The sequence below is a fragment of the Heterocephalus glaber genome, unplaced genomic scaffold (assembly GCF_053883595.1).
Source record: "Heterocephalus glaber isolate CG9 unplaced genomic scaffold, H.glaber_assembly_v1.0 deba00001555, whole genome shotgun sequence".
NCBI lineage: Eukaryota > Metazoa > Chordata > Mammalia > Rodentia > Bathyergidae > Heterocephalus > Heterocephalus glaber.
In genome coordinates this window covers 2565773-2622095 of record NW_028258346.1, presented here as the reverse complement: position 1 = coordinate 2622095, position 56323 = coordinate 2565773, and the positions used below count along the sequence as shown (strand labels likewise).

General features: G+C 39.5%; 1 protein-coding gene and 1 non-coding gene across 7 annotated transcripts; both read left to right on the top strand.

Moving 5' to 3' along the window:
- The first annotated feature begins 23260 nt into the window (after positions 1-23260).
- On the top strand, positions 23261-53595 carry Cfap418 (cilia and flagella associated protein 418). 6 transcript variants are annotated; one of them, XM_004850136.4, is made up of 6 exons: positions 23261-25587; positions 29344-29431; positions 32584-32648; positions 33190-33255; positions 39818-39913; positions 45118-50862. In XM_004850136.4, exons 1-6 carry the CDS (start codon positions 25322-25324, stop codon positions 45269-45271), a joined length of 735 nt encoding a protein of 244 aa, XP_004850193.2. In that variant the 5' UTR covers positions 23261-25321; the 3' UTR covers positions 45272-50862. The 6 variants fall into 6 exon arrangements, with proteins under 6 accessions (XP_004850193.2, XP_004850192.2, XP_021118326.1 ...); XM_004850135.4 differs by having other exon boundaries at positions 32581-32648; XM_021262667.2 differs by lacking the exon at positions 39818-39913 and having other exon boundaries at positions 45118-53595.
- Positions 24894-24975, top strand: Trnas-aga (transfer RNA serine (anticodon AGA)). The gene has a single exon. It is a non-coding gene; the product is annotated as a tRNA-Ser (tRNA).
- Positions 53596-56323: the final 2728 nt, after the last annotated feature.

The window sequence follows — 56323 nt, the reverse complement described above, 5'->3', positions numbered from 1 at the left end:
CATTTTTTGTTATTTTCAAAATTATTTTTTGCTCTTATTTTTAATTTTTTCTACTCTTTTCAAATTTTTCTTTTTTCTTCTTTCTCCTCCCTCTCCCTCTCCCTCTCCCTCTCCCTCTCCCTCTCCCTCTCCCTCTCCCTCTCCCTCTCCCTCTCCCTCTCCCTCTCCCTCTCCCTCTCCCTCTCCCTCTCCCTCTCCCTCTCCCTCTCCCTCTCCCTCTCCCTCTCCCTCTCCCTCTCCCTCTCCCTCTCCCTCTCCCTCTCCCTCTCCCTCTCCCTCTCCCTCTCCCTCTCCCTCTCCCTCTCCCTCTCCCTCTCCCTCTCCCTCTCCCTCTCCCTCTCTCTCATATTCTCTCACTGTCACACATTGCTCTTCATCTCCTTTTTGTTCCTGTTCTGGCCCTAATTCTGATTTCTTATTTTTTTTTCTCTTTTTCCTTCTCTTGATTGTCATTAATTTTAAAGGAAAATAAATACAGTTTCTAGCCTCCCTAATGCTGTTAGGTTGTTCTGTTCTCTTTTTTCTTCTTTCATTCTATCTTTTCCTCTTGTCGTCAACAGTTTCTAAGAGTTTGCATGATCTTTCTGTGTCCTCTGGCCCCACTGCTAACCTTTCCCTATCCTCTACCTATCTATCCCTCCCTCCCCAACTCCTTCTAACTCCCCATCCCAAAGGATAAAGTTGCTATAATGAAGAGTTTATTCATTATAAACATATGTTGGTCTGGTCCTTGATTTTGATTAAATTCATACAGTAAAGTTGATAGATTAATAACTACCACAAATTGTCATTTTCTAAACTGTGCTTGATGTTATGGTATTGCTGATTGTATCACATGGGCTAAGGTTCTGTAATTGATCTAATCAGTTTTCCTTCCCAGTATAATGAAAATGAGACAGCCTCAGAGTCATTAGAGACTCAAAACCTAAAGACCAGATATATCTGGAAGACATCTCTGAGAAGCAATCATTTCATAAGGGTTCTAAATACAAGAAATAAAGATACTTCCAATAAGCAATTTTGAAGTATCAACCCAGGAATTAAACCAAGGACAGTACCAAAAACAAAAATGAGAAGACATTTAAGCAAGGCACAAACCCAGACTTCCACCCCACCAAAGGCAAATTCTGGGGGACTCGAGGTGGAAAAGTCTGATAATCAACCACCTGGACACCCTGCACTGATAGCACAGGAAATAACAAAACAGATGAATGAGGCTCTAAAAAATTCAAAACAGAAATAATTTCCCAGATAACTACAGAGATAGTGAGCAGAGTGAAAGACATTAGAGATTAGAGGCTCTAGAACAGAAACAGATAAAAAAAAAGAGAATGCCCAACATAAGAAAGAAATGGAAACCATGATCACCCAACATAGGAAAGAAGTGAAATCCATGAAACAGATTCAAACAGATATCCAGGAGATTAAAAACTCCATTGAAAGTATTCACAGCAGATTGAGTGAATGTGAAGGTAGAATATCAGATATAGAAGACAGGATTGTGGTTAGTGACCATGAAAACAGAGATTTCTTAAAAATAGTAAGGGACCATGAGAAATCAATCCATCAGCTGCTAGATGATGCAAAGAAGAATAACGTAACACTGATATGAGTCCATGAAAAAATAAGATGAAAAAGTACAAATGACATAAAAAAAAACTGTTCACAGAAGAAATAGTAGAAAACTTCCCAGACAGAGATGGAGAACTGGACATACAGATAAGTGAGGCATATAGAACTCCAACTAGCCATGATCAAAAAAAATCTTCACCTAGACATATAATAGTCAAGATCCCAGAAACCCAAGAGAAGAACAAAATCCTACAGTTAGAGAAAAGAAACAAATCACATACAAAGGAAAGCCCATCAGAATAACAGCAGACTTCTCAACACAAACCTTCACGTCAAGGACAGCCTGGAGTGAAGTATCTCAAGCCCTAAAAGAAAATAACTTCCAACCTAGACCATTATATCCTGCAAAATTATCTTTCAAAATCGATGGGGAAATTAGATATTTCTCTGACAAAGAACACCTGAGAAATTTCATGAACACCAAACCAGCACTCCAAACAATTCTAAACAATATCCTAGAAAAAGACAATGAAGGTCACAACTCCATGAGGCCCCACAGAGCAAAGTTATCAGGCAAGGCAAGAAACTAAAGGGAAAGGGGAAAAAATGAAAAATAAAAGAGCCAACAACAGTAAAACACCATGACAAGGATGAGTCAATATCTATCAATTATAACCATCAATGTTAATGGCCTTAATTCACCAATCAAAAGAAATAGACTGGCAAAATGGATTAAGAAGCAAAATCCAACAATATGGTATATACAAGAAACACACCTAACTCCAAAAGAAATTCATAGACTGAAAGTAAAAGGATGGAAAACAGTTCTCCATGTGACAGGAACCTGCAAAAAAGCAGGGGTAGCAATCTTATTTGCAGACAAAGTAGATTTCAAATCATAACTAATTAAGAGAGACAAAGATGGTCACTACATCCTTGTGAAGGGAACAATCCAAGAGGAAGAGATGAATATAAATATATATGCACCAAATACGAATGCCCCCAAGTATACAAAACAAATATTAATGGACACGAAAAACCAAATAAGCACTAATACAACTGTAGTGAGGGACCTCAATACCCCACTGTCACAAATAGATCACCTAGACAAAAAAATCAACAATGAAAGTCTAGAAATGAACCAAGCTATTGAACAAATAGACTTAATAGATGTTTACAGAGTGTTCCACCCCACAAAATCAGAATATACATTCTTTTCAGCTGCAAATGGATCATTCTCCAAAATAGACCACATGCTAGCTCTTAGGGCATGTTTAAGGAAATGCAAAAGAACTGGAGTTACCCCCTGTATATTATCAGACCATAAAGCAATAAAATTGGAGATCAATAGCATAAGAAACTGCAAAACCCCCACAAACACACGGAAATTGAATAACACTCTCCTGAACAACCAATGGGTCACAGAGGAAATTAAAGAAGAAATTAGAGAGACGCTGAATCACCTCCCTGCAGACAGGCAGATCTGTGAACGCCCTACCGAGGTCCTGAGTCATGCGGAACACATGCCGAGTCACCCCGCTGCAGACAGGCAGGTCTGCCCACACCGTACCAAGGTCCCAGTCGCGAGGAACACATGCCGAGTCAGCCCACTGCAGACAGGCAGCCACCTGATTCCATACTACAAAGACACAGAGGACACCAGACCACCAGACCAAGGTACTGAGTCCCACTGTTCCCAGCCCAGAGGTAGGGGCTTCTGAGCCGGTGTCCCACTGCTCCTGGTAAAGAGGAAGGGGCTTCCCGGTCACCATCCCTCCTGCTGCTCCCAGCCCAGAGGAAAGGGCTTTTGGGCCACCTTCTGTCCCACTGCTCCTGGCCCGGAGGAAGGGGCTTCCGGGCCACCATCCCACTGCTCCTGGTCCAGAGGAAGGGGTTTCCTGGCCACCATCCCTCTGGCTACTCCCAGCCCACAGGAAAGGGCTTTTGGATCGCCATCCCTACTGCTGCTCCCAGCCCCTGTCCCACCTCATCCAGCTCAGAGGAGGTAATCCGTGCAGGCGTTAACAGCCATCCGCACCAGTCGAAATGAGAAAACACGTAAATAAGTCTCAAAACCAGACTTCCAGATCACCTACAGCAACTCCAAAGGGAAATGAGATGGAACACTCTGATACTCAACCACCTGGACCCACTGAACTGGCAACAAAAGGGGATCTGGAAAAAATGAAATAAGAAAGAATTTCTCAGATAACAGGAGAAATTGTGCCCCTAGTGCAAGACATGATTAATAAATCTAGAGAGGAGCTCAGGAAAATGATGGAATCCCAACATAAGAAACAAATGGAATCCATAAAACAGATGCAAATAGATTTCCAGGACATGAAAAACTCCATTGAAAGTCTACACAGCACAATGAGCCAATGTGAGGACAGAATTTCAGATATAGAAGATAAGATTGCAATTAGTGACCAGGAAAAGAAAAATTGCTTCAAAATTATAAGGGAACATGAGAAATCAATCCAGCAGCTGCTAGATGATGCAAAGAAGAATAACATAAGACTGATTGGAGTCAATGAAGAAACAGGAGAGAGTGCAGATGACATAAAAAAATCTCTTCACAGAAATAATGGGAGAAAACTTCCCAAGCAGGGGAAAAGAGCTTGACATACAGATAAGTGAGGCATATAGGACTCCAAATAGCCTTGATCAAAAAAAATCTACATATAGGCATATAATTGTTAAGATTCCAGAAACACAACAGAAAAACAAAGCTCTACAAGCAGTGAGAGAAAAAAAACAAATCACATACAAAGGAAAGCCCATCAGAATCACAGCAGACTTCTCAACACAAACCATCAAGGCAAGAAGAGTTTGGAGTGACATATTCCAAGCCCTAAAAGAAAACAGCCTCCAACCCAGATTGAGGTACCCTGCAAAACTATCTTTCAAAATGGATGGAGAAATAAGATACTTTCATGACAAAGAGCACCTTAGGAACTTCATGAATAGCAAACCAGCACTCCAAAGAATTTTACACAATATCCTAGGAACAGACATTGAGGATCACAACCCCAGGAAGCAAAGCACAATGAACCCATCTGGCATGACAAGAAATTAAATGTAAAGGGGGAGAACCCAACAAAAAGAAAAAGTCATGGCAATGACAAGTCAATACGTTTCAGTTAGAACCATCAACGTTAATGGTCTCAATTCACCAATCAAAAGAAACAGACTGGCAGAATGGGTCAAGAAGCAAAATCCAACAATATGCTGCATACAAGAAACACACTTCATTCAAAAGGAAACTCATAGACTGAAAGTTAAAGGGTGGAAAACAATACTCCATGTGACAGGAACCAAAAAAAAAGCAGGAGTAGCTATCCTCTTGGCAGATCAAGTAGATTTCAAACCAACAGTGATTAAGAGAGACGAAGAAGGACACTACATCCTTGTAAAGGGAAGAATCCAAGAGGAAGAGATGACAGTCATAAATATCTATGCACCAAACACTAGTGCACCAAACTATATAAAACAAATACTACCGGACATGAAAAGTCATATATGCTCTAATACAATTGTAGTGGGGGACCTTAACACCCCACTGTCACAAATAGATAGATCAACTAGACTAAAAATAAGTAATGAAATACTAGAACTCAATCGAACTCTTGAACAAATGAACTTAACAGATGTTTACAGAGCCTTCCACCCCACAAAATCAGAATACACATTCTTCTCAGCTGCACATGGGTCATTCTCCAAAATAGACCACATACTCATACATAGAACATGTTTAAGTAAGTGCAAAGGAATTGAAGTTATCCCCTGTATATTATCAGACCATAGTGAGATGAAATTGGAGGTCCATAGCAAAAGAAACTCAAAAAATTTCATAAACATGTGGAAATTGAACAACACACTTCTGAATAACCAATGGGTCACAGAGGAAATTAAAGAAGAAATCAGACAGTTCCTTCAATTAAATGACAATGACAATACAACATATCCGAATCTATGGGACACAATGAAAGCAGTCTTACGAGGGAAATTCATAGCAGTGAATATGCATATTAGGAAAACAGAACAAGCCCAATTAAACAACCTGATGCTGAACCTCAAGCTTCTAGAAAAAGAAGAGCAGGACAACCCCAAAGCTCATACAAGGGAGGAAATTAGAAAGATCACAGGAGAAATCAATGCAATGGAGACTAAGAGAATGATACAAAAAATCAATGAAGCCAAGAGTTGGTTCTTCAAAAGAATCAACAAAATTGACAAACCTTTAGCCAACCTTGTCAGAAAAAGGAAAGAAAAGGCCCAAATCCATGCAATTAGGAATGAAAAGGGTGAAATGACAACAGACCCAGCAGAAATCCAGAGGATCATCAATACCTACTTCCAGAACCTATACGCCAATAAGATGGACAACACAGAAGAAATGGACAGATTCCTAGATACATATGAATTACCGAAGTTGAACAAAGAAGACCTAAAAGTTCTGAACAACCCAATATCAACCAATGAAATTGAAAATGTAATTAAAAACTTATCAACTAAGAAAAGCCCAGGCCCTGATGGCTTCACTGCTGAATTCTACAAGACATTTAGAGAGGAGCTGCTGCCACTACTGTTTAAACTCTTCAATGAAATTGAAAGGGAAGCAATACTCCCAAATTCATTCCTGAAAGCAAGCATCACCTTGATCCCCAAAGCAGAGAAAGACTCAACTGAAAAAGAGAACTATAGGCCAATCTCACTAATGAACATAGATGCAAAAATCCTTAATAAGATACTGGCAAACAGAATGCAGAAGATCATCAAGAAGATCATACACCCTGATCAAGTGGGATTTATCCCAGGGATGCAGGGATGGTTCAACATATGCAAATCAATTAATGTAATACACTATATCAATAGAGCCAAGGACAAAAACCATATGATTATCTCCATAGACCCAGAAAAAGCATTTGACAAAATCCAACATGCATTTATGATAAAAACCCTACAAAAAATTGGAACAGATGGTCTCTACCTCAAACTGATAGAAGCCATCTATGAAAAACCAACAGCCAATATCATACTAAATGGTCAAAAACTGAAATCCTTCACACTAAAATCAGGAACAAGACAAGGATGTCCACTATCACCACTCTTGTTCAAAATAGTTCCAGAAACATTAGCCATGGCAATTAGACAAGAGAAAGAAATAAAAGGAATAAAGATAGGAAATGAAGAAGTCAAATTGTTATTATTTGCAGATGACATGATACTCTATATGGAAGACCCCAAGAACTCCACCAAAACTCTTCTCGACTTAATAACCAAATTCAGTCAAGTAGCTGGTTACAAGGTCAACACACAAAAATCAATAGCTTTCCTCTACACAAATGGCAGACTCACTGAGACAGAAATAGGGCAAAGAATTCCTTTCACAATAGCATCCAAAAAACTGAAATACCTAGGAATCAACCTAACGAAAGAAATCAAAGACCTCTTCTCTGAAAACTATGGCACTCTGAAAAGAGAGATTGAAGATGATATCAGAAAATGGACAGACATCGTCTGCTCCTGGGTAGGAAGGGTTAATATAGTGAAAATGGCCATACTTCCAAAACTGCTATATTGATTTAATGCAATTCCAATTGAGATCCCAGCAGCATACTTCATAGACCTCGAGAAAACAATCCAAAAATTCATTTGCAGCAAGAAGAGACCCAGAATAGCAAAAGCAATTCTAGGTAACAGAGACATGGCAGGGGGTATCACAATCCCCAACCTGCAACTCTACTACAAAGCTACTGTGATAAAAACAGCATGGTACTGGCAAAGAAACAGACCTGAGGACCAGTGGAACAGATTAGAAGATGCAGAAACAACGCCAGACACACTCAGCCATCTCATCTTCGACAAAGGAGCCAAACACCCTCACTGGAGCAAAGATAGCCTCTTTAATAAATGGTGCTGGAAAAATTGGGCTTCAACTTGCCAAAGATTAAAACTAGACCTGTATCTCTCACCATGCACTAAACTAAAATCAAAATGGATTAAGGATCTAAATATTAAAATAGAAACTCTGAACCAGTTGGAACAGAGGTTAGATAGAACCCTTGAAGACATCGGTGTGGGAAAAGATTTTATGAACAAAACCTCAGTTGCCAGTGAACTAGCACAAACAATCAACAAATGGGATCTCTTCTTATTAAAAAGCTTCTGCACAGCAAGAGAAACCAACATCAGTGTGAAGAGACAACCCACAATGTGGGAAAAAAATCTTCACCTGCTCTTCCTCAGACAAAGGTCTATTATCTCGAATCTATAAAGAACTTAAAAAGATCAGACCTCCCAAATTTAAAGACCCAATCCAAAAATGGGCATCTGAAATGAACAGACATTTCTCAGACAAAGAAGTAGAAATAGCAAATAAATACATGAAAAAAATGTTCAACGTCACTGGTCATTCGAGAGATGCAAATGAAAACAACACTGAGATTCCACTTCACTCCAGAAAGAATGGCTGCTATCATGAAATCCACCAATAACAAATGTTGGCGGGGCTGTGGGAAAGAGGAACCCTGCTCCACTGCTGGTGGGAGTGTAGTCTGGTGCAACCACTGTGGAAATCAGTGTGGAGATACCTCAAAGAACTAGGACTGGAAGTCCCATTTGACCCTGCTATTCCACTGCTGGGGATCTTCCCCAAAGAATTAAAAGAATCATACCACAGTGATATATGTGCACCCATGTTCATAGCAGCACAGTTTGTGATAGCTAAAACTTGGAAACAGCCCAAATGGCCATCAACTGGAGACTGGATAAAGAAAATGTGGTTTTTTTATAAAATGGAGTACTACTCAGCCATAAAACACGAGAAATTAGAGACATTTATAGCTAAGTGGATGCACATTGAGGTGATACTCTTAAGTGAAATAAATAGGACACACATGTGTAAATACCGAATAGTTTCTCTGGTGTGAGAAACTGGAAGTGTAAATAAGGACTAAATGTATAATAGGTAATGTGAAATAGGAAGAAAAGGGGCAAAGGGGAAGGAAGTGGGAGGGATGGGGAAAGGATAGAAGGGAAGGGGATTAATATGAGAAAATGGAAAAATAAGAACAAAATCTTTGTAAATAGGGAGGACTGGAGGGGTTGAAGGGCGGGCTGGGCAAGGGTGAAAAATAAGAACCAAGAGAGACTATGTAAAGGTGCAAATTTCCAATGATGAATGTCATTATATTGTATACCTAAAATGTACCAATGATTAGAATGAATAATCGAAAATGTAAAATAGGAAGAAAAGGTCCAAATGGGTAGGGGTAGTGGGAGGGGCAGGGGAAAGGAAAGAAGGGAAAGGAAAAATGATGAGAAATGGAAAAAATGGAAATAAAGTCTTTGTAAATAGGGAAGGGTGGAGGGCGTGAAGGGAGGGCTAGGAATGGGGAAAAATAAGAACCAAGATGCATTATGTAGAGGTACAATTCCCAATGAGAAATGTAATTGTGTTGTATACCTACAATGTATCAATAAAAGAATTTAATACAAAAAAAAAAAAAGAATAGGGCTAGATGGGCATTTGGACCTGAAGTGCAAACTCAGTGACATCTTTTTGTTTGTTCGTTTGTTTTCATTTGTTCTATTGTGGTAAGAACACTTAACATGCCCTACCCTTTTAACAATTTTTAAGTGCACCAAACATTATTGTTGACTATAGGTGCAATGTTGTGCCACAGATCTTAGAGTTTATTCATCTTGCTTAAGTGAACTTCTATGCTTATTGATTAGTAACCCCATTTCCCTCTCTCCCCAGTCCCTGGAAACTACCGTTCTATTCTTTAACTTTTTGAATTTGACTATTTTAGATGCCTCACATTAGTGGAATTCTGTAATATTTATTTATCTTTCTGTGCTTTGCTTATTTTACCTAGCATAATGTCCTCAAGATTTATCCATGTTGCTGCACATTGTAGAATTTCCTTCTTAAGGATGGATAGTTGTCCACTGTATGTAAACCCTACATTTTCTTTATCCATTCATTTCACAATGGACACTTCAGTTGTTTCCACATCTTGTCCATCGTAAACAGTGCTGCATCCCTGGTACCAAAAAAAAAATAGTGCTGCAGTGAACATGGGAGTATTGAAGTCTCTTCAATATCCTGGTTTTAATTCCTTTGGATAAGTACCCAGAAGTGGGATTGCTAGAAAATATGGCAGTTGTTTTTTTCCTTGTTTGCTTGCTTTATTTTTTTGAAGCTTTTAGATATACATGATAATACTCATCATAGGGAATTTGCACCTGTATATGATATATCTGCCTCTTCTTTTTTTTCCCATCTCTCTCCCCTTGATGCCCCTCCTCTCCCTATACAAAAGCTCTGTTTCCATTTTTTCCTTTTATTTTCACTTTTTTTCTTGTCCTTTCTATTTTGAATTTTTTAAGGCACTCCATACCATCTTCCTTGGCAGCTGCACCATTTCATATTCCCATCTACAGTGTAGAGGGCTTCCAATTTGTCCATATTCTCACCATTTGTTACTTTCTAATTTTTTAATAATAGCCACCTTGACAAGTATGAGACTTGTCTTCTGTTTGTTTGTTTGTTTTTTCTTTCGTTAACAACCTGAGTATGTTAAGAGATGATATCTCATTGTGGTTTTAATTTGCATTTCCTGATGATTAGTGACAGTGAGCACTTTTTTATAAAACTTGTTAATCTGTAAGTCTTGTTTGGAGTCTGGACCCTTATACCATATATAGGCAATTGACTCTAAATGAATTAAAAATTTAAATCTATAGCCTGAAATTGTAAAACTCCTAGAAGAAAACATGGGAGAAAAGGCTTCATGTTATTAGTCTTGAAATGATTTCATAGATATGATACCAAAAGCAAGGCTACAAAAACAAACAAATGGGGTTACATCAGACTAAAAATCTTCTGAACAGGAAGGAATACAATCTACACAGTAAAAAAGCAACCCAAGGAATTGGAGAAAATATTCATAAACTATATATCTAATGTGAAGTTAATCTCCAAAATCTACAATTCAGTAGTGGAAAAATAAAATAAAGACCTGTTTAACAGTAGGCTAAGAGACTGGGGTTTTAGCTCAGTGGTAGAGCACTTGTCTGGCATACACAAGGCCCTCCATTTGATCCCAGCACTGAAGAGGGAAAAAAAAAAGACCAAAGTAGTCTAAGGACTTAAATAGACATTTCTATTTTTATTGACTGGAAAACCAGTGAGTATCTATCCTCTGTCTACTTAGTTTTCCTTGGACCTAAGGAAGAGTGGTGTTTTTGTCCCTTGTCCCAGGAAGCAGTGCCCTGAGCAGGAAAGGGAAGCAGCATCCAAGCCCTATGGGGCTTTCAAAGGAAAGCAGAGCATCATCAAGGCAGACCAGCTGTTTCTCACTGTGTAGAAAAACTTCCAAAAACCCCACAGAACTTTTTAAATTATGCAGCATTCTGAACACTCCAAGGAGAAGTGTCCCACTGGGGTGGAACTAGAGGGTATTTTCCATTTTTATTTACAATGATTCAAACACTGATGGATGCCATACAAAAATGAGGAAGCAGAGGGGCAGGGAGTCCCGATGGAAGTCATGTATACAACATATGGAACAAGTTATTGAAGAAAGTGGTTCTAACAGAGTTTGTAAAAGTTGAGGAGGGGCATTATACTTCTTTCGGAGACAGAGAAGATTGAGGGTGTGGTGAAAAAAATAGCAAAACTGGATTAAGATAAACCAAAACAGAGGAGAAATAGTGGGCCAAATGAACTTTCACCTTCCCTAAAATGATTTATGTACTTATGAAGAGCTAGGCTGGACTTGATTTCTAGGGGTGAAGTTTGCTGGTGAACTTGCATGAATCCATCATTTCATCCATTCTGGGCAAAGCTACACTTTCACAGGTAGAGCCAATATTGACTTTCATGGTTATGGGGTTTAGAATGTAAGTGGCACAAATCATTGCTCTGTCTGGGACTTGAGCACCTCACTCTGAGTGAGGTTGGAGGAGAACACAGGGCAGAGAGGGGAGAAGAGGGAAGAAAGGGCAAAGAGAGAAGTCTAAAAAAAGAAGTGGCCCACTTTTTGTGATACTCTAGTCTGTTGTTTCTGTTGTAGAAAAGAGCTCTGGTTCATTTATGGCATATTGGTGTCAGAAATGAAGAGACTCCACTGTGACTGAAGGCCCTATAACAATCCAACCAAGTCCGCCCTGTGGATTTCATAATAGCCTAGGCTGCAGAGAAATGGGCAGCACAAAGATTGTTAGCACACGGGAGAGCTGAATGTCAGTGTATCTAACTGTCAGAGGGGAAAGCAGGTTCTAAGGTTTCCAGGACATGAAATATTACTGGAAAACTTTCCTGGGTTGTGGGTGGTGGGTGAGGAGGTGGAGGTAAATAGACTTGCCAAGTCCAAACTCCAAAGAGCCAGCTAAAGTTTGACCATAAAAGCTTTACTAAGAGTGGGAAATCTAAAGAAGGGTCATTAAATCAAAGTATTTGTTCTCCAGAACATTTAAAAATAAAATGAAAAGGATGAGATAGAATAAGATATATATATGCCTTAGTCGCTTTTCTTGTTGCTGGGACAAAATACGTGACATCCTCATTTTAAAGCAGGAGAGATTTATTTTGGCTCATATTTTAGAAGTTTTGGTCCTGGCATGATCAGCTGGCTCCACGCAGACGTGGCACAGTGGAAGGGCCTGGGCACAAGAAGGCTGCTCACTTCATGGCAGCCAGGAAACAGAGAAAGAATGATACAGGGAGGAAGATACACACCCTTCTAGTCACAGCCCCAATGACTTGTCTCTTCCAAAGACCCACCTTAGGACCAAGGGAAGGGGAAGGAACTACACCCTTTCAGGTCACCCTCCCCCACAGTGACCTGCCTCTTCTGAACAGACTCCACCTCCTAAACAGCAAGTCATCTATACTGCCCCCATAATCCAGTCACCTTACAAACACATGAGGCTTTGTGGTTCATTTCAGATCTAAACCATAACAATATAAAATAGACTATGCTACATTATACTAGAAGAGTGAATGAAATTTAATGGGGGGATGGACATACTCATGCTGGCTCATTGATAAGATACACACTTTAACCATGACTCAGAAATTTTTGAAACCATTAATAAGGGAGAGAGGAGAAAGGAAAGAGTCATGAAACTAACAAAACTTAGTTGTTTAGCAAACAGTTGTTCTACTCCCTTTGTTGAAGAACTGAAGCCCAAAGAAATTAAATAATATTCTTAATGTTCTAGAGTTCATGATAGTGCAGAAACATATTTTCACACTACTGAAGGTTCTTTCTTCCCTATATAATAAGGTAAAGTGGATGAGAGACGAGGCATAGAAGAATGAAATTCTGCAGACAACCCTTTTTCACTTCTTGTCTGGGTTGGAATTATCTCTAAAGTAGGCCACAGATTTATAATTAGAATCCTCCATTCTACCACCACCTAACAGTGAATCCTTGGGTAGTTATTTAATGTTCATAACCCCTAGGGTTTTCCCTCTGTAAATTAGTACCATATACTTGGAATAGACTTTGTTGAGGGCTCCCAACATCTGTTCTCCCTTACTTCTTTCCTACAAAGTACTGACTTTGTTCATTCATCCCCTTGCCTCCACACAATCCAGGAGAAACTGACTCCACTCTCAACTCCAGGGATAGATCTAAACAGTAATACCAAAAATAATACTCCTACTCTTCTGGCTACTAATCGGTTCAGGAACCAACAAGTCATTGCAGGTCACTAGGAGAGGAGAGAGACTTAGAATTGAGGCAATTATATCTTTCTGTATTGCTTAACACAATTTGGATCAGATTTTTCTATTGCTTGCTGCTGACTGAATAACAATGCAACAGGGCTAAAGTGAAGATTAAATTAGAAGATCTAAAGACATTTTGTAAACTACAGACAATTTATACAAATGATAGCCTTTTTCCAAAATCATAAAGTTCCAACTAAGCTAGATAGAAGAGAGCTTTAGGAATCATCCCTAACTGTTATAAACCTCTTCTTCTCCTCTCTGTTGGGATACATTTGCCCTCTCTCCTTGTCTCTGAGCAAGTATTACATTCTGTAGAACACCTTGTACATTATCAACACTTAATAAACGCAAAACGATGTTGTGTTAACTAACAAATTGCTAACAGATGTTCTTAAGGCTTTGGAACCTTCAGGTTAAACTGATTGCATAAATAATTGTTTAATTATTACATCATCTATCTTAGCAACAGTGAGCAGCTGTCTATCTGATGACTGATGCCTCAAGTTAGACTACTGCTGCAATGTCTGAGATTAAATGCTCAATATGTGGTCCCTAAAGACAGATTTTGGGAAGAGCCAACATTCACCTTCTCTACACATCATCATCTTGAATTATTTTGTTCAAAGATAAAACTCAGTATCTAAACAAGATGTCAAACAAGATGTCGAACAAGAAATTTCTGGCTGAAATGAAGTTTAAGAAGACAAGTGCTCCCAGCAGTGGCAGACAAGCAACGAAAAGCATTATCCATAAGTGGTTAATGAGAGGATAAAATGACAAGGCTATTCAGAAGAGCTAAACAGAACCATGCACTCCGCCGAAGGGCACCAGGAAAGGAACTGGATCCTTGCATCCTCAGAATAAGTTCCTGCCATCCATTGGGTCTCAATCCTGGTATAGATTGGAATTACCTGAGGAGAGTTTTGGTATTGGGATATTTAGGGGTTTGTTTGGTTTGGTTTCTTGGCACCAAATTCCTAGACCCGCCTCTCCCCAATTCAGTCAGAATTCCTAAAGGAAGAACTTAATCTATTAATCCTAGACACGTATTAATATCACTGAGGGACCTGTTAGAGATGCAAAATCCCAAGCTTCCACTCAAGTCCCCTTGAATCAGGATGTCCCCTTGAATCAGGATTTGCACTTTCACAAGATCTCCCCATGATTCTTAGATCCATTAAAGTTGGAAAAATGCAAGCTAAAAGATAAAGAAGCTTGGGCCCAGGATCTAGCTCAGTGGTGCTGCTGCCTGCCTCGCAAGTGCAAGTACCTGAATTCAATCCCCAGCACAAAAAAAAAAGCAGCTTATTTTTCCTCACATAACAGCATCAGGAGGAGCAGTCTAGAGTAAGAGGAAGCCCTGCTCCACATGATCATTCAGATATCCAGGTTCCTTCCTTTGTGTTGCTCTTTCTCCCTAGGACATTGCTAGCACCTTTCTGGTCAGAGCTGGATGACTATGGGGTTCCAGTCAGTAAGGGGGGAAGAAAGCATGGAAGAGATTCTTCTATCATCCTGGACCCAAGCCCAGAAATGCCACACTGTATTTCTGCTCTGAATGTGGTCACAGGGACACATCTAATGCAAAGGAGCCAGGAAATGTAGTCCAGTCACATGTCTAGGAAGGACAAAACAATTTGGGTAGACAAGAGTTGTCTCCATGCCAGCCACATGATACGTGCTCAATAAATGAGAGCTTTTTGTTTTAAGCAGGAGCATGCTTCACCAACTCAAAGTACAAATAGTTCCTTTATTTTATTTTTCTTGTGAAAGGACCTTGCAAGAAGGAAGTCTAGCGTTTCTTCCTTGAGGTCTACCCTCACAAAGCCCCGTATCTAGGGACTTTCTCAGTTGTAAAGAGTTAATTGTATTACCAAATACCAGGTAAGAGAAATAACCAGAAAGGACAATTGACCCAGCACCACTGCTTTGGTAGCCACCACAATATGCATACTAAACATTGGTCCAGCCCTGCCCAGTAGCTATCTCCGTTATGGAGGACTTGTTGTTCACAGGTCTTAACTGTACCTCCTTACACTTCTAAGTCATTGCATTTGCTCAGTTGTCATTCTTGAGTATGTGATTGTGCCAAGCTGACTGGTCTGGAAGAGTCCTGCCTCAGCCATTTGCTAGGAAGGAATTACCCCTTCCCAATGCATGAGACCCAGACTTGGTCCCACTGCTGAATCCAGATCACCAAGCAAGACATGCCCAACCATTCTAGGCCCTTTAATGATCTTTCCAGAAAACTTTATTTCAGTCCACCAAAATACATCACTGTCTAACAACATTAATCCTCAAAAGAGAAGACCTTATCCTTTTCCTTCCAGGGGCCATTGGAAAAATTTCCCAACTCTTAGTCAGGAGCCGTCTACACCAAAGACTATGGTGAGAGGCCACCACCTTTGTCAGACCACAAACAATCCCCTTGCTAATACTCCCCTAGGTGTCTACTGACCTTAAGTTTTTGTAACTAAGGGATGCATGCATTATAATTACCTATTTCAATGAAAAACTGCTCCAAAGATGCTGCTGGATATTAAAGAGGCTGGCACCACTTTATGAAATGTCGTCTCAGCACCAGTTCTCAATCATACCTAATGTCTCTTCAAGGCAAGGATCATTATCTCTGTTAATCATCCTAGCAATGGAGAGTTTAAGAGACTTTCTTTTTTCTAAGGACAACACAGTCTGAAAAAGCTAAGCTTTATAACACTAAAAAATTTAGTGATTAATAAATACATTTAAAGCATACCACTCCCACCAGAAATCTCTTTCATGCTACTTTCTAGTCATTCTTCAAACTCGAATAGTCATTATCATAGATCTGGTTTTGCCTGGTTTTGAACCTTAGGTAAATGAAACCACACAGTATTTACTCTTCTGCACTTTCTTTCACTTTACATTGTGGGTTTCATCCATATTACATGTATAGTTCATTCATTTTCATTGTAGTTTAATATTCCATTATGTAAATATATAGCAATTTATCCTTTCTACTTTTGATGAGCATTTTGGTAGCTTCAAATTTGGGGATATTATAAATCCTACTACAATGAACATTCTAGTATTTGTCTTTTTAAACATATATGTATTTATATCTCTTGAGTATATATCTAAGGTAGAAAAACTGGTCATACTGTACTTACTGTGTTTCACTGGCAGGTTCTGACCAGGGAGTATTTGAGTGTTGTGCATGTACCAACTCATTTAACCCTCATAATAGTCTTATAGTGGAGGTACTATCGTTAGCTTCCATTTTTACAGACAGGAAAATAGAGAAACAGAGAGATTAAATAGCACAACCAGCAAATAAATGAATTGGGTTTTAAACTCAGAAAGATTATGTCCAAAGCCTGCCTCATAACCACCATGCTATAAATCAAGTTTCATTCTACAACTATACCATTCTGTTATTTTTCTCATTTTCCCATCATGCACTGATACAAGAAATAGTGTATATATACACACACATATATACAAAAGTTAAGCATGTTCGCACACATGCAGTCATATACATACATGTACATACAATTCTGAGAATGACAAACATTAACCCTTCAAAGGTCACAGCTGATCTGAGAGATACCAATAGCCTGCCTCTACAGGGGTAACAGAATAGGTGTCACTGACACAAAACCAGCCAAAGTTGATCATTTACATAGACAGTTTATATATGTGTGTGTGTGTGTGTGTGTGTGTGTGAAAAGCTCAGATTAACCAAGGATTATTTTTATTTATTTTATTTCTAGCAGAATTTAAAATATATGAGAAGTGGATTGGAGAAGAAGGCTGAATGAGAAGCACCAGGATTCTATCTCCCCACCTAGTTAATAAGTTGCACTGGCACAATCTGTCTGATTTAACGCATTGGAACTCTAGCATCTGCTAAGGCTAACAATTTCCAGCAGAAGGCCTGGATGGTAAAGTGGGGATAATTTTGGTCAATTTCAGCTGTTGCCACAGTAGTAGCTGCCTTTAAAACAAGTATCTTAAAGACATTCAAAGAACAAAAGAAATACGTGAAGAAAATCAATAAAATGGTGTATAAACAAATTGGAAATGTTAATAAAGAAAAAAAAATTAACAAGAAACAAAAAATTGTGGAGCTGAAAAGTTTAATAACTGGAATTTAAAATATCAATAGAGGTTTTCAAAGGCAGATTTGAGTAGGCAAAAGAAATCAGCAACCTTGAAGATAGATGAAGTCTGCAGAACAGAAGGAAAAAAGATTGAAGAAAAACTAAGAGACAAAGTGACACGTGAAACATCCTAAAGTAGACTATCATATGCACTATGGAAGTCACAAGAAGAGAGAAAGGGGAAGAAAGAATATTTAAAGAGATAATTGCTGAAAATGTTCAAAATTTGATCAAAGACATCAATATAAACATCCAAAAAGCTCGATAAACTTCAGTCAAATTAATTCAAAAGATCCCACATGAAGACATATACAAACTTTCAAAAGACAAGGAATCTTGAAAGCAGCAAACGAGAAATAACATATCACATATGAATAATCCTAAAAAAATTATCAGCAGCTTTTTTATCATAAACTTTGGAGGCCAGAAGGCAACCCAGTCATAAAATGTACAAAGAACCTGAATAGCTATTTTTCCAAAGGAAATATACAAATGGCCAACAAACATATAAACATATGCTCAGTATCTTTATGAAAATGCAAACAAAAACTACAAGATTCCATCTCACAACTATTAGGATGGGTATATTAAAACAAACCAACCCCCTCCTCCCCCAAAAAAATGATTTCCAGCATTTCTGAGGAATACAGAAAAAATGGAGCCCTTGTATATTGTTGGTGAAAATGTGAAATGGTACGGTTGCTTTATCTTTTGTTTTGTTTTTTTTGCTTTGTTTTGTTTTAGATACAGGCCTCACTATGTAGTTCAGGCTGGCCTGGAACTCACCATGTAGCCCAGTCTGTCCTCAAACTCACTGTGGTTCTCCTGCATGTGAAAATACACTTCAAATGACCCTACTCCCTATCCTTATAGATCACATGATCCTCTAAGGGACATTAGAAATAACTGTGACTCACAATAAGTGTGAAAATTTGGTTATAAAGTAATATGCACACTCAAGATAGGAGTGGACCAATTTCACTGATTTAGTGAATTTAGTGACAGTGCATTTCAGCTAAATCATAATATATAAGATTTTCCCAAAAAAAGGTCACAGGGTCAAGCAGTAGCAACATGAGCAAATGTGCAGATACAGGAGGGCACAGAAGTGCCAATGGTCCTCAGATAAGAATTTAAGAATTAAGTTGTCTTCAGGCTAGGGATGTAGCTCAGTGGTATAGTGCTTTCTTAGCATGCCCCAAACCCTGAGCTGATCCCCAGAAAAAAAAAATTGTCTGATTAAGTAAATCTGTCTGCAAAGTCCTCATACATAATTAGAAAATCAAACAAAGCTAATTCCTACCCTTGCCTCAGTTTTGTTCTTTTAATGAAGAGATAAAATAACAAGATAATTAATTTTAAACACACATGAATTATAATGCACGGTGGTAAAATGAACATGAATTTTTCAGTTAGGCCCAATTGTAAAACCTAGAGTGTAGGACCCTGGGCAAATAACTTTACCTCTCTGTCCCAATTTCTTCACCTATAATGATGAAATAAAATAATTTCTATAAAGAACTCAGAAAATTATATTCTGATCTTAAGTCTACTACAACCAACACAATTAGTGCCATGAAGCACGCAGAGACCTTAATGCCAGACAAGAGGATGGAAACCATCGCAGTACAGCTTATGCCAGGAGACCTGACCCAACCTTGTGAAAAGACCCATCAGTCTAAATCACAGTATTTATAGGCAAGCTTGGGTCTGGTCTAGTTTGGAATTTACACCTAAGAGACTGGGCCCGGAGGCCTAAGAAAGGCAATAAAATGTGTGATCTGTGGAGATACTCACAATTAAGTGGGTAAGTTTGATTCCAGACAAATTCATTCATAGTGAAACACAGCCTTAGTCAGAACCAAAAGAAACAAGGAGCCCTGGAAGTGAAGCCAGCAAAGACCAGGAGTTTGTCAGGGGCCTCACGGTAGGCTGCAAAATGTCCCCCAAAAAGATAAACAAACCAAATCTTTGGAACCTATAATATAACCTTATTTGGAAAGAGTCTTTGAAGATGAGATGGAAGCTAAGGATCTTTAAAAGTGGAGCTTCTCCTGAATAATCTGAGGAGGCCCTAAATGCAGTTACTTACATCCTTATAAAATAGATACACACAGAAGCCAACATGAAGACAACACATGGAGTGATATGTCTACAAGCCCAGGGACACCAAGGAATTCCAATAGCCACCAGAGGCTGGAGGGGGCAAGGAGCATATTCTCCCTTAGAGCCCTCTGAGGGAATATGGTCCTGCCTATACATTCATTTCATACTTCTAACCTCCAGGACTGAGAGAATAAATTTCTGTTGAGTCGTGATTTGTTATGACAGCCCTAGGAAACTGCTACATCTTTGGACAAGGGTTTGAGGTTCAGAGAAAGTTAGAACTCACAAGTAGAAAAGGAGTTCGATCTAAAGGAGAACAGAAACCATCACAGCGGCTCATGGAAAAGACAGCAGTGTGGCATTTTGCTCACCAGACCTAGGTGGTGCAGATCTAGCTATGATGGGGAAGAGCAAGACCCGGGTTGGCTCAGGGGCTGGTGGGTTCATCCTGCCTCAGAAGCCACAGACAGGCAGGGCACATAAATGACAAGTGCCTTCTAGAACCTGGCCACATGTAGTCAAAGATGATAGGAGTTTCAGAACAAAGAAACAAAAAGTCCAGAAAATATGCTGTTCATGCTGTGGAAGGATTCAGTTTTATGGTTCTGGAATGCTAGTTCCCTTCATTCACAGCATCACTTACAATCCTTGTCTTTCAGAAGCTGTGTCCTCGTATATAATATGAGATCTAGTCATAGTCATTAATCTACAGAGCTGTGGGTGTATCAGAGTGGTGCAGGCCATTGAAATTGAAGTTGAAAGGAAATCTTTTTATTAGTATGTTAAACCAAGCCTGAAAAAGATTCCAAAATAGGGCAATCTAGCATTAAATTTATATGATAAATCTTTTATGATCAATCTTAGATCCACTAGAAATAGTATTAGCCAAAATAACTAGCATAATGATGAAGTTAAATAACCCAATGCATGGTACAATGAAACTCTCCAAAGAATAATAATTACTAAATGATTTCATCTCTCTGGCCTTAATTGCCTCATTTGTAAAATGAAAGGTTTACACACAATCACTAAAGTCCTTCCTAGTCTTCAAATATTCCTTGGGCAGTTCACAGTAAGATAGATACCAACAGGTACCTTTACTGATGCCCTAACAATTCGTTGTCAGGCAGAATGGTGACTGAAGAATAGGGCAAATGGATCTGCTTAAAACCCTGGCTTCCTCCTTGGGGGCAATATGGCCAGTGGAGGGAAAAGGAAGACTAACAGGCATCAAATCTAGACCTGGACCTGTGAGATATTTCCACCAATTTGGTCCTCACTTTGCTTTCATTATAATCGGTTTAATTGTCTAAAGGTTAAAAATCATAAAGCAAAAAATGATATGAAACACAGAGGAAGAGGGGGCCATGTTCACAAAACTAGAACCAAAAGAGCCTACTGGCTCCTCAGAGGGTTGATGGTTTGAGGCACATACATTAGCACTTGCCTCCACACACTGACCTGTTGTTTGTCGCTACATGGATGGTGATAAAATATCTATTTGGGGTGGAGTCAAAATTATACTGCACTCTTATAGCACATCTGTGAATCTTAGCCTTTCAAACAAATGGCTATAGTTCCCTAGGCCTCTGTGCTGTCAGAAGCTGCTTCCCAAATACCAACTTTGAACCAAGGCCTATCATATGGACACAAGGGTCAATGAAAAATGGTGTCTGAGGGGCCCCAAAGCATGAGAAGATCTGGCAAAATGTGACAGGTTTTATCCCAGCTGCTGAAGAGAAATGTACTGAGACTAGAAAGACTAAGGAGGTGCACGCCTTCAGAACGTGTCTGTGGATCAAAATACACCCTAACAGATTCTTGAGAGAGCCCCTGGTGGCTATGTTAACTCTGGCATTGTTATCATTAGAGGCTGGGCTCATTTCTGGCACCTAACAATGGACACATTGACAGCAACACGGTTGATGGAAGAGGAAAGAATCTGTTTTGCAGTGAGGAAAAAAAAAGTTCTCAGATTTCTCAAACCATTTGAAATCATGCCAGAGAAATACTTGATTTCAGCATTTTTAAACTCTCTGCGATGATACAGCAAGTGGTGTCCCCCACATGTGATGATGTATTTTTTCAGAGCCAGAGGTTTCTCAAGATGTTCCAAGCCTTCAGGCTCCTGGTCTTTTTTCAAATTACTGAGATGATAGTATCCCAGTGAGGGTTGTGGTTAGTCTAAACTCTCCACAGCTGTGGGAGATGAATGTACAAATTCCAATAAAGCTTTTGCATGTGCTGGACTGAATTTACCTACATGACATTGAGGCCCAACTCAGAGACAATTTAGAAGAACTAGAGCTGCTGCAATGCTATTCCATTTCTTCCAAAGCCTCAGGTGCAGGAGGCTTGTGACTGTTCCAGGAGGACACCACCTTACACCAAAGTCACTGCCCAGCCATAGGTATTCACTCAGCAGGCCTGTGATGTGTCGGGAGAACAGCAGGGCAGGGAAAATTAAACCTGGGGACGGACATGGGAATTCAAAGAGGCCTTGCACTTCATTATGGGAATAGCCAGGAAGATTACAAAACACCCAGTAACTGCAGGGGTTGGCCTGCAGCTACAGGGGACAACAGAACCAGCTGTATCATCACCTCTAACTCATTTATTAAAAAGCAGCTTCAGAGCAGTTTTTGGTTACTTTGAAAAGCACACGGGCTTTGTTTTCTTAATTTGGACAACTTTTCCCTAAAATACTTCTTTGGTGTCTTCCTTTCTGATGTCTGAGACACAATGTCCAACACCCACAACTCTAAGAAGGTAAGGTTTATTATGACTCGAACTTTGTAGAGGTTTCAGTCCAGTGGACTGGCTCCAAGGCAGGGCAGCATGGCAGAGGAGAATCAGCTCACAGTCTGGCAGACAGTAAGCAGAGAGAGATCAAGGGAGGAAGGAAGGAGATAAACCTTTCTAAGCCATGCCCCCAGCAAGCCACCTCTAGCAACCAGGTTTCACCTCATAAACTCTTCAGTGGACTAATCCTCTGATGAGGATCACACCCCCATGATCTAATCACCTCTCCAAAGCCCCAGCTTCATGAATGCATGAGGCTTCGGGAGGACATTTAGATATAAACCATAACACTTGGAATATTAAGCACTGTATGTATAATAATAGGTAGCACACTCCTTTTACATGTTTAATAATTGTATCTGAAGGCACTCACCTGTTCTCCTTTCTGAAACATCTGATGTTCAGCATGCTTCCTAAGACTGAGAAAGACTTAAGGAACAAGGATTCACAAATTGTCTACACACATTAAAAATTATAGAGATAAGAAAGATTTCTCACTTTGGAAAACAAGGAATATATCACATGAATTTTTTTAAAATTATCTTCTAATCTCACTTGCATGAACGTAATAGAAGCTTGGAAAGCCATGTCAGGATTCATCTTGCACATCCACCGCCATAGTTTGTCCACTGAAGTGCTCCCTGGTATCACTCCTGGCATCTAGAGATTTTAATAATATGCTAATCATTTTCGAGTTTCTCACACAGCTGTGCACATCTGCATCACACTTCTGTGATATGTGGCATTTTTCCTTGTAGACACTGAACTTGTCTTTTCTCTTTGAGGCAAGTCAAAAAAAAGAAGCATGATTAAAGTCAGGAGATCCATTGAAGAGCTGAAAGAGCTGTAAACCAAATTTTCAAAATAGCAAACACTGGATAATCTTCACATGGTCTTTTATTAAAATGGAGGAAAGAGGGAACAAGCTCCAATTTTTTCTAAAATTCACACAAACAAAATACACAATACTAGAAACATTTTTTCTTTTCTAGTTCCACAATTGCTCATTGCAAATCTACCAGCTAAGAGGTTCTTTCAATTTACTGGTACTTGTCACCTCAGATTTCATCTTTTCTAGAGAAAAATCAAATCAATAATGTAAGCCTGTCAAATGGGACAGCAACAATGCATTTCTTGCCTGGAACCAAGCAGCAAGGGCAGCTTTTTAAGAGGCTTTTTCCTGGTTTTCTGCTGGAGGCCAGTTCCAGGTACAATTACATGGCAAGGCAACTTAGGAAAACATTTTTCTAATTGATGAGCGGATAAACCAGGATTCTAATAGCTAAAACAAAGCTGCAGGGGGCATAACCAGAGCAACCTCACAGGAAAGGAACTGCTGCATTCCCAAAAATACGCAAAATTGATCCAATAACATTAGTGGTGTGCTAATAAATGACAACCAGCTCTTTCTTAGTGGTTAAAAGCCATGTTTTGTAGCAATTTCCCTGTTGTAAATACATCCACCACGGCTAACACCCAGCTTCCTAAGCAACATCACTAAACGAAGGCAAGAAAAGATGCACAACAGCAACCGCTTTTATATTATAATTTCAGGTACAAAAGATGTAAATAAACTCGGCAGCATAAATAGTAAAATGGAATGAAATAACTAGAATATGATGACTTTCTTAGTTCCACCTTAGTTTTAATATAATTATAAATTTACATAATTTAATTTTAATAATTGTTGCATTTAATAATTGGCTCCCCAAATTCATCGTTAAAGTTAAAGGTGGGTTCCAGTGAGTAGGTACTGTTAGCTCTAGCACTGCACGCTGCCTTTCAGGGACATTAAAGTTATTTTAAGCAAAAAACAAACCAAATAAATGAAACTGGTAATAAACATCTAGATCAAGCCATCTCCAGAGTTTCGAGGAAGGCCAACCTCTTTGCTAGTCTCGCTAGAAATACTACTCAAAGCACAGGTTAGACCACAGAGACTATTTATAAGAATACCATTATTGACAATAATGTAGCTTATGTTTGTATCATGACTTACGCTTTTTCAAAGTAATGTCTTTTATGGCACAATGGGGCTGTCTCACCATGCACAGTAAATTTAAACCGGCAAGTAACAGTATCTTGTTTCCTAGTGGGTGAAAAGAGTGTCTTGTGAGGTGTTCGTTCAAAAGATCGCCAAAAGGAGTGACCTGATCTTCGGCCCTACAGTTCCCACTTCCCCAACAGAAATGGCTCCATCCCTGTGCAAACAGGCAGGTGTACAAAGGTGCAGGGCGGGCGCTGGCTCTCCCGCACGCGGTCCCTCTCTCCTCTACCTTCCTCCTTCTCTCTCCGGGAGTTCGTTTTTCTGATGGAATAGAAGGAGCTGGGATACGTTCTGGGATACGTTCTAAGAGTCCTTTGAATAACTAGAACGATTAACGCTGTAACACCGGAGCATGTCCTGATCAGACAGAACAGCTTACCAATGTCTTTCCTCCGGATCCGGACACCTGTTACTGCAGCTGACGCTTCTGCGCAGTCTACATGGAATGTTCCTGCTAAAGTTAACATCAGCAGTAGTCGTGGCCGAGTGGTTAAGGCGATGGACTAGAAATCCATTGGGGTCTCCCCGCGCAGGTTCGAATCCTGCCGACTACGGCAAGTTTCGGTTTTGCTGCAAGGAGTTTTTCTTTTGGAGTGCATTCCCTCGGATCTTCAGCAGATAATCCAAAGAATTTATGAACTGCTGAACCAATTTAAGAAAGGGGACCCAAACGGAGTAGATAAGGAAAGGAGAAAGAGTGTGTTTGTAGTCACAGCTTGGGCCCGGGAGGGAGAGATGGGATGAAATACCACTGGAAGAAAACTGGTGTCCAAGATTGGCACGGCCGCTCCGAGCGCAGGCCACGGAAAAGCTCCGGCCTCGGGAACCCACCGCGGCCTCCACGAGAGCCCCTCAACGATTCCGGCTCGCCGGCGTACTGGCCTGTCGCACGGCTCGCGCATGCGCGGAGTCAGGTGGGCCCTAGCGCCCGCGGAGGGTCCGCGAGTTGCCCTGGAAACCACCCGGCGCCGCGGCCCCTGGAGCTGGGGAAAGACGTCACGGTTCAAGATGGCGAAGGGCTTGGATGAGCTCTTGGATGAAGTCGAGTCCAAGTTTTTCAGACCCGACCCACTGAGACTGGACACGGACCAGCGACCCAAAGGCGGCGGCGGAGGTGGCACCCAGAGCAGCGACTGGAACCGAACCCAGGCGAAAGAGAATCTCAGGTTAACGGGCGGGCGGGGTGGACCGTCCTGGTAAAGCCCTGCCCTAGACCCCAAACCGCCCCTCCGCCGCCGCCCCCAAAGGAAAGTGACCGCGAACTCCGGGCTCCTCCGTGTTAGGCCTCAGTCCCTCCGGTCCGGGCCTGCTGGGGCAGCGCACGTTCAGTCGCAGTCCGCGAGCATCCCGGCGTCGCTCCCGCGGCCCAGAATCATCCCGAGCAGGCCGACTCGGCCTCGGAGAGTCCTACTCGGGCAGGGACACAGCTCGGCGCCCCTCGCTTCAACCGCTGAGGCCCAGGTCTGGCAGGGTCTAGCAGAACGGTTCTCGTACCCCGTGAGAACATCCTCTTGCCTCTGACCCCATTCCCCAGCCCAGTCTCTGGCCCTTCGTTAAGGAAGGAGAAAAATACTACGTTCTATTCTGTCGGCCTGGATTTTTTTTTTTAAACCTAGAGAGTTAAATGAGATTAGATTCATGACAGAAGGGTTAATTGTTGTGAACATTATCTGTATTAATCAGCCTAGCTGATTCCTTTTTTACCCTGGCCTCGAGTTAAGGGACCCAGCAGATACCAGACATCCACGGGGACATTTCTAAAGTCTTTTGGGTGTTTTGTTTTTGTTTTGAGACAGAGTCTCTGTGTTGCCCAGGCTGACCTTGAACTCCTAGGCTTAAGCTATCCTCTTGCCTTGGTCTCCCTCCTAGCAGAGACTACAGGCACACACTACCTCTAGTCTTTTGGTTTTGGTTTTTGACCAAAATAAATAAATAAATAAAACACCTTTCAGATTTACTAATCTTTTCTTCCATATAATCATTAATAGGACTTACTAGGTCACCTCGTTATTTCCTCCTCGACCTCAAAAAACCAAAATGTTTACATCCTGTTCTTCAGAATGACTTGGGAGCTCAGCAATACCTTGCTAGACTCTTTTGGAAATTGCCTCTTGCCTATAATATTTGAAAAGACCTTGTGAAATTGGCTTTGGATCAATCCAGAAGAAGTTATTCTTTTTAACTTTTTTTTTTTCTTTCTAACTTTATAGCTGCATCTATAGTTTGGTGTGCATGTGTGTGTATAGTTTCCCAGATACAATTCCATTGCTACCCAGTTCACCAGACTTACCTACTAATGTAAGAGGTAAAAACATGCAGTTTGTTGAAATGCTTAAAATGATAACAAGAAATACGTGAGTTTTTTTTTTTAAAAAGACTGACATGAGTAAAACTATAAGAGTAATCAAGTGGGACAGGATGAGACAGATGAATATTTAAAGATAATATCATAACCTAGATATTAGCAACAATAATAATAGCTAACTTTTAATTGAATCTCTTTCATATGCTATTTTATGTTTTATTTACTCTTCACAGCTTCATGAGGTGAATACTATTACTCTATCCTCATTGCACTGACCAAATCAGGGCTTAAAAATACTTAGCCAGGTGTGGTTGTGCATACCTGTAATCTCACCACGCAGGAGGCTGAGGCAGGGGGATTTTTAGTTCAGGGCCAGCTTGGGTTTGTAGCAAGACCCTGTCTGAAAAGTACCTCCAAAGTCATACTGCCAAGTCTACCAGGACATGGTAAATCTAAACTTAAGCTTCAGTGAAATGCTGGCATTCTTTTAGTAGTAGTATTACTGTAGTATAGTATAGGCAAGTGTAGATACCATGAAATTGTGTGACCTAATAACAGACTAGAATCTTATATTAGAATTTGGATCTCTGATAGTACTGACTAGGTTGGCAGAGTTTGAGTCCATTTGACTCTTGAAATTGTGGAATTCGCTGAGAGAGGTGAACCCAGACAATATGTCATCAGAACCAAAGAAGAGAGAACTTCCAACAATAGCAGATGCTTCTGAAAAAGTGGATTGGAACAGAGAAAGATGGCAATGCAATGATTTGCACAATAGTGACCTTTCAGGGAAGAGTTTCACTGTATTGAGGGATATAGAAACCAGCAATATAATATACTTGGAAGTAGTTTTAGTAGTCACCTAGATATCATTTTTATAGATAAAATATCTGAAGTTCAGAGAGATTAAGTAACTAGGTCAGTAGCTCTGGGCTGGTGAATTTGCACCCAGAGGGCATTTGGTAATGTGCAGACATTTTTAGTCATCTACTAAAATGTGAATGTTTAGACATTTACACCCAGTGAAAGATGTGCTCCTGGTATCCAGAGGGCAGAGACCATGGATACTGTAGAACATCTGGCGATGTACCACAGCCCCCAACCACCCACACACACACCTCAAAGAATTATCTGGCCCAAAATAATAATTCCAAGATGAGAAACCCTCCGCCAGGGTTACCCACTGGTGATAAATCAAGTCTACTTGTAAGGAAATAGAAAAAATGGTTATAGACCACTTGAGTTGGTAAGAAAGGGTGGCAGCTTCAAGAGGTTTTTTTGGAATGGTTTGTCTTTTAGGTTTATTTTTGTTTGAGGAAGAAATTTTTGAGTATACTATGTTTCTTTGTAGGTTTGGATTGGTTTGAGAAGTCTAGAGTGTACTTCTAGGCAAGGGAAGAAGCCAGTGTAGAGTGAAAAACGTTAAGGATAAAAGAGAGGAAACAGGCAAAGCCTGTGGTGAATGGAAAAGTATTAGGCAGCTGTCTCTGGATTTTTTTGTATCAGGTTAAATTATTTTATTCCAAGCAGAAATGAAGAAGGGCTACATTACTGATATTAAGAAATTTCAGAGTAAGAATACGTTCCTAAAATTAGAGAGTTGGACCAAAAAAACCTGTCTTCTAAAAGCAAATCATTTAACGGTCCAGTGAAGTTATGAAGTTGATGCACAGCATTTACAACATATATTCTAAAGAGTCAGTTTTATATAGTGTTAGGTATGTGGACTGTCCTACTTTCGATTCCAAGCCTTTCCTCTCACAATTGGTATGACCTTGGGCAAGCTTCTGAATCTCAGTGCCTTTTCTTGACCCAAAAATTGAGGTAATAAAGATATCCTCATGTAAAACCTTGGGACAGTGCCTGCCTGGCAGCCAGTAAATACTTAGTGGTTTGGGGAGTGTTGGTTTTGGGGGGTTTTTTTGGGGGGTTGGGTTTTATTTGGTTGGGTTTTGTTGGGGGGGGCGTTGCTTTTTGAAACAGAGTCTTGCTTTGTAGTTCAGACTGGCCTTGAGCTCACTGTGTAGCCTTGGCTGGCCTCAAACTCGAAGTGATCCTCCTGACTCAGCCTCCCAAGTGCTGGGATTACAGGCATGCACCATCACGCCCAGCCAGTGTTTGCTGTTAGATAGAAATTCTGTGTGGGAACCGTTTGTATTAACCCAATGATGTGTCTGCCTGTGGAACATAGTTAGTTGAAATATTTGAACATATGACACTTTTTTTTCCAGTCATTTTATTATATGACCTTTGTTTGGCTCCTCTAATAAAGAGATATGGTTATTTGACTTACAGTGGAACACTTTGTTTATATTAGGTCCTATTTATAATTCTACATATTTTGTATTATCTGAATAAGTGTTCGATGTAACTTAGAAATGAACAATTTCAATTTTCTCTCAAACATAATATATGAGTTTATGTCTTATTTTAAAGTATGTATTAGTAAAGTATATGTGTGAATTTGTACTGATGAATTGCCTTAGGAAAAACAGTTACTTAAGCATCATGTTTATCTTTCTGTTATCAATACTAGTGGTGGACTTTCAACAAAACTTTTCTGACACTTTTTGCTCAAGCTTCAGGCAAGGTTTTTGTGTGTGTTTTTTCTTTTCAGATCAACAGAAACATTTGAAAAAGAAGATGATCTTGATAGTCTTATTAATGAAATATTTGAAGAGCCCAACTTTGACAAAAAACCTTTTGTAAGTGAAGTGTTACAAATGTGCAATAATACTTTTCATCATCTCAAGACATTGAGAGCAGTCTTAAAATTTAAAGAAGGCACAGTAGCTATCTGTAGTCCTTTGAATTCTGAGAAATATAGTTACTTAAATTATTATGCTTAATGAATTGTAGAGGAAGTAAAATATTCAATTCAAGGTGTGTTTCCGTGTTTATTTCTCATCAAGAATAAAAAATTGGAAAAGATGTTAATGTAAAAGTCAATTCACAGATTAAGTTGGTCACTTGTATTTATTTGTAGTCTCTAAAAAGACCTTTCTAAAAGACCAAAAACAGCTTTTGTTACAGGAATGTGTTTAGCATCTCAGCTGGGATGTCACTGCAGTTATTTTAGGAACCAATGTCTAAGTTATTATCTTGTTTTAAATGTTTCTCTGTTTTAACTTATAAAAAAAAATTCATAAAATAGCCAGTTGTGGTGGCCCACACCTATAATCCAGCTACTCCAGAAGCTCAGGCAGGAGGATTGTGAGTTTGAGACTGGCTGAACAACTCAGAATTTTTTTTAGACGGATTGAGGATGTTCACTAGCAGTTGAAAGGCCCTGGGTTCAATCCCTAGTACTGGGAAAAGAAAATTTTATAAACAATAAAGCAACCACCTATATCCTGAACTTGTAACTGCCACCATACCAAACATATCTTAATATTCTGCTATATCTGCTTCTATGGGTTTTTTTTAAATTAAAGATATAGTATAAGGTCTCTCCAAATCTTACTCTGCTGCCTCCTTTCCCAGAAGTAACTGCCATCCTTTCCATCTATGTTAAACTAGACAAATCATGTTTCATCAGACAATTTTACATGTCATCTTTTACCCATGTGCAAGGGTTTCTTTCTCTAGAATGCATAAACCTAGAAGGGGAATTCTTAAGTCATAAGGTGTGTTCATCTTCACCTTATCACTACACATAGCCAAATTATTTTCCAAAGAGATTGTCATTTAGATGTTCCTGTATATTATGTTGTTTATTGGCATGGTGTGTGTGAAATATAGTTTTTAGATTTAGAAGAATGAGACTAAATAGATGTCTAGTTTACAAAGACCATAAAAAAGAAAATCTTTAAAATAAGTATAATACCCAGAAGAACTTGTTCTAGTTTTTTTGGTTTGGTTTGGTTTGGTTCAGTTTTTTGAGACTGGATCTATAGTTCATGCTGGCCTTGAACTATGTAGCTTATGCTGACCTTAAACTACAGAGATGTGCCTCACTCAGCCTCCTGAGTACTGGGATTACAGGTATACATCACCATGCTCAGTTTTGTTTTTGTTTTTGAAGGTAGAGAACACTAAAGAAAATAGTGGTAATGTTATGGATAGGAGCCACTTGTATTTTGACAGCCAGACAAAATCAAAAAGCTGGTATAGATTTTAGGATCTAAATTTCTCTAAATTTAACATTTTCAGTTCGTCTGAGGTAAATTAACAAGCTAATGCCTAGTTGATTAATAGCTCAAGAGGAGCCATGTTAAATACATGTAGTATACTCCATAAACCTCAAATTAATGTATCATAAATGCTGGATTAGTAATGGTAACAGTACCAGAAACTGACATGTTTTTGTTACTAATCTTCTGAGTAGTTTTCTCTTCTTTTTTTGGCTATCTTTTTAATACCTATCTGTATATAAAACATTATCTTCACTTCAGGTTATTTCAGACAGACAATTTATCTTGTTTGGATTTAAGATATATCATGGGAGGCACAGGTATAGTTATATAGTAGAGCACTTGCCCAGCGTGTGCAAGGCCCTGAATTTAATACCTAGCACTGCCAAAAAAAAAAAAAAAAAAAGCACACTAAATTGAAATAAAAGCTCTTACGGTTATGAAGAAATAAATGTGCATTCCTGTGTGTTTCCTTTTTGTTATTACATCCAGTTTTCCAACCTTCAAGACAAAGTAGGTCTGTGTAAACACTGGGTGAGTAAAAGAAGTGCCTATGGGCCGGGGATTTAGCTCAGTGGTTCTGGCGCCTGCCTTGCAAGCGCAAGGTCCCAAGTTCAATCCCCGGTACCAAAACAAAAAAGAATCTAAAAGAAGTGCCTGTGACTAATGGTTCCTGCCCACATTGTCCTGCTGGGCCATCTTATGCCCTGAAAGTCCTGCTCCTCACCCCACCTCTACTCTCACAGTCTGGTACATTTTTAACCTCCTCTCAGACCCACACCAGAAAGTCAAGGGACAGATGTCACAGTGTGCCAGCTTAGAGTCGCAATCATGAGCCTGGTTGCTTCATGAAACATGCTCCCCAAGACAAAAGACTCATACACACTATTATCCTTTAGATATGTATCAAAAACTTTTCCAGTTCTGTTTAACATCAAGTAGAAGACTTTGAGAAATAATAAAATGAAATGTTTTTGCCTGCATCAAACTTCCTCACCCACTAGAGAAAGTGAAGACATGTCACTGCATAGTTTAAGCTGCCTTTTCTCCATCTCACTTCCTCTCTTTGGCAGTGGTCCTATTATGTGGTTAGTTTATGTTGTTCACTACCGTACACCAGTTAACACAGATAAATGCTTAATAACAAATGAATGCTTCCTAGAGATGATGATGTTATATAACCATGTAGGCACTACTGTGTGGTTCTAAATAGCTCCACATTTCTCTTGAACATCTAGTGGCTGATACCATTCCACTCAATCAAAATTAATATTCTTGAAGTTACACAAGAGTTTGGTTAGTTTATTTTTAGTTCAGATAAGTACCATTCACAGCCTTTAAAAATGAGTCTGAGGTTTTTTTTCCCCAGTTGAATTTTTCCAGATTGCAGTTTTAAATAGCAGGCCCTTCATATTAAATTGTTTAACTCTGGTATTAACTGAAGCATTATAAAGTGACTCATCTTAGCATGCTAATAATGGCCATATATCAATTTCCTGGAGTAAACTTTAGCATAGTAATTTTCAAATTCCTTCGAGGATTCTACATCTATGTTGCTTTCAAAGGGTTCTAATAATTGTTTTCATTTCAGATACTTAACAAATAATGCCACCAAAAGTTTTGTTAGTTTTAAAATATTCTTGTTATGAAATAAAGAATATTACTTTTCATATTGTAATTCCCTAAGTTACCCTTGGCCTTTTATTGTGTTTTTTTTTTAGCAGAAATTAAAATCTAAATCTTCAGGTGACACATCTGTCAGAGCTTCTCTTCAAGTCTCCCATAAAAGGTAAGTTGAGATTGCTTTAGTGAATTCACTCTAGTGAGCAAACAAACACTATGAGCATAATCTAGTAGATTTTGTTACCATTTAAGCAATAGTGACATTGAAGACCAAAGCACTGGCTGGCCTTCAGGAGAAAGACCAATAGTAATACCTTTGATACTTTTATTGTCTGTGACCCCTTAGTATAAAGGAAATTAAATGGGAGATTATTGCTGTTGTAAATAATTTTCTGTCATATTTTTTAAAAAGTGTGAACAGTTCTACAAAATTTATGTTCTGTTATAGTCTTTAGTGTTTGTCCCTTACATTATTTGGCAAACACTTTTTTCTGTGACTCATTTTAACTCCTTGAGTGTTTCTGAATGTACAGGTGATATCTAATAAACCAGTGATCCTGTAATAAATACTTCTTTGAAATTGCTGGCTTGCTAGGGAAAATATACAATTTGATCACAAGAATATAAGAGTCAGTGTGGCTAAATTAGCTTCTCATATTTCTTTTTTATTGAAATTTCATTTTTCTCCATCTGTTGAACACGTCTAGTTGCAGCCCAGTGTACCTCGGTGGAAGCACAGTTCCATATGGGATTGGAACACATACTTCACAGAGGTGGGATATCACAAATGCGTTATACTTTCTTACTAGGTTTTTACAGCTTGATACCCTGTTGCTAAAAAGGCAGTTCTTATCATCTTGACATCAATCTGTTGTATAATGACAGATGTATATAATTAGCCAAAGGAAAAACACTTTGTTGACATGTTTCTTCTTGGGAGACAGCTATTGAAAGCTGTGATGTGAGGGATATGTTGTTTGTGTGTTGATGCCCTTTTCTGAGTCCCGCTTGAAGTCCCAGTTTGGTGTTGATAGGGCAGCGGGAGAATGAACTTCCAGGCAGTGGAAGCCAGTGAGTGGTAAAGCAGATGAAGCAGTGGGGCTGTGCAGCTTGCATGATACCTGAGCCACTGACGGCCAAGCAGCATGAGAAGCTATGGGTCTGCATCACCCAAAAAGTCCTTAAGCATAGTCACTCGATTTTGCACATTTCAAAAGCAGAATGCCACCATTCTTTGTCTTCTCTCCGCCCCCGCCCTAACCTGCTCTTTCACTCTTTCCAGGCAGAGGGGGAAAACTGGCTTAGAACAAAGTTTTCTACTGGCCTGCTACTTTGGGTTCTGTTTTTTAGCAGAGCTCTATTTGCCAAGATTATTTTTTCCATTTATTTCTAAAACACTTTTATTTCCTGTTGGTTTTTTAAGGAAGAAAATACTGGGTTATATGATTGCAAATACCATATTTCTGGAAGATTGTTACAATGAATAATGGAAGTGGGATCTGAAAAGACATTAGTGGAGGATTGTGCTGGTGCTTAGAACCTAGGAAGCCTAGAAGGAAAGTCAATGGGACCAAAGTGAAATCGGGAGTTTGGGACGCCTTACTCAGGAACACCAGGCAGCAAACAGGCTAATCCACTAGGGTGCTGACTGCTGCAAGTGGTATCGATAAGAATAGATCAGCAGTTGAATGATCATGTGTGGAGGATTCTCTAAAAAAAAAAAAAATAGCAATACAGTGTAGTCTTGTTGTTATCAATCCTGAATTACCTGGACCAACTCAGTTGGACTTGTCCCAGTCATTTCTAGAACTATGCCAACTCTAATCCAGGTTTCTATCAAGTCACCCACAAACTACAGCTACACTTTCAGAGTTACCACTTCCATTTCCACCACATGCAATATTCAAAATAACACACCTAAAGTATTTCCTCTCTCCTGTGCCATTGTCTCACATTACTTCTGAACTTGCTGTTATCTTTACCAAGTTATTATCCTTATTCATTCTCTTTTCTCTTTAATTCCTTCATCTACAACTATAGCCTGGGTCAGATACTCCACTTACACTGGAAACTCGTCATCTTCTGCCCTTCATTTATACTTTTCAGCCTCTTGAGTATTTTAGCATTTGTTCCCTATCTAAAGTGACACCCCTACCATGTCCCCTGCTGTTTTACCTGCTTAATTCATGTACTGTAGATTCATTTGAACTTTTCTCATTTGTTTTTAGTCATGCTGCCACTCACAAGCTGCCAACCCTTGAGTAATTATCTTCTAAAATTTCACTTTCCTCACCCATAAAAACTGATCATATTTCATGGAGATACTGTGAGGATGAAATGAGATAATACAGTACACAACAGCTATGCCTGTGGTGCAAAAGATAGCTATGTCAGGTACCCTGGCTTGCCATCATTATTATGTCTTGCCTGTGGACTCATCCTGCTCTCTTGTTGTGTTCTGTCTCAGAACAAGAATCCTGTATTCTGGTGTTTCCATTTTATCTCAGGAAATATGTATCAATGATTACTTATAGGTGTTTCTGATTTTAAATATGGTCTTTTAAAAAGTATATTCTGGTTTACTTCCAAAGATTTTCTTATATATAATATATTTTGTTTGTGTACTTTTAGTTTTACCATAGAGGAGTATTATCTTAGATGGAATTTCAGTAGACAAAATAACACACCTATAATCCCAGCACACTGGAGGCTAAGGCAGAAGGATCACTGTGAGTTTGAGGCCAGCCTAGGCTACATAGCAAGGCCCTGTCTCAAAACACCAAAAAAAAAAAAAAAAAAAGCCTGTTTCTATAGCCTAAGGGTCCTATCACATAGCATTGATGCATGAAGATGCCGGAATCTATCAAACCCCATTCCTACCTTCTACACACTACAATAGGAAATACCATCTGTGTATATCTGCACCGGTGAATGTGTGTATTCAGACCTTCCTCACCCAGCAGAGATAGCTATCAGCTGCCCCTTTCAGGACACAGAATTTGCACATATAATGATAAACACATGTATTTGAGTGCAAATAAAACAATTTATGTGTAAATTTTTTATATTATCCAGAGCACTTTTATGTATGCTTGTTGGTTTGCCTGCACCTCGGGGTGGATGGGAGGACCCAGGGTACACATGGAGCAAGAATTTTTAACTCCATTTTATAATGCAGCCACCAGGTCACAAGAGTACTGCTAAGCTGTGATGTTTGTTAAATTCATTTTTAACTTAGGATAAATTTATAAAAATATAGTCTCATCCAAGCAAGCTCTGAAAATGAACAGTTTTTCACATGCTGAGGGCATAAATTGAGTCTATTCTGCCTATTGGTTTTATTTATTTGATTACTGGACAAAGCTCTGGTTTGTAAGTAATGATGAATGTTTTTCAGTGTAAAGATTTGAGTCTTTTTCCAGTGTGTGAAAGGAGAAAGATTTTCTGGTTTGTGAAAAAGAGAAAGAATAGTAGTTGGAAGTGTGGTAGCATCAATAAGTGGTGTAGATAAAACCAAGACATTATTTTCAACCCAATTAAATTTTACTCTTATTTCTTAAACTACTTGCAAGACTGAATTATTCCACAGACTTGTACTAATTATGATCTAATAGAGTGAATTGTAGCAGTGGAATGATTTCTTAGCTGCAGTTTTATTTTTCTCATAGGACAGTGTAGGAAAACATAGTGTGAATAGATTTGAATAAACTACTAAATTTTAAATTAAATTAAAATGTACTTAACATTGTGGTTGAGATTTTTCACATAAAAAATGTCAGGAAATTCTAAGTTATAGTTCCCACAACAGCAATATTTCAGCCGAATTGCACACGTGTATTAAGGAATTAAAGTTAACACTTTATGCAATAGTGTAATAAACTACATATGCATAAGAAAGCAAGTTATGGTAGCTTTGGGAACTAGCATTCTGCATTTCCTGACTTGTACATTCAAAATCTGAGTTCAAATGTGTACCATTGTCATTAGGTTCAATCTCCGTATGTACAAATATGACTTCCTAAATTGCTAACAATTTCAAAGAAAATTCAGAATTGCTTATGAAACTCATCTAGACTTTAAATGTTTAGTCATTATAATGATGAATATTTTTAGAAATATGAAGGATGCATTCTCAAAAACTTTCAGGCAAAAAATATTTTTCAGTTTTGAAGTTAACATCTGAATTTTGGAGGGAAATAAGTGAAAAAACTCTTAACAGCAGGCTTGTTATTATTTTATTATTTTTTGTTGCAGAAGTATTATATGCCTATTGAAAAGTATATAAAGAAAAACGTAATGATTTCTCTCCCCCTTCTTCATTTCCACCACTCCTAAGCTATACCAGTGTTAGCTACATACTATATAACCTTCTACATTTTGCTCCATCTTCTTTATAACTTACAACCACCTATACAAGAGAGGTTTTTTATTGTTTTTACAAGAATAGGGTCAAACTGTAGTGTACAGTAGACCCCCGAAATTCACAGAGGTTGAGCACCTGTGAATTGTGAAAAACTGCAGATTTCTGATATGGTCAGAGAAAAACCTATAAATGCCTATTATGCTACTGTGGCACAGCTTTTTAGTTCCCAGAACAAGTCCAGTAGTTCAGATTTCTCCTGGAATGTCTTAAACTTCTTCTGGTGCTGAGATTCATTGCCAGAAGCCTGAGAAGTACAGGGTGTTTTGGTGATATGTTAGTGATCTTGGGGCTTTAAGAAGAACAAAACTGAGAACAGTGGAGATAACTACACGCAAGATACCTGCTACAGTGTTGGAATGCTGGTGCATCTGTGGAGGTGGGTTATAGGACAGCACCCAATCAGCAGCAAGGAGAACTGAATAACACTCTCGGATTGGCTACTTGGAAATCTCCCACCAAAAAACAATTGCAGAGGATATTTGTGGTTTCCAAGAAACTGCAGGATTTTCCATGAACAGTTAGGTTCTAAGGAAAAATCCTGAACAACTGAGGCTGAGAACTCTCAACTGTGATTTCATGGGGGTATACTGTATTTTACTATGTACCTTGCTTTGGCTATCCCTCCAGATCAGAAGGTAAATCTAACTTTCTTCATCAACTGCCTACTACTATTCCACAGCATAAATATACTGCATCTTATTCAGTCTTTCCCCTTTTTGACAGATATTCAAGAAGTATCTTTTTTTTTTTTGGTCACTTTAACAATATTGTAATAAAAAATTCTTATAAATATATTCTTATATATTGGTGCTTTTAGTAATATGTAGTATTTCCCAAAACAGGATTGCTAGTCCAAGTGTACTAGGTATAACTTTAATTTCAAAAATACTGTAATGCTACCAGGTGGTGCGTGTCTTTAATCCCAGCCACTAGGAGACTGAGGCAGGAGGATCACAAATTCAAGGCCAGCCTGGGCAACCTAGCAAGACCTTGTCTCAAAATAAAATAAAAAACAGTGGGAGTATACCTCAGGGATAGAACACTGATGAGTTAAATCCCCTGTAGCTCAAATAATAATAATGATGCAAGTTTTTCTCAAAATATTATATTAACATATGAAAGTACTAATTTTAACTTAATTGATTAAGAAAATTTCATGATTGCTTTAAATTTTAATTCTTTATATAACTCCTTAACAGACATTCTGCCAGGCACTTTGGCAGTATTAATTCGTTAGATCCTCATAATAATTCTATGAGGTATGTACTCTTTTATTTATCCCATTTTACAGACAGAAGAACCAAGTCATAAAAATGTAACTTACAGTTACATACCTAATAAATATTAGAATCAGCATTTGAATCCAGGTGCTATGTACCCAGAATCCATGCTCTTTACTATTATTTTACTACCTATACTAGTGTGGTTACGTTTTTATTTTTTTTTCTCTGTTGTCATTTGTAAGCACTTTTTTACATACTATAAATGTTTGACCATGTGTTGAAAATGTTTTCCACTCTATTACTGATCTTTTCTCTCTTTTTGTGGGGGAGGATATCTGAGAAACTCATTACTTCCTTTTAATTTTTAGATGATTGAAAATCTCTGTTGATTCTGGTTTTAAATACTTAAAACAATTGAGGATGTTTCTTTAAAGTAAATCATAATTGTTACACAAATCAGATTATTTGCAGCAGTGATCCATAATTCTTTTTTAATTTGCTGTGTTCTGTCATTTTACTCCTAAGGTTCTTATTGATACATGCATCATTATGCTTTGAGAATTATTTGTCCCTTCTATTTCTCAGCTGTTGATTGCCTGTTACAAGCCAAGTATCATTCTGGCTACCTCTGCCTCTCTCTCTGACATCATCAGAATTTTGCTCTTCCTACATCTTTGTCATCAGCACACAAGCTTGGGCTTTTCTCCCTTCTTAAGCATGACCTCCTCTTAACCCCTGAGTAGTTTTTAATGAAATTACTCAGATATGCCTTCTCAGTGAAGCCTGTGTAAACACCCTACAATTTAAAATTGTGACCCATCCCTTCCTGGTCCTCCTAGTTTTTTTGTTTGTTTGTTTTGTTTTGTTTTTATCTTACTCTACTTACTACAGTGGGACCTTGGTTCCTGGACTTAACTCTTTCCACAATTCTGGTCACAAACCAGAATCAAATTTCCACATAAGATCAACATTGAACCTAACCATTGAATTTGATTCAGTTCTCATCCATTTTGATTTGCAGCCAAAATGGTGGAAAGAAGTTCATGAACCAAGGTACCACTGTATTTCATTAATAGCATTTTTCACCTTCTAACATACTATATAATTTAGTTACTATTAGTGTTGCTTTTTAGTTCATCTCTCACTAGAATCTAAGCTCCGTGAAGACAAGGACCTCTCTAGCACATAGTAGTGTGCCAGTAAAATTTTTAAGTGAGGAATTGAATGTGTATATGTCAAGTAGTGGGGAAACGGAAACAAGTAAGATGCCATCTCAGCAGTGAAGTAGTTTATGGAAGAGACATTGATTTCAGTACATTCTTTGACAGAGGAATCTACAGAAAGTTCAGTAAGAAGGGCAACACTTGAAGAAAATTAGCTTCAGTGAGGACCTCCCTCACACACAATTTGAAAATCATCTAACTAAAAGACCTACAACCCCATTTTATGTCTCTGTAATGTACACATATGCATGCATGTGTCACTATGCAAGATATTAGGTGTGTACAAAATAATTAACCTGAAAGTTTAGATATATAAACCGTCCTTAACATCTATAATCAGATGAATCTGTACTTTTCTGTTATTCAGTAATCTATAAAATGTGGTATATTCTATGAGTAAATCACCATATTTTCATATTTAAGCACACCAATGATCTTTAATATACATTTGTTTTTCTCTGAACAGAGCATGTGACCATCTACGTTGTATAGCCTGTGATTTCAGGGTAGTGAGCTACAGTGACTATCTGTGGGACAAATCATGTGATTACTTGTTTTTCAGGTATGTTTCTAAAGAACATCACTCCATGAAAAATGTACCAAGGACTACATTTTTTATTTTGCTGTGTTGTCTCTTAGTGGACTTGGCCAGATTGTGTAACCTCTGCCTCTTCAATATTTCTCTCATCCATCTTTTCCTTTCTTCTTCTCTGTCTGTTGAGTATACAAATAGCCTTTTCACTGATTTTTGTACCTAAAAATCTTTTCTTTCCTTGCTCAGAATTAAAGCATAGCTCTGAGTATGCTTTTCCCCTGCCCATTATCCTGCTCACAGAAGAGTCTAGATTCCATAGCATGCTATTCAAGACCAACCAGGATCCAGCCTCTGTCCAGCTTTTCACCCCTGTAATATGCTTTCACCCTCATAAGATCTTAGCTACATTACAGTCCTCAGTGCCAGTATTCCCTCTGACTGTGCAAGCTCCCCGCTGGCTGGGACACCTCCCCACTGTTGCACCTACCTGAACCTTCTCTGTCCCTCAGGGTACAATTCATCAAGCATCTTCCATGGTTCCCTCACCACTCTCTCAACTTAGAAGTGCACTGTTTCTTTCCTGTGTGTCCTCAGCATTTCATACCTTTATAGCACTTAGGTCATATAAAATTGAAGATCTTAGGTTGTTTTACAGTTCCTCCTTGTGGTCAGGATAGTGGCTTACTCGTTTTTATAATTTGTACATTCTTATACACTTACAGAACAACATTGTTAAGGTGTTACAAAGTTGTGAAAATGTATTTGTACCATACATTCACATTTCTGTTATTAAGAGTTAAACGTTAATAAAATACATTATAGCATGTGTTTTGGTCTGCCAGACCTAAGCCTAAACAAAGATTGTTTTGAGATACAAGTAATCCCAGTATATTACAGTACTTTTCAATAAAGGAAAAGAAGAGGCAGCTGGAGGGTAGCTCAGGTAGAACACACTAGTGTTTAGCATGCATATGAGGCCTTGGTTTGATCGCCAGCACTACCAAAAAGAAGGAAAAATGTGAAATGGTCATTTCAGGTAACCCTATTGGAATCTCTCTTGATTTTTTTTTTTAACTCAAGAACCACTCAGAATCTTACAAAAGCTCTGAATCCTTTTCATTCACACATACACATATTCAAGAAGACAAATATATGGAAAAACTACAGTTCCAGGGTTTGACAATTTCCATCCCAAATAAAGCTTATTACAGTCCCCAAATCCTGGTCCTAAACCCCTACTCTTATTTAGCCTGCTTTTTATTTCAGTAGTTGGAAAGGTTAGCTTTTAATTTCAATTTCATTCTGCTTTTTCTGTCTTCTGGCTGATCTAGTTAGTGGTTAGTACTCTTCATGTCACATGATGGACCTTACATTTTTTTCTTTTGGTACCGGGGATCAGACTCAGGACCTTCTGCTTGCGAGTCAGGCAACGGAACCACTGAGCTAAATCCCCGACATTTACATTTTATTTTGGGAGGAGCCTTACATTTTTATAAAGCTAACATAGGGTAATAAGATTTGCATACAGGCATAAAGTCAGCTTATAGGTGACTTAGTTGATCCTCATAAATGTCATAGGCATCAAGAACACCATTTAGGGGTTGGAGTGTAGCTCAGTGGAAGAGTGCTTGCCTAGCATTCATGAAGCTGTGGATTCAGTCTCTAGCACTGCATTGAAAAAAAAAAAAAAAACACCTGTTGTTTTACTCCAGGTCTGTGGCAGCCTGGCTGAAAACATATTTATGTCTTTAGATGAAACAGTGACTACTAGAAGATTTATTAATTAGTACGATAAAGAAGTGGTTATTATTTAAATCAGTAGAAAATGCCATCTCAGCCCTGGAGATGCTTGGAATATGTTTGGGACATAAGAGAAAGGAACAACTAGAAAATTAGGCTGTCTTCCCAATCAGGATGTAAATTGTTGGTATTATGCTCATTTTGTAGATCTTAGTGGTGTTTCCTTATCCACCAGACATTACTTAGAACCTAGTTGTGGCTTTTTTAGGTACTGGATTCATAAAATGAAGAAGACTGAGTTCCTTCTTTTAAGTAACCATAGTTCTGGGAAAGAGATACGAGATGATATCATGCCATCAATATGACAGTAGAGCTAGGTTAAAAGAAAGGATATCACAGCGCAGAGTGGATGCCCTTCACTCTGCAGCATGAGGGGATGCTTCTCAGAGTCTTGAAGAGTGTTCCTGTCAAATAGGATTTGCCTAGAATGTGGTGTGCTATTCTTTTAGCAACACAGTTCATAATAGCTAAATCTTGGAACCAGCCTATATGTCCAGCAACAGATAAAGACAATGTGATATTTACACATAGTGGAGTACTTCTCTGCCATAAAAAAGATAAACTTGAATCATTTGTGGGAAAATGGATGTACCTTGAGCCCATAATGTTAAGTGAAATATATCAGACACACAAGCTTAAATATTGTGTGGTTTGTGGTTTCACTTAAATGAGAAACCCAAAATATAAATAAAGAGCAAAATAAAAGGTAGATAACAGGAAGTGGAGAGACAGATCTTTCTCAGACGGGAAGGGGACCAAGAGATAGAGGGAATGAAAGAGGAGGGAGGGGAGAGCAAGGTAATGTACAAAGAATTAAAGTGTGTTGTGTTCATGTGCCAACTCCCCACAAAGAATGTGATCATCACATACTGCAAACATACTAATGAAAAATAAAAAATAATAAAGACACAGAGAAGTGAGACCACATGACATGTTTGGGGAGCTAACGAGTAGTTGAAACTGTACAGCGTTGGATACAAGGGCAAGAGGTAAAGTCATTGAGAGAGATCAGAAAGACCCAGGGAAGCTGTGCTGGGGAGTTTGGGTTTAATTCTTCAGGCAGTGAGTCACCATTGAGGTTATTAATCAGGAGGGAGATCTGAATAGATTTGAATTATTAAAAGATAACTGAGTACCACATGGGAACCAGGCTAGTCCAGAATCACGGGTATTGATGAGAGGATGTTGTGGTACAGGGAGAAAGAAATAGGCATCTGAAGCATGGCAGTAAGGACAGAGAGGAAAAGATGTATTTTAGAAGCAGTCCTGCCTGTGGAATGTGAAAGCCAAACATCATCTAGGATGAACCCTAGGCTTCTGTCCGGTTTATGTAGATGGACTATGATACAGTCCACTGAGGAAATGTAAGAACAAATTTAAGGGAAGAACCTGCATTCATTTATGGGAGCTGTTGAAACTGTTTCTGAAGCTCAGAGGAGGAAAATGTAATATGTAAAGATGAATGGATTACCTGGAAATGCAATTTGGAAGACTGTCAGCGGAAGCTGGGATCATTTTGTTGAGACACTCGAAGGTTTATATTCTGAGTGGGAGTGTGGACGTGGCCAGGGATGGGTGAGGAGGGGGTCTGGCATGCTGATGGAAAATGAGCCCTGGATAGGAAGAGGACCACCTCCTGTGCACGGGAGAGAGCTTACTAGGAAATGGAAGGCTTTTCATATCTGTTGGCTTGGTTTTAAGAATAAGGATGTGATCTACTCCAGGTAAGGTAGTGGAGGAAAGGTGAAATATGAGGCAGAAGGGGACTAATCACCGAGGGAAACCAGAAGTGGCAGTGACCAGAAGGACGAGTTGAAAGGTCTCCAGAGTGCCACTCACTGAATGTCCCATAGAACACAGCAAGCTTTAGTGCTGTCCGTCTGCACGTCTGTTACACCATGAAATGCTGTGCAGTTGTTGTTCGTGCTTCACAGAGGGAGGAAGTTAGTGTATCCCGGCCTTGCCAAGTTCTAAAACTTTCTGGAACAGAAACATAAACTATAATTGTTGACCACCTCCATTATAGCTAAATAAGACACTTTTATTTTTCTATTAAGTCAAGTATTTTAAGGAAAAATAATGAAGTAATGTCTAAGCTTTAAAAGCATTTGAGATGTGTTAAAAAGTTCCCTGGATACTCATGATTCCTCTTCCTAAAGTCTCTAATTAAGAATTCAGTCATGCATCAAATATTGTTTGTCAAAATATATGGTAGATTGAATAAAGGACATTTCTTCATTTAACCAACTTAGTTTTGGCATTTTTCTTTTTTCTGATAAAACAGATTATTCACTTCTTCCTCTAGTTCACCATAGCCTTAGAGTAAGTCATTTTGTTGGTCAGGGTCTTATTTTCCTAAACCCAGACATTTGGCATAGGAGTTCTCTAAGGTTTTGTTAGGCTCTATCGTAAACTGCCTGAATTTTGTACAGAATAGTCCTGAACGCGGTGCCCGGTGGCCACTAGAGGGCACTTGGGAGCCTACCTTCTGTTACAGTGATCTCTACAAGGACTAAAACACCATATCGTCATTATTTATACTATCTTTCACCATTTCACTTTATATTTTTAATTGTTTCATTTTTAATTATGTCTGTTTTTCTATGTCATTTAATGTATACATAAGCTCAGTATATGAATTATAAAAATTATAATTGATTTCCTTAACTAAATGTATAGTAACATATTTCTTATAATGGCATCCAGTTCAATAATTACTATCATTTTTATGATGGTCTTGATATTTAATTTAGTTATTTAATCTTATTGACTTTTTTCAAATTTTACTTTTCTCTCAGTACATGTTTGCAGTACATAATGATCACATTCCTGTGGGAGGCGGGCACATGTTGAGAACACATCTTAATTCTTCATCCCCTTCCCCTCCTCCCTAGCAACATTATTACATTCATTTCAGGATAGGCATTTATTTTGTTGCTGATAATACCAGTAAATAAGGAAATCATTGAAACAGATGAGTTCAGTGTACAGATATACCAGGCACTTTCTTTCTGTGAGTGAGTTTTCTGTAGTTAACCCATCTGAAGCCTGTGCCTTTATGCCTCTCATGCTCCCTGCACTTGCCATAGGGTAGGTAACTGGCATAGGTGAGTGTGCAAGGTAGGAGGTAACACCATCCCACTCTGCTCTCATTCGTGTCATCTCTGCTAGGACAAATCAGTAATTCTTCAGCCCTTTGGATGATCATGTTCCTCTGCAGCCTTAATACACAGTCCTAGCTGAGTGCCATTAAAAAGCACTGATGTCAGAAAAAAACACCAAAACATGTATTCTCCTGTTAGTGTGGAGGGACCAAGGTCATTTGATGTTCAGATACTGTAAAAATAAGAAAATCAAACAATTAGAACCTTTTTTGGCATCATTAAGTACTGAGCAAAGCCACTGTTCTAAAACTTTCCTATTTTTCTCAGAAACAACATGCCAGAATTCCACAGATTAAAGATCAAGTTGGTAGAGAAGAAAGGAACACGGGCGTATGCCTGCCAGTGTAGCTGGAGAACCGTGGAAGAACTGATGGACCTGCAGACAGATCATCGGCTTCGTTGGGTTTGTGGTAAACATTAGGAATGCACTTTTCACATTTGCACAAAGGCATCCATGAACCCAGTCTCCAGCTATCCTGTTTATGTAGAAGTACATAGCAACATCGTGCCCTTTGAAAAAAGGCAGTGATTTTCACTCAACTACACAAATTTTTGAAGACCGGATGGACTGAGGAAGACAGTGTACTCTTAACACTTTGGAGTCATTCCTTTTTGATATATGGATGTTTCACTTGGTAAGGTAACAAATACCCAAATTCTTTGCTAGCCTATCTCCTGTTAAATGGACATTTAATTATGGAGTTTGGTACAAACAGATAGCCTATCATCCATTCCTAGTGCAGTTGGTGTGAACTTCCTCGTGTGTAACAGGTAAGGGGATGAAGCTGGCCAAGGCAGGGAGGTCATTGCAGGAGAGTTTATAGCACCTCCTCCTGCCAGGGCTGTGGTTCCCAGGGATCCTAATTTCAGACAGGGCAAAAGCCAGATGATCGTGGCTGGCTGAAGGGTTGTCAGGAGTACGGCACATTCCCAAACACTGCCTTCTATCTCATCCTGCCTCACAGCTCACAGCAGTGTTACACACAATAATAAGTATAAACAGTTTTATCTCATTTCACCTTTTGTTGGTCTAGATATCAGAAGCTATTTAATTTTCTATCTGAACACATATCTTTTATGTATAAAAAGTTTCTTTGACATACCTAAAATCACAAAATCCTACTGCAACTTGTTGGATTTTCCAAGTACTCTTTAGCCTTTAATGTTTAAAATGCCATCAAAGTGAAAGCAAGTAAGATCATTTTTCAGGCAGCCTGAGACTTCTGGTAGGATCAGGTTGATACATTATTTATTAAATGAATTCATGAAAAGAGAAAGTGTAACATAACCAGCAGTTACCCTATTGGGATTCTTCTTGACATGGCTGAGACTTAGGGAAGGAAATCAGTTACTTCATAGCGCCCAGCTTCCAGCCCCATCAAGAGACTGGGGGACTTTCCAGTCTCCCAAAACTCTTAACACACAAGTCTACAATTTGGTTCAAGTGTGTGACACAGGATGCACAGAAAAGGAGTAATTTTTAGCAAAGTTAGGATCTGCTTGGTCTTACGCCAGTTCCATTCCAGTACCCTACTAAATCAAGGAGTATCTGATTATTAAAAACCTTTCTTAGTGCTGGGCCACCTGTAATCCCAGCACTCTGGGAGGCTGAAACAGGAGGATTCCAAGTTTGAGTCCAGCCCAGGCAACTCAGTGAGACTTGCATTAAAATTTTGTGGCTCCGTGCAGAGGCCTTGGGTACAATCCACAGTGTCAGGGAAAAAAGTGTTTGCATAACCATGATACATTGTAAAGCACACTGGTTAAGTCTGGCACTGCAACAGAACAACTTTTACAGTGGCTGATGCTCACATTTTTGTATTAAAGATAATGATTGCAGATTTTATCTGTCAATAAAAGAATTTAATTCCTATAATTATATCTCTGTGCAGCTGTGTCAGAAATATTGAGGATTTGGATTGAAATAATTTCTTCCAAAAAATGGCAGACCAACAAGATCCATATATTTAGGACCTCATGGAATTTGCCATGTTTATCATAATGATGATCATTTCTTTAATATCAGTGAGCATATTTTCTAAATCATTAATTTGAAGATATTTTAACGAATTTTGCTTGTAAAGGAATAAAATTATCTTGTTCTGTTGTTTCTGTCCTGAAACCTGGACACATAACTCATGTTTGACATTCCATAACATGGTAATTATAATAATTCTCTAATGTCAGAAATGCATATTTGAGTTTTATTGGCAATTTATAAGGTTTTCTGTATTGTACTATTTTTAATCTAAAATTAGAATAATATTGTTTGTTTGTTTTGGTTTTTTGAGACAGTCTCACTATGTAGTTCAGGCTGGTCTTGAGCTCACTATGTAGCTCAGGCTGGCCTTGAATTCATGGTGATACCAACGGTTGTGAGGAGTAAATCAGAGAATGTGAACAGTGATGAGCATGGTGTTTGGTTCAGAGTCCATGCTCATCATGCGTTCTCATTCTTTTTCCTTCCAAAATAAATACTGTCTGAAGTATTAGTGCAGCATGTTTCTTAAAACAGATCACTTGACCACATTTTCATTCCCCATGAGCAAAGCAGCAACACTATTTTTGTTTTGTATCTAGTGAATATAAACATGGCCACCTTAATTTTGCATAAGTAAAAGCTCAAAGAACCACTCGCTCTACCTACCCCCTCTTCCCTTCTGATGTAACCAAGTGGGACCTAAGCATTCCAGGCCTTTCACAGTGTCTTTTCAGCTTCATCTGCCTCTGCCTTCCTCCTCCTCCAGCCATACCACCTGCTGCTGCCCCTCGGCTGTGCCTTACTTGTTACCGCTTCCCTCATCTCACTGTGTCAGAGTAGGACTCCCTTTCCCAACCCATTATCTCCCACTGGTCCTCAAAGCCAGGTCCCCTCTCAAAAGAGTTCCGCAAAGTCTTCGAGGGGACCACAAGGCCACATGTATTTTTGCAGCACCCAGACATTGATTACCTTTTCACTGTGAGGCAGATATGCTGAAGTTGAACGCACGGGCTCAAATTGCTGGCACTTTACTTAGCACCTTTGGAAGCAGTGGCACCAATGCACTTGCATTTTTTTTTTTTAAGCCAGTTTCACTCAAAAATGTTCTTGACAAAGGCAGTAAAAATTATTAACCTTACTATATAATCTCAGCCTTCAAAAACAAAAAATCTTTTTATGTTCCATGTGACTACAGGCGAAGTGTACATAAAACACTCTACAGTTGAATTGTGACCTGAGCAAACTGCTTTTCTCATAGAACCCATTTTTGCTTGAAAGAACAATTGACAGACACATTATTGAAATTTTAAAAATTCATGAAGTGATCCACCTCCAGGAAAAGAAATAATATTCTGAGCGAAAAGCAGAATTTTGGAAAACTTATACCTGCTACAGTGAGCATGACAGCTTCCCAATACTTACATTCTTACCTGATGAGACTAGTGGTGATAACAAGTGATTTTTGATACTGTGTAATGAAATGCGACAATATTTGGAAGGTCTCTTTAATTCAGTGATTGCCAAGTGACCAATGCATGTTATAACAGAAGTATGCACTTAAATGTAAAAGAGACCAGTGAGCTTCGGCACAACAGAGTACTCAGTTTATTTGGTATGATTTTATCTTCTACACTATAGCTAACTTTTAAGAAACTCGCACTTGTCAGCTTTCTGTATGTATTGCAGAATAGCCATGATTATCTGAAAAGACTATTAAAATATTCTCTCTTTTTCCAACTACATGTCTGCATGAGGCCCAGGGTTCTTCCAAGACCTCCACTAAAACAACCTATCTCAAGAGAGTGAGTGCAACAATAAACATGACAAACTAGCTGTTTTCTATTAAACCAAAGATTAGTGATTGGCAGAAATGCAAAACAAATTCCACTCTTCTCATATTTGTTTTGGAATATATAGTTTATATTTTTATAAAAATTTGATAATGTATAATGGTTTGTTATTTTTAAGTTTACATGGTATCAATATATATTTTCAGTGTTCTTTTTTGATTTCTAATATCATTACTTACAGCTACCCAAAAAAGTTCTTTGGAATACGTGATCACTTAAGAGTATAAAGGAGTCCTGAGACCAAAAAGGTTGAGAGTTGTTTTACACAACCCTGATTACCCTCCTGCTCATACCCCATCCCAGCCTAAAGCTGTGACTTCTCACCTTCTTTCCGCTTTGAACTTTTTGGTTTTTTGATTTTTTGGTACCGGGGATCAAACTTGGGACCTTTTGCTTGCAAGGCAGAGGGCAGAACCACTGAGCTAAATCCCTGGCCTTTCCAATTTAAACTTTGTATTTCCCATATAATACCTCATATTGTAGTTATCTGTGTGCTTATTGTATTCATCTTGGAGATGAAATGTCAACTCTTAAAGTCTCACAGAGGAAACTCTCAGACAGTTGTGCCACTAACTCTCGGGCCACCATGAGCCACTGTGTCTTTGGGTTTATCATAATGAGCATTGGATTTAATGACATACAGTTTCTTCTAGGATGAAGTGATATGAATACTATTCTCTAGAGAAACCTTGGTGGACCCAATGCTGTGCTAAGCCACACTTTGGCAGATGTGACACCTTAGTAAGGAAGAGCCCAGGGTATGGGGTTTGAGACACAGGTTTCAAAATGACATCATCTGTGTCTTCTCAGCTTTCAGTCAGTTTCTTCCTCATAAGAGATGATTCTGAAGTTCTCCTAACAAAGGCTAGAGGGAGTTCATGAGGAACTGAGGCAGCAGACAGCTTGATGTGTTTGAGGAACTCCAAGTAAATTGATCTGGCTTGATTTTTAACAGAGGATGTGGGCAAACAGAATAGCAAGAGCTGAGGCTACACTGGTGAGATAAGTAGGATTGAGTTAAATCTATTAAATCTATAGACCCATGGATACAAATTGAAGCAGATGAGAAAGAAGATGACAAGCACTTCTGTTAAGTGACACGTACTCTGTGGTAGTCTTGTTCAGGGGGACTACTGTTGAGCTCAGGGGAGAATGATGTCCCACTCTTTAAGAATGAAAGCCATGTTCCTTTGGGGGAGGTCAGGCCATGAGGAGTTCCTTTACCATGAAATGGGCATCTTAGAAGGCTTGGAAAATGGAGTTGGTCAGAAGACACCAGTGGGGGAAGCAGGGGATGGTAAGACATGGGGAAGAAGGATGAGGGCCTGGAAGGAACCTTATTTTCAGCACTAAGGACCAGAGCTCCCCAGGGCTTTGCCCTGCTCAAGGACCTGACGGAACCTGATCTCTGTCAGGAAGAAGGGATTTTCCAGACATCACTCAGGCTCCACTCTGGCCCCAGGTGGTGGCTCAGGATGCTGGGTGCACTTGGGATTTTGTTTTCTTTTGTGTATTTTGCATCCGGGTCAGCAGTTTACATCTTTTGCTCTCAGTTTTGAATAGAATTGATTTACATAAAATCTAAATTAAAAGACTGCCAAGTTCATATAGATATATAGATATAGATATCTATATATCTATATATATGTATGTATAGGAGTACACAGTACCCAAGAGAAAAATGTGCTAAAGTGTCACTGTCTCTGATAGCCACACAGGCAGTAAGTGCAGAATAGTGAGCCCTAAGGACTTTTTTTTTTTCAAACAATACACATTTTTATTAATGCCTATTAATTTTACAGAATATTAGGTTTCAGTGCATTTGTTTTGATCATATCCTCTCCATTGCCCTTTTTTATACTCCTCTTCCCCTTTCCTGTATTCCTTCCTCTTGTCTAATAATAACCTCCCTTCTACTTTCATGTCATCTTTCTTTAGACTCCACAAATTAAGGAGAACATGTGATATTCGTCTCTTCTGAGTCTCACTTTTTTATTTAATCATGTCCTCCAGATCTATCTGTTTTTTCTACAAATGACATAATTTCATTCTTTACAGTTGAATAATACTCCATTGTGTATACTACATTTTCTTTATCCATTCATCTTTTGATGAATACTTAGGCTGCTCCCATATCTTGGCTGTTGTGAATTGTGCTGCAATAAATGTGGTATGTATTTATCCCTATCGTGTGCTGACTTCATTTCCTTCAGATAAATACCCAGGAGCAGCAAAGTTGGATCATATAGTGGCTCCATTTTTTGTTTTTTGAGGAACCTCCATATTAATTTCCATAGGAATTATACAGATACATATTTCTACTAGCAGTGTAGAAGGGTTCCTTTTTCTCCACATCCTTACCAGAATTTATTGTTTTTTGTACTTTTGGTGATAGCCCTTTTGACTGGGGTGCGATGGAATCTCAGTGTAGTTTTGATTGCATTTTCCTACTGACTAAAGATGTTCAGCATTTTTTCATACACCAATTGACCATTTGTACTTCTTCTTTTGAAAAATGTTTATTCAGTTAATTTGCCCAGGTACTGACTGGCTATTTGGTTTTTTTTGTTTGTTTGCTTGGGGTTTTTTTGCTATTTTTTGAGTTCTTAATACATTTTAGATTTTTTTAATTTTATTTTTATTAGTATATGTTTGCAGTTTGTAGTGATCACATTCATCATGGGGAGTTGGTACATGTACATAACTCACCTTAATTCTTTTTACATCCTCCCCTCTGCTCCCTTCCCTTCCTCCATTTCTTCTAGATATTAATCATCTATCATAGAAGAGTAGCCGATAAAGATTTTCTCCCACTCTGGAGGCCATCTCTTTACTCTGTTAGCTGTTTTCCTTGCTGTGCAGAAACTTTAATTTGAGGTAGTCCCATATGTTTTGTTTTGTCTTGTTTTGTTTTGTTTTTGAGATGGGGTCTTGCTATGCAGTTATATAGTTCAAGCTGGCCTTGAACTCACTTTGTAGCCCAGGCTGGCCTCAAACTCACCTCAATCCTCCTGTCTCAGCCTCTGGAATTCTGGGATTACAGACATGTCCCACCATGCCCAGCGAGTCTTACTATTACTTACTGTACTATTGGAGTCCTATTCAGGAAGTCTTTACCTGTCTCTATGGCTTCAAACATTTCCCCTATGTTTCTAAAAGTTTCAAAATTTCAGGTCTTATATCTATGTCTTTGATCCATTTTGAGTTGATATTTTTACAAGGTTTCTGAAAGATACGGATCTGGTTTTGATCTTCTGCACATGAATATCTAGTTTTCCCAGCACTGTTTCCTAAAGAAACTATCTTTTCTTCAACATATGTTTTTGGCTCCTTTGTCAAGAATCAGATAACTATAGTTTCATGAGTTTGTTGCTGTGTCCTTACTCTATCCTAAGGATTCCTTCTCATCCAGAGCTTCTTCCTTAGAAAAAGTTAGTATCTAGGGGATCAGAGGATTGGGAATCAGACAGATAAGACTAGAAAAGACTGAGGGCCCAGGTATCAGTTTTGCTGGAGAGTAATACCAGAGAAGAGGCAAGAAAGATGGCCCCATGAGATAATTTCATAGGATTCATATTTACAGATGAGAAAACGGAGGCACAAAAAACACTGCCGAGAATCACAGTTTGTAAATAGCAGTGTAGCATTCAAACCTAGATCCACCCAACTCTGATCTGTGTACACGGGGAAGAAGTTGCTTGCAGTGATATCTAAGCTAGAGCTGAACCTCAGTTGAGTACCACGGACCCCTAATGGGCTGATGGATGAGTATACTAGACTGAGACTGTACGGTCTCAGTACTGCCAAAATAATACTCTCAGAAAGTTTCTGTGTTTTTGTTTAAAGGAAACAAGAAGATACAGTGCCTAAGGAGCTAGGTTTCAGTTTGTCTCCCAGTGTTCAGGAAGAGGTATGTATTAGCTTCCCCATTGCTGGAACACAATACCCTTATCCACAGTTTAAAGAAGCAGAGGTTTGTCTCATGGTTTCAGTGGATTCAGTCCATGGTCAGCTAGCTCCAAGGCAGAAATGGCAGGGCAGAAAGGCATGGCAGAGCAAAGAGTTTGGTTCATGGGAGCTAGCCAGGAACAGTGCCAGAGGAAGGGGCCAGGGACCATATATAGTACCCAAAGTCAGGCCTCCGTAACCCCACAGACATGGAGGGAGCTTTACTAATCTGTGAGGCATTTCCTAGTCCAATCAGGTTGACCCATCAGGAATAATGATCCAAGAAGAGGATAGGCATGGAACACCAAGAAAGAGTTCTGTAATCCATTGGTCAAGTTTGCCGTGGGCTCAGGGAAGAGGAGTGAGAAGTTCCCATGGTTTTGATAACCCTGGGAAAGGGTTAGGACTTGGGTTTTTGTCCAGCTCAGTAGTTCTCAACCCAGACTGAGTCAAGAAAAGAGCTTTAAAAAAAAAAAAAAGCTTAAAAAGTGCTGCACCTAGGCCCTGGATCAAGAAAGATTGATGGATTTGTCTGCAGTGAGCCCAATGCATCAGTACTATTTAAAATCTTTCCTGTAAGAAGAACATGTTCAAATGGGAAGGGAAACAAGGGAGGGAGGAGAGAAAGGGAAAAAAAGAGAATAGAAGAAATAAATGGAAACAAAGCTTGTGTAAATGGGGAGAGGAGGGGAATGGGAAAAAAGAAGAATTAAGATATATTATGTACAGGTACAAATTCCCTATGGTGAATGTGATTATTATATATGACGAACATATAATAATAATAAAGTTAAATAAAACCTTTCCCAATTGTTTTGGTATACAGCCAAGGTTGAAAGCCACTAACAAGACCTTGGACCTGTCACTTTCCTCTTTGGGTTTTGGTATCCTTACCTGTATAAAATATATGGGGTTTTCCCCCCAAGAGCTCTTATTGCCAGAATAAAAATGTGAACTTATACTAAATGATTTTAATATCCCTTCCAGGCTCAACCTTTTATGAATCTCTTGTCTTGATATAAGCTTTCAAAGATGATTACTATTTAGGATCCAGTGCAGATTGTCATAAGTGTTTCCCTAGGAACAGTATGGTGTCAGTGTCAAGTTCAAGTTTTGAGTCCCATAATGACCCATCAGCCTTCCCTGAAAAGAACAGCACTCTCCAACTGTGGACAGTACAAACCTTTTTCCACAAGGAGAAGCATTTCAGGGCATGGGGCCCTCAGAAGGTGAGTCCCTCTCACCATCTTCCATAGCAAAGAGCAACTAAATAGCAGTATTAGGTAGAAAGCTGGACTATGAAAAGTGGATAGAAAATTTTTCAAGTCGGAGAAATGTCACTTAAATTAGAAGCCAATGTAAATGCTAATGTTCGATATTTTTTTAAATATAACATTCACAAAGCATGTGGGGAAATTTATAAAAGATTTGCTCACAAAAATACAGTTTTATGTTTACATTTTTCTTGCAGGATAGGGGATTTAACAAGCCCCCCCCCCCCCCAGTAAATTGAGGCATCCTAGCCTTAGTATCCAGCACTGGAAGAATTCAGCAAATGCTTTTCAGTCCCTTCCCTTTGGCCTGGGTTTCCCTGTGCAACTGACCACCCTCTGAAGACCACTGGGACTTATTTTTGCTCTGCTTTTATGGAAGAAGTTTTGTGGGGTTTTGTTGTTTGGTTTGTTCTTTTTCCTATAACGGTTTGTTACACAAAGGGAGGAGAAGGCTCAGTCCTTCCTGGCAGCCAGGACATCTCAGCTTCTTGAGCTTCCTCTTGGCGCGATGTGTGTCCCCACCCTATTCTTTTTTTTTTTTTTTTGGTACCAGGGATCGAACTTGGGTCCTTGCGCTTGCTCAGCAGGTGGCGAAACCACTGAGCTAAATCCCCGGCCCCCCACCCTTTTCTTGACAAATTTGAGGGCCAGTTTGTCCTTGGAGACCTTGAGCAGCAACATGACGTGTCGCTCCCATGGGGCCAAAACATGTGCCTCTCAGATCCTGTCCCACACCGACTTGGTGTGCTTGGTGCAGCCCGCAGTGCTGGCTGTGCCTCACCCTACCTTGTTCTGGTCACCATGTGGCCCTTGGGGAGGCCTATGATTAGCAGGTGGCACAGAGCCATGGCTGCTGCAGAGAAAGGGCTGGCCCCACCCAGCAGTTTTAGGTATTGCACTTAGTTACGGGCACAGATTTATTCTGATACATCACAGGTCCCGCGATAAACCTCGGGAGTAGGACAGAAGGGTTTGTATGATCTGTGGCGCCACCCCTAAAGGCGTAGATAGTGTGAGACTCATGAGGCCCAGTGCCACGTCCTCAGCACAGGGACCGCATCCCGCTTCTGCATCCCCCGGTTAAAACCAGCACAATCTCACCGTAAACAAGCTGCTGCAGCAAGGCGGGTGAGGAACATAGGCCCAGAAACAGATTCCGATCCAGGAATCCGGGAGCTACATTTTCTGTGCCATGTGACTCTACAGGTTCCTTATCCTACCTGATCGTCTCCTAGCCCCCTAAGCCCTAGGGACAGTAAGAATGCTCACCTCACAGACAGTAACACTGGATGAAATGGGTACAGTAATCCATGGAGTGCACTGAGCAAGGCTGCTGGCACGTGGTAATGGCTAAGGTTGAACTACCGTACTTGCTAAGCTTTCTGATCAGTGAAAAACCACGTGCCTTAAAGATAACTTTCTTCCATGATTCTAGATAGGTTTTCTCCTTTGACCTTATTTTGCCTTTAAACATCTTTCAGTCCCTCTGCTTCATCTTGGCCTGACCTGGGGGAAGGGAGCCGTGCGGAAGCTCAGATGCACCTCCCTGCAGTGCTGCCTGTACCAGGCCGGCTTCGTGGCCCCAGAGCCCAGAAGCACTAGCCATGCACAGGAGTGGGGACAGCTGAAAGTGGGCCATCTCCTAAGAAGTGGCAACAAGGGGCTTCTGCGGCCAGTGTCTGATTCTGGTCAGCCCCAAGGTCGTCCGCAGGCAGCCTTGCTGCACTTCTCTGTCTCACTTTGCTGCACAGCCTAGTGGGCCTCAGCACGGGGCACCTCTGTTGCTCGTCACTGATTATAGAGTGACCAAAATGGAAAGTGCTAAGCTACGTGGCAGTACTTCTGCTAGAAACACCCACTGCTCCCAGACGGGAGGACGGAAAGCACATCGCTTCAAGTTCCCCCTTACCAGTCCGAAGCTCTCCTGCAGTTCCTGGTGGCTGCTGAGTCATCGAGTCACGCTGTGGTCCATCGCTGGGCCTGAGGGACCGGCAGAGCGGGGAGGCCCCGAACAACTTATCGGGGAGAGAACTTGTCATGGTTAGAAGAAAGGGACAGTGCGGCTCCAGGGACTCGGGGATTTAAAACGACCCATCCTCCGGAGCCCTGCGGAACGGAGTGAAGCTGAGAAGTTGAGCCTCTCGCCCATAGCGGGCAGGCCTGCCCCGGGGGCCACTCTTCCCTTGGTTCTGCTCTCCGGAGAGTGAGCGCCCAGAGCACCTTCCTCTAAACCGCCTTTCCTTTTCCTCAAGACTCGCCTGCCTTTGTTAACAATATCCCGCAGTGCTGGAGTCACGCGTTTCTCTGGCTGAGAATGGAAAATCCAGTCTGGTCCACAAGTCTGTTTTTAGGAGAAGGAACAGACGCCAAATAGTTGAGCCTTGCCGGGGAAGCTTAACAATCCTTTCACCCAGAAGCAC

Coding starts and splice junctions, on each gene's coding strand:
- Cfap418 (XM_004850135.4), top strand. CDS start 25,322: ATGCGCGGAGTCAGGTGGGCCCTAGCGCCCGCGGAGGGTCCGCGAGTT. Junction 29,432..32,580: donor ACTTTGACAAAAAACCTTTT/GTAAGTGAAGTG, acceptor TTTTTTTTTTAG/CAGAAATTAAAATCTAAATC. Junction 33,256..39,817: donor GGAACACATACTTCACAGAG/GTGGGATATCAC, acceptor TTCTCTGAACAG/AGCATGTGACCATCTACGTT.